Below are 69,156 nucleotides of genomic sequence, written 5' to 3' on the forward strand. Positions count from 1 at the left end.
ATGAATCCGCAGGGCAGCCACGCTGTCGTTCCACACCACCAGAGTCCACAGCACCGCCAGCGCCAGGGCGGCGCGTGGGACCCGCATCGATCCGGTCCCTCAGGGTGCAGTGGAGGGAGGTGGGCGGACTGCCCGCGGTCCCGCAGTGAGCGGTGGCCTTAGGAGGGCCAGGAAAGTGCCCCTCTCCGTGCGGTCTCGAGCATCACGGAGGCAGCTCAAAGGAAAGGGAGATCTTCGAGGACGAAGTGTAAGAGGGACTGGCCCGAGCAACTACCTCAGGAGGACCCAGAGATGCTCGGGATCGCTGGGCTGCCGTCGAAACCGGGACTGTCAGTCCTTCCATTGGTCCACAGGCGGCCAACCTCTGCGCGCAGGCGTGGCGAGCTGCTTTTCCTGCGCGGACTCTCGCGCCCTCCGGCGGCCTCTCTCGAGAACAACGCTTGTGTTTGTCCGGCGGGACGCGAATAAAGATTTCTTCTTCAAACAAACAGGAAGTGCCTACGGAGGCCGAGCGGGCGGCGGGGCAGGGGTCGGGCATGAAGCCGGGCGGAGGCCCGAGCGCGAGCGGCGGCGGCGATGAGCGACATTGTGGAGAAGACGCTGACGGCGCTGCCGGGACTTTTCCTGCAGAGCCAGTCCGCTGGCGGGCCCGCGGCCGCGAAGGCGTCCTTCTCTTCGCGGCTGGGCAGCCTCGTCCGCGGCATCACTGCGCTCACCTCCAAGCACGTAGGTGCCCGCTGGGCCGGGAGGTCAGGGGCGCCAGGGGGAGGCGCCCGCGCTGGGCGGCCCTGGTCCGGCGGCGAGCCTCGGGGTTGGCCCTCCCGCGGGGCTCAAGGACTGCGTGTGTGTTGGTTCGTCCTTGTGTCTGTCTGGAAGCTTCACTTGCCTGCCCAGACTGACGCCTCGGAGGCCAGGTTTCCACAGTTGGCTCTGACCCTGACTCGTTATTATCTGGGGCGGATCTCTTTGATCTTTGATCCTCCTTGTATTTCCTGAACGTTGAAGTGGAAGAGTACCAAAGCATATTTCATAGGTTGTTTCGACGATTAGATGAGCCATCAAGCGTGTGAAAATACCAAGTGGAAGTGTCAGCATTATTCACCTTCTGCAAAGTTTCTTTCGCTCCTCAAATTCTCTCTCTCCCCCGGTTCTCTCAACTGCTGGGTGTCGCACACCGGAACAGACCTTGCCATCAGAACTTGTTGTCGAATATCTTTGGGGAGCTTGAGGTTCTTTAACCTAGGTTAGACCAACGGATGGGGCAAAGAAAAAGTATTAACTCTCCCAAAATGTCAAATTTGCTGAGTAAGTCTCTGCCTCAGATGGGCTTCGAAAGTGAGCAGTTGTCATAGAAATTAAGTTCCCACAGACTTTTAGTAGTTGCACGAATTGTGTAAGAACCTAATTCAAAGCTTCATGGAGTTCATATCTTGAAAAAAGATCATGTGTTATGTCATAGTTTGTTCAAAAGATATTTATGGAAGAGGTTATGTGTTAAACACTGAGGAAATAGAGTAAAACCTTTCCTTTTCTCAAGGAATTGATCATTCATCTTGGGCTTAAGACAAGTATAAGCAGTATACAATGAAGTATAAGTACCAGGAAAGAAGAAAACACAGAGAAGGTTTTTCTTCAAAGTGCTCTGAGGGTTTAAAATATTCTTTTAAAACAGAAATAAGATGCTGTACTGGAGAGGGTCTGCTTCACATTCAGAAATCATTATTTGTGGACTTAGTATTGTTTGTCTTAACATTTGTCCTTCGCTAATTTTTTGAGAGGCTGAATGAAATTTAAAAAAATTATTCTTTTAAAATAATTAAATTGCAGTTTGAAACTGTACATAAAGTGTGTAAATGTGGCAGTACTTCACTAGTAGTTCTTGATTAGCCACTTAATGGACATCTGCTAATTCAATGTATAATGTAAAGAGAGCATTGTATTAGCCAAAAATGGGGCCAATTTTCAAGTGCTTAAGGAGATGAAATACATTGCAGACAGTAGAAGTGACCACCTTGGTGTATGTGTTATGTGTGTGAGAGAGAGATGGGAAGTGAGGGCAAGTATTTGAGGAATGAGGAGAAAAGGATAGGGAAGAAGAATATGGTTTAAGGGAAAAGAGCGATTTCTGTTTCTGCCTTCTTACCATATTTCTCTATTCCATGAAGACATTTTACTTTTAAGTGTGAGAACCTTATCCTGGGCCAGTACATGAAGAATTTCTTTTCTGCTTTCTCTCCACCATTAATTTTTTTTTAAACCATTTTCTGCTAAACCATCCTTTAGGGGACAGTAACAGTGAAGAAAAGAGGAATGGTGGGTTAGCCTGGGAATATTTATTCTTTCCAGGAATGATTCTGAGGGTTGGAGAAATGCCTTTAGGCAAATGTTTAGCAGATAATTTTTTTTATTGATGTCTTAATAGTTTATAACATTGTGAAATTTTGGTTGTACATTTTTGTTTGTCGATCACCATATACATGTCTCCCTTCACCCCTTGTGCCCACCTCCTACCCCCATTGCCCCTGGTAACCACAATACAGTTTTCTCTGTCCATGTGTTGGTTTATATTCCACTTATGGATGAGATCATACGGTGTTTGTCTTTCTCTTTCTGGCTTATTTCACTTAACATAATACCCTCCAGGTCCATCCATGTTGTTGCAAATGGGACGATTTTGTCTTTTTTTATGGCCAAGTAGTATTCCATTGTGTATATATACCACATCTTCTTGATCCAGTTGTCAGTTGAGGGACACTTGGGTTGCTTCCATTTCTTGGCTATAGTGAATAATGCTGCAATGAACATAGGGGTGCATAAGCCTCTTTGGATTGTTGATTTCAGGTTCATTGGATTAAGTAGATAATTTTTGTAACTCTCCTTTAAAATAATGTTTCTTTTTTATTGAAAGTATTATAAAATTATATTTTTCCTTTAACAAATACTGTTATAGTTTAAAAAGATAGTTATTCATGCATTTAAATATTTTCGCTTTTTCAGGAGGAAGAGAAATTAATCCAGCAGGAATTGAGTAATCTGAAAGCAACTGTTTCTGCTCCTACTACAACACTGGTATGTTTGCATAGTCAGTGCCAGCACATTTTGAATTTGAAATCTGGTCCATTATGGACTTGATCTAATTGATCAGTTGCTAAAATCTAATTTATCATAGTCAAAATCGGTTATGGATGGTAGCAAGTCATACGTTAACTTTAGCCTTTATTATTGACTGGCTGTACTGGAGCAAGACTTGGTTGACTGATGTCAGTTCAGTGCCAATGTGATGATAATTACATAAATGTGTCAATACTCCTGGGACTCCACTCCTCATATTATTGTTTTAATGTTGTACACTGGGAAAAGTTTAGAATATATCACTTAAAACAGTATTTTTGGGGCTAGCCTCAGTGGCCTAGTGGTTAAGTTTGGTGTGCTCTGCTTTGGTGGCCTGGGTTCAGTTCCTGGGCACAGACCTACACCACTGGTTGGTGGCCATGCTGTGGTGGTGGCCCACATACAAAATAGAGGGAGATTTTCAACAGATGTTAGCTCGGGGCCAATCTTCTTCAAGCAAAAAAGAGGAGGATTGGCGATGGATGTTAGCTCAGGGTGAATCTTCCTCAGCAAAAAAAAATGATATTATTTTTGGACCTGCATTGATATATTGTAGATCTCTCATTTTAGTATTATAGTATAGGTTGGCTGACAAGGTAGAAAAATGGTTTTATTGCTGTAAAACTGAGTATATTGCACAACAGCTAAATCAAGATCCAGTTTTTTAAAAAAATTGGTTCCATATAATTTGATTTTTTGAACAGCATTCATTCAGCAACTATTTAATGAGTGGCCACTACATGCAGGCCACTCTGAGACCTTCCCTGCATAGTTAGATTAAGACCTCATTTTTTTTCTTTTAATTTTCATGTGGTTTCATATAATGAGATTTTTCCAAGCAACATTTATTCAGCAAGTATTTAGTGAGTGCCTTCTGTGTCTAAGTCACTGTGGGAATGTTCTTCTAATAAAAATATTGGGGTGATCATTTTGTGTGAACACATGATCATGTATGTGAATAACACTTGTAAAGTCTGAGAAAATGTATATATTTCCTTTTATGATCATAATAACGTGTGGACAAATGAAACTGAAAACATAGTTAATCTGATATATTTACGTGTATATGTGTGTACGTGTATAGATATGTATATGTCTGTGTGTATATCTAAAATCATTGTGCTTCATTATACTTGATAGAAATCTTAAGCAGAAATGGTTTCTCTGTTTTTGTTTTGTTTGATTTCCATTTTCTGTAATTGGCATCAGTAAATACAATTTTTCTTGCCACCGGCATAAACCTGGTGTGGGCAGAACTTGGATAAATAGGTAGAAGTTAGGGAGCCAGAGTTTGGAAGGAAAATTTTATAATAGTTATGGCCATCCAGCTCTGGGCATACTTTACAGAGGAATCTGGTGGTCGTGTAGAGGTTGGATGACAGTTTGTTAGAGATATTGTAAAGTGAATTCCTGCTTGGGAAAGGCACTTTCTTTTGCAAAAATGAGAATAATAATGTATGCAAGATAATTTTACTTAAAGTTCATAATGACTTTTGAAAAAAACTGAGATAAAATGTTATAAAACCAGAGTTGATACTTAATGGCTTAAATGAACTCTTTCATTTTAGTTGATGCAGAAGCCTTTGAAGAGGGACTTCCAGTATTGTTTAAGCTTGTTTTCTCAGTATTTAGTAGTCTTAATTAATGTGCTGTTGAATTAACTTTGGTTACTGTAAATGCAAGCGACCTGAATTGTCTTATTCCCCTAAGATTTTCCTATGGTTTCTTTTTAAACTCTTCATATTTACACACACACATATATATGTATGTGTATATATATATGAATGAAATATATATGATGAAACATTAAACGTTATTATGCTTACTTTAAAACATTTTATTTTGCTGTTTTCTAAGCATTTTATGATTTACTAATTCTGTAATATACTAACCCTAACCAATTTTTAGATATTAAAATAGTCTGTGAGCTTTTCTTATTTTGAAACACATTTTATTTATATTTTTTATTTCAGATTAAGGTTTGCTGTAAATATTGAAAATGCAAATATTATCATACTAATAAAACAAATTTATGGAATCTCCTAAAACAACTTATTAGCTTCTGTGGTAAATATTGAAAAACCCAGTTAAAAAATTAAATATTGAAATGGCTATACCATTAATGAAATCATGCCCTTCAGTTCATAATAATTGTGGAAGTTGTTGGAAAGAATTCCTATAAAGCAAACTTTTGCGTATTATATAAAGCATAATAATTCTGAAGAAAGTCCAGGTGCAATTTGGTTTTTAAATGTGAAAAATATTTTCATTACAGAAATTATTACTGACTTGTTGGAATTTTATGGGTGTTTTCATTTGACAAAGTATATTACAATGATGTGCTGCATTCTAGAAGCCAAGTCAGATTACTGTAGGTGAAATTGTGTCTGAGGACCCTGTGTCTCACATTATAACCAAATTTTACACAGCATGCACCTAGAATTAGAAGTAGTTACAATTGATTTGTTTTATAGTGTTGTCACTAACAAAATATTGAAATAATTTTACTAAAATCAATACTGTTGGTAGTTAAGTTTGGGAGCAACTTTTATTCATAAAGTCTGACTTTGGATGATTAATTTATAATATATATTTGTTATCTTTTCAGTGCCAGGATTAAAGGATCCCCCTGTTAAATGATTACAACATAATAAAAAAAATCAAAATATTTTATTTATCTTTATAGTTACTGGATATTTTGCTTTTCAGAAAATGATGAAGGAATGTATGGTGAGACTTATATATTGTGAAATGCTTGGATATGATGCTTCCTTTGGCTATATACATGCAATCAAGTTGGCACAACAAGGAAATCTTTTAGAAAAAAGAGTAGGTATGTATGTATTTAAGACTTTTATATGTAAAGTTGTCCTTCAAGTTCCAGCTACTATACAAAATACATGATGGCATGTTCATATTATGTTTTTAGAACACTGCCGTGTAATTTCCAAAGCTTTAAAAAATAACACTTCAAAAACTCAAAGCCTATAAATGAAATCAGTTTTCCTGATTCATAGCATTTTGGAGTTGTAGAGAAGATTGAAAGTTGCGTGTTCTTGTGATGGTGGTTAAATGACTATATATTTATCAAAACTCATTGAACTATACACTTAAAATCGGTGAATTTTCTTGTATGTAAATTATACCTCAATAAAGCTGATTTTAATAAGTCTGACCTCATCAGTTTAATGATCAGAAATGTTTCTTAATACAGTGAAACTGAAATTGACTTGAATAATTTTAAATTTCCTGTTCTCAGTTTCACAAATGTTAGCTATGAGGATTAGAGATATCTTTTTAAAAATTTTGTCTCTATAATCAACCTTTAGGGCTATTTGGAAAAATCCTTTCAAGGACCTCAATATTCTATTCATATGGGTTCAGCTTTATATCAGAATCCCAAGGAGGAAACACTTTAGAATAATAAAGGAGTAGAAGATATTCTTTATTCAAAGGAGTTGATAGTGTCATGTTGTCAAGGACCAGCATTCTTCACAAGTTATATTGACCTTTGCTGTCAGATGATGGGCTGGGGGTGGGAGATGTCTTGGTAAAGATTCAGAGACTATATGCACACAATATTCCACTTGTTGAAACTCACTCCACCCAAAATACTCTTCTATTTTCTAGATTTGTTGTATTCTTCCCTCCAAGTAGTATATCCTCTGGCATCCTGTCTCTCCCTTTCTATATTCCAAACCCAAGTTTTAACTCTTCTGTGATCACTCAGATGACTCCTCCCATCTGTTATCTTATGCTGTTATCTTTGCATATATTAATGTCTTAGCTCCCAAACCAATTCTAAGATCCCTAAAGGCAGGAAATTTGGAAACAATAGATAGTCAGTAAATATTAGGTGATTGGTGGGGTAGTTATTTTGTACAACTATTGCTGTATTCTGCTTCTTAGACTCTCATGTAATTCTTTTCATTTTCAATTTAATTTTGTTTTTAAAATATGTAAAGTGTTACCTGGTTCAAAAGTTAAGACTTCATAAAAAGATATAATCAGAGAAGTCTCACTTGCGTCTCTAGCCTCTCTGCCCAGTTTGCCCGAGACCCCCATAGGTAACTATTTTCATTAGTTTCTGATTAATCTTTCCATTGTTTCTTGTTGAAAAAACAAGCAAATGCATGGATACACACTTGCACAATCTTTCTGACACAAAAGATAGGGTGCTATATAGATTATTCTACACCTTCTTTTGACATCTTCAGACTTCTGTACAGTTGCATGGTTTTCTTTGGGTGGATGGATACCAGTCTTTTCAACTACGTCTGTATTGGTGGGCATGTGGATTGTTTTTTAGTTTTGCTCTTATAAATAACGTTGCAATGAATAACCTTGTACATGTGTTACTCATAGTTAGGGAGGCTTATCTTAAAGAAGACCCCAGAGTCATTTTTATTGAAATTCATGATCTTCCTTAGGAAAATATTTTATTGTCAACTAGAGAGATATATATACCTGCAGGTGTCAGATATTCTTTATATGTGCTAATGAGCAGGAATTGTTGTTGTTATGTTTTTTTTTTGGTGAGCTAACATCTGTTGGTAATCTTCCTCTTTTTTTTTTTTTTTTTGCTTGAGGAAGATTAGCCCTGAACTAACATCTGTGCCAGTCTTCCTCTATTTTGTATGTGGGATGCCTCCACAGCATGGCTGATGAGTGGAGTAGGTCCGTGCCCGGGATCCGAACCCGTGAACCCTGGGCCGCGGAAGTGGAGCATGGGAAACTTTAACCACTCAGCCACAGGGCCAGCCCCCTGGAAGTTGTTTTTCTAAGAGAGCATTTAAACTGTTTATGTGTCTCTACCCTGGTACTATTGCTTCATCCACTCTCCTGAGATTTCTGAGCCTAGCTTTGGTGCTTTCTCTGATGGAGAATACCCTGTTACTTCTTATATGAATATTGTTGAATAGATAGATTTCAGTACCCATTAAGTCAGGCATTGTGTTAGGTGCTTTATCTTGTGAGATAGTATTTCATTTTACAGGGGAGAAAACTGAGGCTCAGAAAGGTCGAATCACTTGTCTAAGGTCATAGAGATAATAAATGGTGGAGCCAGAATATGAACCCAAGTTTCTATGAGTCAAAGCCTGTGTTCTTTTTTTTTTTTTTAATTTTATTTATTTATTTATTTATTTCCCCCCAAAGCCCCAGTAGATAGTTGTCTGTCATAGCTGCACATCCTTCTAGTTGCTGTATGTGGGACGCGACCTCAGCATGGCCGGAGAAGCAGTGCATCGGTGTGCGCCCGGGATCTGAACCCAGGCCATCAGCAGCGGAGTGCGTGCACTTAACCGCTAAGCTACAGGGCCGGCCCACAGCCTGTGTTCTTATTCTGTACCTCACTCTTTTTTTTTTTTTTTTTTAAAGATTTTATTTATTTTATTTTTTCCCCCCAAAGCCCCAGTGGATAGTTGTATGTCGTAGCTGCACATCCTTCTAGTTGCTGTATGCGGGACTCGGCCTCAGGATGAACGGAGAAGTGGTGCCTCGATGCGCACCCGGGATCCGAACCCGGGCCACCAGCATCGCAGCGCGCGCACTTAACCACCAAGCCACAGGGCCGGCCCACTGTACCTCACTCTTGGTCATATCAAATATACTCTATAATCATAGTTGTTATTCTTTGTTTTCTTGAAACTTTTCTTATTTTTTGAGTTACAGAAAATCTTTTTCCCTGTTTTGTGATTGTCAAAACAGTTAGCATAGTCTTTGTAACAGGTAGAATTAAGGTTTCATTGAGATGGTCTTGGGTTGGTTTGTTGATCTTGTACCTTGATATTTGTGACGTGGGTGTGGGTGATACCTTGGCTGAACAGATGAGTTCTCAGCAGTCTGATAAGACCTAATCTCTGCTTTAAATGCTCTCTAGAGTTTTTCTCATCTCTTTCTTGGCCCTGGTTAGTTTTTTCTCTCTCATGATTGTGGGAGTGATAGCTCGGCTCCTCTGACCTTCAGTGAAGATGTCTCAGTGGGTCACGCCGCTACTACTTGGTTGTGAGAATAGGAAGTTTCTAACAGTTTTCCCATGTTCCACAACAGACACAGACAGTATGGATGCTGGGTGATGATGGGGATAGTTCACATTAGAGTCCCTAATAAAAGGGCAGAAAGAATTGAGAAGAACGAAGAACAATGAGGATGGGGGTCAGGGAATAGAGCCTCAAGATAGACTGTGTAGAGAGACATCACAGCATAGGGGTTAAAAACATGAACTAAATCTGCTGGCTGGGTTTGAGTCCTGGCTGCACCATGTAATAGCTGTAGACCTTGGGCAATTACTGTTTTCGGAGCCTCATTATTATACTGGGGATAATAATAATACCTACCTCATAGAGCTGTTGTGAGGATTAAATGAGGTGAGGCTTGTAACTTACTTGACCCATAGTAACTGTCTAGCAAATGTCATCAACGTGAAGGGTGACAGGAAAATGAAATGGAGCATCTAGATTACATCGCATTTGTCGTAGTATTAATGTATTTCCTCAATCCTAAGATATACTTTTTTATGTTTTAATATTATTGAAATAAAAATGCCTAAGTCAGTAAGTACATTTAATGTGGTGGACAATGTTTCTTTCCTCAATAACTGTTATTCAATAGTGCATCTTCAGATTGAGACAATAAGGTATTGTTTATGGCTTAATATATGATTTACATCATAGGGATTGGTATTAGGTAGCCCATTCAAAAATACAAATAGCCAGTAACTCACTGTTAACTGTAGTAGTTATTAGTTTTTGAATAGTTATGTGTTTAGCTACAAGATAGAAGATGTTTTGATTGACTGTGTAGAGATTTGCACAGGAGATAGAAGGGGTATATTCCTGTCATTTACAGAACTTTTGAGTTGGTACACATAGCCTCTTTTCCATTTCAGGTATATCCTGTGAAGTACATAATTCTGAAAGATTTCAGGATGAAGAACACCTGGAATCTTCCTTACTGAAGTTTTTGAACCTCATATTTTGCAATTTGTTTTTATATTTACCTATAACTGGTTATCTTTGACCCTTAAGTTTTCGAATATGTTATTGCTTTAACTTCTTGGGAAAAGTTAATTTTTGGCAGGTAATAATGAGACTTTTCCCCTCAAATTTTATAGGTTATTTGGCTGTTTCTTTATTTCTACATGAAAGTCATGAACTGTTGCTTCTCCTTGTGAATACAGTTGTAAAGGTACTGTATTGTATGTTGGTTAATATGCAGTCTTAAATTATTCCTGCAGGCATCTGACATTTCTCCTTAATCATATTGCATTAGATATTTTTGGAAGAAGGTAGGGTTACAGAATGGGCTTAGAAAGATCTTTAAGATCAGTTTCTCTATCTATAAAATGGAGAGAGAGAACTTAGCCAAGTTGTGAGGGTTAAATAAAACACTATATAAAGTAGTAGTTGCTACTGATGCTGTTATTACTGTTTCATTTAAAAAAGGAGAGTTAGAATTATAACTAAAGTCTCCAGACTTCTAGTCAGGTGCACTTTCCAGCTGTTGTCTTTTTCTCTAGGGTCTGTTCTAAAGGGGTATAGATATAAATTGAATAATTGAAGTCTTTTAAATTCTAAAAGTCATTTTAAAGGAGAATAGAGTATAATTGGGTAACTGAAATATACAGGTAATAAAAACAATTTAATCCACACTCACAATATTTTTTCCTGTTAAACTTTTAATCAAAATTGGTAATGAAGTATAATTGAATTGTTGAGCTTTTCATGTTTATCTTGTGTCAGTCTTTTGATATGTGAGTCTGTGTGTGTTTGTATAGTACTTTCTGAATTTTAAATCATGTACCTTATTAAGGTTACTAGTAGCTTAAATTTTTCCAAACTTTCTAAAACATATTTTCAGGTTCTATTAGAATGATTTATAGACTTTGTGCGTATATAAGTATATATGAATGCATACATTTTATTGTATATATTTGAGAATTATTTCCTTTTAAACTTCCACTCATATCATTAAGAAGAAAAATTCGTAAAATTGTTTTGTTATTAGTTTAGAAAAGTTTTAAGGACTATAATAAAGGAGACTAGTTGGCCAGTGTTAGAGCAGAAATACTATTTCCTTTTGGATCAGTTGCTTTTTGGCTATATTTATCTAATGACTGTATTAAGGAAAATGAAACAGAGATATTCCTATAAAATATGAGGTAAACCTGAATGTACAAATTAATTATAAAGTTAGTAGAAAACTATTAAGTATGTGGGACTTAAGTATATTGAGCTCACTATCCCTAGTTTTGAAATCTGTACTGAATGTTTTCTGTGCTTAATAATTACGTCAGGACTTGCAGAGCACTAACCTGGTAGAAGTATGTATGGCACTTACTATCGTCAGCCAGATTTTTCCTCAAGAAATGATTCCAGCTGTTCTTCCATTAATAGAAGATAAACTTCAACATTCTAAGTAAGTAAATTCTTTTTGAATAGGTGTGTATACTATATATTTCAAAACAAAAAGTTTATACTCAAAAATTTATTGTATCTTTAACTTAATGCTACCAGGGTAGAGGATATTTGTTGACTGCCAGATACAGTGCAGAAATCCCCGATAGCATCGTCCTTTATTTTTATGTGGGTTTAGAAGAATGTCAGGCAGCTTTCTAAAGTTAAACTGAGAGACAGCGAGCCTTAGTGTCAGGAATCCTTGGCTTTCCTCCCACTTGTACCACTAACCGGCAGTGGTCCTGTTTTTCCTTTGGCTATGTGGGGTTGGTTGAAGCTCCTTAGTTCTCACCAAGTTGTTTTGAGGATAAAGTGAAATAATGGAAAACATTTGGAAATGGTTCAAGTGCTATGAATGCAGAGCTTCGGTGTATTGGGGATGCTTTTAGGTGAAAACTGCAGTGCTCAAATTCTGTTTTATAGCAGAATATATGTAAATAAACCTTAACTTGTAGTTTTCTGCTAATCTTATCTTATAAGATTCCTTAACTTTCTCCTTATCAGCTTGAATTACTTTTTCACCACGCTTGGAATTATTTTGTTTTTGACGAAGCCTCTTTAATTTCATAACCTTTAAAGCTAGGAAAAAGTTTGCAGTCATTTTCCATTTTTCTTTTGTGATTACAGTATTTTAATTATACATACTTAATTTTTATTTATTTATTTTTTTTCCCCAAAGCCCCAGTAGATAGTTGTATGTCATAGTTGCACATGCTTCTAGTTGCTGTATGTGGGACTCGGCCTCTGCATGGCTGGAGAAGCGGTGCGTCAGTGTGCGCCCGGTATCCAAACCCAGGCCGCCAGCAGCGGAGCGCGCGCACTTAACTGTTAAGCCACGGGGCCGGCCCCATACTTTTTTTTTATTGAGGTAACATTGGTTTATAACATTATATAAATTTCAAGTGTACATCAGTATATTTCCATTCCTGTGTAGACTACATTATATTCACCACCCAAAGACTAATTACCATCCATCACCACACATATGTGCCCTGTCACCCCTTTCTCCCTCCTCCTGCCCCTCTCCTCTTCATTGTAATGAGGTTTTTGAAACATGAGTTTGGCAATGAGAGGAGTAACATCTTTTAATGTGAGTCTTCCCATACTTCCCTGTCCCCCTAAAGTATTTGGAGTGTGATTGCCCATGGTATAAAAAAAGAAATGTGAAAAGCTAGAATGTTAAAGAGACTTTTTATATTAATGAAGAGGCTGTTTAATATTACTAGCCAAAATTACCTCATACTAATTTAAACTTACTGTTGATTCTTTTCCCAATTTCTAGAGAAATCGTCTTCAAAAATGAAATTAGGGAATTAAGGAATTTGTTTATCTTGTTTATTCTGGTTTCAAAAGTAATATATGCTTGTTACCAAAAAATTCCATAACTATGGAAATATGTAACATGGGCAGTTAAAATCTCCTGAAGTCTTGGAGGCCAGCCTGGTGGTGTAGTGGTTGAGTTTGTGCACTCCGCTTTGGCGGCCCGGGGTTCGCAGGTTTGGATCCCAGGCGCAGACTTGACGTGCTGCTTGTCAAGCCATGCTGTGGCGGCATCCCATATAAAGTAGAGGAAGATGGGCACGAATGTCAGCCCAGGGCTAGTCTTCCTCAGCAAAAAGAGGAGGATGGGCAACGGATGTTAGCTCCGGGCTAATCTTCCTCTCACACACAAAAAAGAAATCTCTTGAAGTCTTACATCTTAGAGATAACTACTTTTTATAGTTTGGTAGATTAGAATAAAGAAATTAATAATAAATGTATAATTCTCTCTTTCTTTTTAGATTAAGGTAATAGCTGATATTTGGAAATCATCTGGTCTATAATCTTTTCAGACTAAATGCTTGACAATTCAGATGGTTTGTTTAGATATCGTTTTTTATCTTTAGGGAGATTATTCGGAGAAAAGCTGTTCTGGCATTATACAAATTCCATCTCATTGCTCCCAGTCAAGTACAGCATATTCATATTAAGTTTCGGAAAGCACTTTGTGACAGAGATGTTGGGGTCATGGCTGCTTCCTTGCACATATACCTTAGGATGATTAAGGTAAGTTGGAAATATCAGCAGGTAATGAGTAGTTACCATTAGGAAAATATAATTATGGAATTAAAAGAAAACTAGATTTTTCAGTAAAATTAACATTTTAAGTTTTTATCATTGACTTTTTAATAGTAATTTTTGCAAGTTGTTGATAACATGAGTTGTAGGCATGTTACAGAATTAGTCTTTTTTTAAAGCCTAAAATTTGTTCATGTTACTAAAGAAGCATGGAAAATGATAGTTATGGAATTATGGAAGGAGATTGAAATTTGCAGATTTGAGGTTTTTCAAGCAGTGACTCTCTTATACAACTTCATGAGATGCATATAACAGCTTATAGAAATGAGGAGAACCAGTGGAGGTTGTGCAAGGTATAAACTACAGTGTTGACTCCATACGTTGGTACTGTGTCAGACGAGAGAGTTGAATGGTGTGGTAAAAAAATTTTGTAAATTGTGACATGGATTTATACTAATTCAGCCCCAGTGTATTGTGTGAAACTCTTTGGGTCTGAAAGTATGTATTCGTGAGAGATTTCATGAGTACCTCATAACAAAATGGAATATTCCATTGAAGTCAATTTAAAATTACAGAACTGAAGCTTGTCTTCACTTTTATGCATTGTGTTCCAAAATATTATGTTATAAATAGATATTTGAATTAAATCTTACTTTTCCTCTAGCATTTACTAAACTTTGAAAGAGCTATTATTTCCCTTCCAAAAAATTTGTCCTTGATGCATAATAAAAATTACAATGAAGAACCTAATGTTCATTTTGAGAAATGTGTATTTTATTTTCCCCAGTCCAAGAGATAGTCAGATAGATAATCAAGACACACTCATTCAGAATCATAAAATATGGTTAAATACTATAGGGTTGATGAATTTTTGACAGGCAGGCTCACTGATGTTGGGGGTTTGAATGTTTGAGTAGTGTTGGCTACGCTCTTCCGCCCAGAGCACAGTTAGCTCGTTTACATGAGAAGTCTTGCAAACAAAGTACAGAGATTGCAAACAGGCCTTGATTTTCCTCAAATGTAGAAGTACTACTGCCCTTTTTTCAGTATGCCAGTTCTTTTCACTTTTTGCTTTCGTTGCTGACATTAGCTATTAAAGGTTCTATCTAAGACTTAATTATAAGAAATTTGAAATGTGATTAAACTGTGTGGGGACAAGTAGAGAGTGGTGGAAGCTTTTTGGGGGATGATTCAGCTTTGGATCTGGTAGACAGAGGAGTTTCAGTGTGGAAGAAATTATACAGGTTAGAGCACTGTTTCATTAAATGTGAACATGAAACTTCTAAGTAAGCATTTATTAAGATGGATTCTGTATGGCATTTCAGCCAGCTCAATTCTATATTTGATAAGACTTTTATTAACAGAAAGTTTTTTGTTTTGTTTTATTTTGTTTCATTTTTTTGGATGTAGGAGAATTCATCTGTATATAAAGACTTGACTGGGAGTTTTGTAACAATTTTGAAGCAAGTAGTTGGAGGAAAGCTCCCAGTAGATTTCAATTACCACAGTGTGCCAGCACCATGGTTACAAATTCAGCTCTTGAGAATACTAGGACTTCTAGGAAAAGACGATCCAAGGTAAACTATTCTAAGTAAGTTGGACAGCCTTATGCCTCAGTCACTTAGAGGTTTCATGATAAACCAGATTCTCCCAATGCTTAGTTGGCTTAATAGTGATACATAAACCACTGTAAAAAGTATATAAACTCAGGTTGCTGGGATAATCTGGCTTTCTGCTTATCTAAATCCTTCTCCTAATGAAAGGTACCTCTGAAGCTCCATGTCTTCTGTGAAGCTTTCTTAATCATTCTAGTTTAGGAGTTGAGAAACTTTTTCTGTAAAGGGCCAGATAATAAATGTTTTAGGCTTTGGGGGCTCTATGTTGTCTATTGCAGCCATTCAATTCTACTCTTGTATAGCTCAAAAGCAGCCATAGGGGCTGGCCCCATGGCTTGGCGGTTGGGTGCGCGCGCTCCGCTGCTGGCAGCCCGGGTTCGAATCCCGGGCGTGCACCGGCGCGCCGCTTCTCCGGCCATGCTGAGGCAGCGTCCCACATACAGCAACTAGAAGGATGTGCAACTATGACATACAACTATCTACTGGGGCTTTGGGGGAAAAAAAATAAAATTAAAAAAAAAAAAGCAGCCATAGACAGCGTGTAAATGAATGAGCACAGCTGTATTCCCAGAAAACTTTTTATGGACATTAAAACTTGAATTTCATGTAATTGTTGTGTGTCATGAAATATTATTCTTTTGATTTTTTTCCCAACCATTTAAAAATGTAAAAACCATCCTTAGCCTGCAGCCATACAAAAACAGACATCTGGCCAGGTTAGGCCTGTGGACTAGAGTTTGCTGACCCTTGCTCTAGTTGGATGTGAGCACTTCACCTTCTTAATTCATTTGTCTGAATTACTCTTTTAGCCAGTATGTTAAACTTTTTATGGATATCTTTCCAGTTATATATATTTTTTGTAACTTTTTATTTTGCCATAGTTTTTCAAACTTACAGAAATCTTCCAAGAATAGTGCACGGAGCTCCCTTCTACCCTTTACCTAGATTCCTCAATTATTTGCATTTACTTTATCATTCTTTCTCTCTCTGTATGTGCATGTGTGCCCACATATTTTTATTTAAAAATTTTTTTCTGAATGATTTGAGAGCAAGTCCAGTTAGATGTTAGTTCCAATGAGAGCAAGGACCATGCTTGAGTCCCTGATGTATTTCTGTTTTGAGAAAATATTTGCTAATCACTGTTCTTTTTTAATGAGATATGGTTCTCTTTTATGCAATAGGGTGCATTTATATTCAGATTCTTTAGCCTAGCTTACGAAGGGAGTGTCCTTTAGGCTGTTGCTCCTAGTAATGCCTTGTCAGTGTCACGTCAGCATCCATCTTGATGTGAGCTCCTCATGAACTCTAACTGGGCTGTATTGTTTTTGGTGTTGCTATTTTACTTTTTTGTTTATGAATCTCAATCCTGATTGAAACCTAGGGTGAAAACCTGGAGGTGATGGAGCAGACATATGCATTAGAAATGTTTGTTCTAATTACGTTTTATTTTATATGACCCAACTTATCCTATTGTGGAGCTTTAGTTGGAGTTCACTGGAATTCTGTTTTAAAACCATGAATTTTATAGTAATAAAATTACTATAAAGCATCCAGACCTCACAGGTCTAAAAAGGTTTAATGCAATCATGTGTTGTCAGGAAGTAGCTTTGGAGGCGTTTGGTGAATTTACTAAATTCATTAACCCGTTATCTTCCTTTCTTCTTTCCTTCATGGATGAATTTGGAGAATGCATACAAAGATGAGTAAGAGAGTGCTTTGCTTACCTTCAGAGAGCTCAGTTGAATGGAAATTAGGGTCAATTAAATGAATAAATAGTGGAACTCTTTTATAATGTTGTAAAATATTAGAACATTTTCTCCTGTGTTGTCCCAACTCTACTGAGATTTTATGTTCACATAGATCATAAGACACGATTAGCTCAATGTGGCAAAGTAAAAATGTAGTTATTTCATAACAGGATTCTAATGTATTTAGTTAAAAGAATTAATTTACTGGAAAAGTCTTCTAATATTTATGTCTTTTATATCTATTGTTTGAATATTTTCATGTATTTTATAGCATTTCGCTTCTTAGGTTATTAACATTTAGCTTGATCATGTCTGTAAATGTTTCTGCATTTCATATGGTTAATTATGACTGTTATGCCAGACATTCGCTTTTATTTATTTATTTTTTTGGTAAGGAAGATCAGCCCTGTGCTAACATCTGCCAATCCTCCTGTTTTTTTGCTGAGGAAGACTGGCCCTGGGCTAACATCCATGCCCATCTTCCTCCACTTTATATGGGGCGCCGCCACAGCATGGCTTGCCAAGTGGTGCGGCGGTGCGTGCCCGGGATCCGAACCGGCGAACCCCGGCCCGCTGCAGCAGAGTACGCGCACTTAACCGCTTGCGCCACCGGGCGGGCCCAGACATTCGCTTTTAAAATTGGGAAACTAGGGCCTGCCCGGTGGCGCAAGCGGTTAAATGCGCGCGCTCCGCTGCGGCAGCCCGGGGTTCGCCGGTTCGGATCCTGGATGTGCAGCAATGCACTGCTTGGCAAGCCATGCTATGGCAGTATACCATATAAAGTGGAGGAAGATGGGCATGGACATTAGCCCAGGGCCAGCCAGTCTTCCTCAGCAAAAAAGGAGAAGGATGGGCATATGTTGGCACAGGGCTGATCTCACACACACAAAAAAATAAATAAAATTGGGAAACTAGACTGTAATCTAGGTGTAGTATTACTAAATTTTTTGTGGGAGGATTTGTAATGTCTGCTATATGGTTATTGTTTGTGGAAGAAATGCTTACACAGTAAAATGAGGGATTTTAGAATATGGTTCTGGATTCTCACTGAAAATTTTTACTTCCGTCAAGGCAAAGTAAAAGTACATGCACTTCAAATTGGATTATATTTGGAAGAAAGAAGAAATTTTCAGAAAAATATGTAACATATATGATATGTAATTTGTATAGCCCCAGATTATTTTGATCTTTTTGTTTGTTTTACAGTGTAGTTTCTCTGCAAGACTACTATTTGTATTCTGTGTTGATGGTAGTTTTTTTTCTATTAGGGCTTTTTGAATTTGTAAAAAATATAAAAATATATAAAAATACCAGTCTAGAAGCCCTAGTTTTCACATTGGCCTCTTGGAGAGGACTTTTCTAGGCCTGTAGGCAAAGTGCCAGGGCTCTACAAAGCGCTGCATTTTCTTACAGTATCTACCTCAACCCACTTACTGTAACTGTAATCAGTGACCATAAAGACATAGGAATGGTACAAATCTGTTAATTCCACAAAATATAATTTCTTTGTATTTAACATAAATGAAAGTTAAAATCTTCTTTCTGAAGAACCTAGTGCTGCTCAAAGACCAGTATTTCAGTATTTTTTTAAAACTATGTTGTTAAACTACAGATAATATACTGTGTGGAATAATCTGGATATGTGAGGTATCACTGTAGTAACTTGAAATAGGCAGAAATATTTTATTACAAAGAATATTATAAAAGGTAGTATGTTCAACCAAACAAAAACCTGATTTGTAAACTAGGTACAGGTTGAGGAAACTGTTGATTGACTTATGTATATCTCTTCATTGACTAGTTAACTTGGATAAAGTGGGAAGTTAAACTCATGAAAAAGAGGAAATGGAATCTTTAAGAAGTGGCATTCCCGTAACTTCATAAAATGAATTTCTTTCACTTCTTTTCTGTAGATCCTCAGTTTTAAAGAGAGAGAAGTTTGAAAAACTATGTTTTATTGGGTTATAATACTGTAATTCTGCAAATAAAATATCTTTTAAACAGGACAAGTGAATTAATGTATGATGTTCTTGATGAATCCTTACGAAGAGCTGAGTTAAATCACAACGTCACATATGGTAGGTAACATAAGTAAATGCTACTCTAATGGGTAATGTTTTTCAGTATTATAGCTAAATCTGTGTTAGAATACTATAAATTTCAGTAGAATTTTATATGTTAATTTTTAAGGTGGTTCTTTGGGTTATTATTTTTCAATGGAAACATTGAATAACTAATAGAAATAATTTGAAATTATGGCATTATTTTAACTGTTGACCTAAATTCATTATTATAATTCTCTCTCTCTTTTTTTTAAGACTTTATTTTTTAAGAGAAATTGTCTCTTTATTGAAAATATTCATCAAGCATCTAATTGACTGTGAAGGTAACCCAGTAGATCTGTTCCATATTTAAGAGACAGATAATAAATAAATAAATCAGTCAACTAGTCATCAGATATTTCTTAAATTTCTTTTATTTGTCAGGCCGTGTGCAAGGTGCTTGGAATACAGCAGTGAATAAAACAGTATTATCATTGAGCTCACTGACTGGATAGATGGAAAGGGACAGGTGCTGTAAATGTTACAGAGGAGAATTACAGGGTGGTGTGGGAGAATATAGCAGCTAGTCTTAGGTGAGGGGGAGAACAAGGAAAATTTTTCTGAAAAAGTGATATTTAAGAAGACAACTGAAGGATGAGTAGGATATAGATAAGGATATATAGATGTGGAATAACAACATACTATTTTGTGAAAAGACAATAGCTATTTATGTTATATTTAATTTTAAAAAGTAATTTTGTGATAGGAAACAGTAGTAAGTTGGAGGAGGAGGGTGGAGAACTGAGAAAAATAACCAAAAAAACTTCCAATCTGAATAGCCAGGGGGAGGAGCTATTAGTTCTGTATCGATCAGTCTGAGAAAGCTCAGTGAAGAAATTGGGTTATTTGGAGATATTTAAAAGATACAGGAAAACCAGTTTGAATTTTGTATTGCAGAAGAGCAGTAGAAGAGGCATTGAGAGATACAACTCAAATGAGAAGTCGTTACTTAATCTGGTAAAATACCATGAAGTAGGGGATGAAGAGCATTACTTGTTCTTTCAGACAGTGGTGAACTGTGGGTCTTTAAGAACAGTAGTTGTAGAAGTGCGGGGTAGACTAGAGGACAGAAATTGAACTAGTTTACTTGTAATAAAAGTGCTCGACAAAGGTGCAGTAGGGATAAGGAGAAAGGATCGCATGCATAAGACTAGTCTAGGAAGAAAAATGCACATTGTAGTGAATTGGGATAGTAAATTTTGAAGGATAGGTTTATGTTTTGCATGTATAAATGGTAATTAAGGTTATAAGAGTGACTTATTCATTTGTTCAACCAGTATTTATTGAATGCCTACAAAACAAAAACTTGATTTGTAAACTAGGTACAGATTGAGGAAAGAGTTGATTGACTTAGGTATTCCTCCATGCTAAGTGTGGGAGATGAACTGAAGAATAAGGTAGACACAGGCCCTGCCCTTATGAGTGTATAGTATAATGAATAGTTGATATTATCTAGGATCCTGCTATGTAATGAGAAGAATAAGGGGCTAGAGATAAGGATGACCCTTACTAAGGCAGATGGCTTGGCTAGGAGCTGTCAGAAGATCCAGACAAGTGTAGCTAAAGTAAGTTAAGAAGTTTTGCTTGAGGTATAATCAGTGTCTAGGATAAGGCTTTGAAAGGGTCTCAAGGAATTCTGTTTAAAATCAGTTAAGAATCTGCTTTTCTTTTTCTTGCAGAATTTTTTTTTTTGTAATTGACATTTCAGCTTTAATTTTTTTTATTTTTTTGAATAGGTAATATATGCACATGGTTCAAAATTCAAAAGGTACAAAAGGGTATACAGTGAACAGTAAGTGTCCCTTTGACCCTTATCACCCACCACCCAGTTCCCCTTCCTGGAGATAACCACTGTTACTTATTCTTTTTGATTTGGAGAATACTGTATACCCGAGGAAATATTTTTTAATGTTCTCCACTAGGACACCCTTCTTTTATTAAGATTGCTGGAACCAACACAACAATTTGTTTCTTTCTAGGCTGTCAGTCCCGTGTTTCACTTTGTCACAGAAACCTTATAGTTTCTGTTTTTTTGTTTGTTTCCTTTATTCATCTTTCCATTGTTCTGCTTTTTTCCTCATATTTGTATTGATACAGTTTATAGCTTATGTTGATTTTATCAATGGTAGAGTATTCTCTAGTAATCCTAATATAAATATTTTATTTCTTAAGAATATGAATTTTGAATTATAAACTTCATAAGGGCAGGGACTGTGTCTGTCTTACTGGCCAGCATATCCTAGTATCTGGCACTTTGTTAATCAATGAGTAATATACTTTAGTTGAATTAAGGAAGAGAAAGTCATTTTACTTTTATCAGTTATCTGATTGAGTTTCAGTCTTAATACTTTCTAAACCATATTTTTATGAAAGTTCCATTATTATAACTTAGTGTCAAATCAAGAAATAAATCACATCAGAGACATTTATTGAGTATCTACTATGTGCCAGGCATTGTATAAATGATGTAGAGGATATAAAGAAGTATAAAAAGTGATCTTTGCCTTCGAGGAATTTATAATATAATGGAAGCGATAGCTTATTTATGAAAGCATAATACCACTATAAGGCAGAATGCAGAGGGGTAGTACAGGGAATAAATATTACAGGAGTCCAGAGGTGGTGTAGAGATCACTGTGGGCCCTGAGGGTGCCCATAAAGATTTATTGATATAGTAGGACGCTGAAAGGTAGGTAGGATTTAGATAGCCAGAAGGGAATTCAAAGGGGGTTCTAGGCAGAGGGAAGGTGAGAGAAGGTGCAGAAGTGGGGGTGTTTAAAACAGTTGCAGAGAGCAGTGACTCACCAGCCTGAATGGACGATTCATAGTGGGAGCAGTGAAACAGTCATATTTTGGAGGTCCTCTCATGGCAGCCAAATGAGTTTGGATATACTGTATCAGTCTGGAGGTATGGAAGGTTTTTGGGCAGGGAACTGATAAGATGAGAAGGACATTTTTAGTAGACCATTTAGTAAATTGGGAGAATTATGTAAAAAGGACAGAACCATCAAAAGTAGATAGAAGTACTTTTCCCTGTTTTTCCCACTAAGTACAGCTGAAAACTCGACATTATATATGTAAAACAAACAGAAGACTCTGAAAGGGGGAGAAATGGAGGTAGACTGGTTGGGACCTTAGAACTCAAGGAACGACACCATGGTAAGGACTCTAGGTTTTCTTTTTGCCTCATATACCCCAGACTGGGTACTGGAGAGCCAGCAACCTGGAAACACCGATAGGCATGGATAAAAATGCACAAGAAAAGCCTGCTCTCTAGCCAAAGGACCAAGAAGAAAAGGGCAAACTAGCGAGGCAGAAAACTTGTAGACAGTAGCCACTCTGTTCCAGCCAAGCACCACACAGAAAAAACTATGGACCCACCTACAGCAGCAAAGGCTGAGTAGGGAGCCAAGATTTTCAACCTCACCAGGTGTAATGAGGCACTCCAATCCTCCCACTGGGCTGGTGGTGGAGAAGCCCAAGAGGGAAGCTGGAATTTCATCCCTGCCATGTGTTGAGGGGGACCTCCTCCCTTGCATTGTCAGTGGAGATGATGTGGGCAGCCTGAATTTCATATTATCCAGGAGTAGCAAGGAATGAGGTACCCTTCCCCTATTTGCTGGGGTGGTATTAGAGGAAGCCTAGTGGAGAGTCAGGGCTTTCACCACTGGTCAGGGATACTGAGGACACCCCCTCAGTGTCAGTGGAGGCCACGTAAGGAGCAGTAATGAGGTGCTTCTGTCTCTCCCAGGGAGGGTAGTATCAGCAGATACTCCCATCCCCCACTGGGAAGGAACCGGGATCCCCTTTCTCTCCAAATGTCAAAGAAGGGAGTGTGGAGAACCTGGACTTTTACCCTCATTGGGCGGTACCCCCATCTCCCTGCCAGAGTGGTGTCAGTAGATAGAGACAGAACTTATTTAAAATGAAAGTAACGTCTAGTCTGAAGGATAAAGTATCAGGAGAACTTCTTCAAATTTTGTGCATAATGCAACCCCAAATATGATAAAACCACAGTGTCACAAATGTTAGAACGTTGTTAATTTTTAATGTGGTAATTTTTACTTGATAGTATTTTGCTTAGGCCCTGGGTTCCTCTGGGAGAGTAAACGAAGCTCCATGTTGTGTTTTTACATTTAGAAATCCTCAGAGGCACATTTCTTTTAACCACTGCAGAGAGGGGATGGTAGACTGGCTGCTTTTTCATTTATGGACTTATACTCAGATTTTTGTAGAGTTTGAAAATAAAGAGACTTAGCTCTAGGTGGGAAAATAATTTAAAAACCTGTTAAACTCATTTTCAGCTCATAAGCAGCTAATAAGTACAATTTTTGAACTATTAATTTTGCCTGTGCGAGCTTTCAAGAAATCTTATGAGCATCTAAATATACAAGTTTAGATTTTAGATGGGTGATGAGAAGCTTTTGTAGTAAAACAGTTCGATAGCAGGAGAGTTCTGAATGGCAGGAATCCCTACAGGAAAATATGTCAGTTATGATAGAAGATGGAGCAGCATCATTTTAAATCTTACTTAGGACAGTCATGTTAATTCAGTTTTGGCAAACTTTTTCTGAAAAGGAGGCCAGAGTAAACACTTTAGGCTTTGTAGGTTGAATAGGTTTCTGTCATATATTCTCCTTTGATTTTTGTTTGTTTTGTTTTTTACAACCTTTAGAAAGTATAATTGTACACCTGAAACTAATATTATCTCAAAAAAAAAAGAGTAAAAACCATTCTTAGTTCACAGGCATGCAAAAATAGGCTGAGGGCTGGATTTAGAGGTAGTTTGCCTACTCTGCCAATTAATCAGTTGGCCAAGGCTCTCTTTGTTTAGTTCATGAAGTCGTGAAGTCAACTTTTTTCATAGCACAGAGTAAAGACATTTTACAGCACAATATCTAAATATACAAAGTGTCTTTTTAGGTTCAATTAACTTACTTTGTAAGTTTTCCTTTAATTAAAGTCCATTCCCTTCTTAAAGAGAAATTTATATTTCTGATTTCTTTTCTCTGTCTCTCCTTCTACAGAAAGCGTTTATATAAAGCTTTTTACACAAAATTTATGTGTGCATCAATTGATGGGCAACTTCACAGTGTAAAACATAGCTAGTTGAATGTTCAGGATCTATCTTATACACAAAATGTCCGATTGTTATGTTTTAAGCTTTTGGAAATAGAGCAGGAGTGATTCTATCGAGGACACCTGGTATGCTTCAGCTTGTAGTAGAACTGTTTTTTAAGTCTGCTGATTCTGTGCCTCACTTCTTATACTGTGATTCTGTAGGACACACAGGACTTAATGGTGCCTCAGTGATTCTTCTTTACCATGGCAAAGCTCCAGCTCCTTGCCTCATGCTCTTTAAAAGAGTTTAAAAAAAATTTTATCATCCACTTTGATCATCTGTCATAGCTAATCAGATCTTTGACTATATTAGAAAATCAAATTTGAACACTATCAAGACGTTCAATAGGTTGTTGTATATTCTTTGAGTTTAATTTTAAAAAAGTGACTTGAGGATTTTTTGAGTGTGGCTCTGCTATGAAATAAATGCTAAAGCATCCTAAAATGATTATATTGACATAAACCACATTGAAATAAACTACATGTACAGTTTCTGTGTATAAGTAGTAGAAACTGCCTGGGAATAAATTATTTTAAAGCATTCAAGCAGTGTTGGAAATATCTATTTATATAGGAATAATGAATATATTACTTACGTGTCCATTAGAATATGAGCTCCTTGAGGGCAGGGGTTTTTGTCTGTTTTGATCACTGCTGTATCCACATTAGTAGAATAATGCCTGGCATATAGGAGGTGCTTAGTAAATACTTGTTGCATGAATGAATTCTTATCTATTAATATATATAATTCTCTTTAAATTTAAATAGTTACTGTGGTAACGTAATCCTAATAATTGCATAAGCCTGAAAACAGTAAAATGCATATCTTTGAAAATTTCCATAAATAAGATTTTTGACTAAAACTGACCTTCCAATTAGTTTGTTTTGTTTTGAGTTCTACACAAATATGTTCTTTCATTATTCCTTAACATGATCCCTGACATTTTTATATTTTCTCTCTCTAGCTATTCTGTTTGAATGTGTGCATACAGTCTATTCTATTTATCCTAAATCAGAATTACTTGAGAAGGCTGCCAAGTGCGTTGGAAAATTTGTTCTATCACCTAAAATAAATCTCAAATATTTAGGTAAGATGATTGGTTCTTTTGACAGAAATTACAAAGAGCTTTTGAAGTTTGCTGGTTGTTTGTTTCAAGTCACTTTGTATAATGTAATTTTTGTTTCTAGGACTGAAGGCTCTTACCTATGTTATCCAACAGGATCCCACTCTGGCTCTTCAACACCAGATGACAATAATTGAATGCTTAGACCATCCTGATCCTATTATTAAAAGAGAGGTAAACTGGTATTTTGAATAGTGTATGTGAAGTGTTACAATTTTTAAACTTTTTGTTGGTGTTATGGAGAGAGATTAAGTTTGTGGGCAGTGTGTATGTGTATGTATGTGCACACACGTGTATTTTAACTTTTGATTGCATTTTATTCTTTCTACTAAAGTTTAATGAACTTCTCTAAAAAGTACTTGTGTCAGTATCGATAGGAATGGTTTTAAATTATGAGTTGGAGGAGTTAGGTCCAGTTACCTGTATGGATCCATTTATATCTTTTTGGTCTAAAAATTGTATCACTAGGAGACCTGAATTCTATTCCCAGGTCTTCCTATCAGTACAATTTTAAGATGTAATTTATGACCCCACTCAGTCCTGGAAATGCTAAATGTCATGGTGTTAGAGTAGGAAATAAATTTGGTGTAGATTATCTAAAAATATATAATGTCTAGTTTAGCGTCTACAGGGAGCATGTCTGAAGCAGCTTCACAAGTTGAAAGCTGTTGATGAGGGGGACCTATGTATTTATGGATTTTAAATGGAGTTAGGGATTAACTGAAACAGTTTTTTTAAAAAATCTTTCAAAATCTGTTATCCTTTGTACTTGAAGTCCTGGCTGTAAGGATTGAAAAATTATAAAGAGCCCTAAAGATATTTTGAACAAGTTTGACAAGTAGGATACGTGGAAATACTAATAGCTAATATTGTTGATCCTAAAACACCAGTAAGTGATACTTTCTCAGTATTGTCCTTGGTCTCATATTGATTTCTGGGAACTATGATATTTTTAGAACCTTAATGTAGGGCCGTAGAAAGCCAGCCAAATGGAAGCTTACCATGTCTTCCTTCATTTTACTTGAGGCAGCAAGAGGAATATTCCTCAGCACTGAGAAAGTAGGTATAAAACGGTTCCTCTTTGATACCTGAGGTTCTGAAAAGTAGGCCTTGCCAGGCTTTGAAGCACTTGAGCCATTGACTTTTCTCCATCCCTTAGAGGCCATTTGCCCTTAGTTGACAAATCCACTCAAGTGCTATTTTCTGTTGTTTGGGTAGTGTGGAAAGTACAGTTTGCAAGACTAGATTTTTATATACGTATGTATGTGTGTATACACACACACGTGCACATGCACACACACACACAGGCATAAGTAATGTAGGTTTAAGAACCTGTTACATTTTTAGAATATAGATTATAAACCTTTTAAGTGTTTAGTCTTTACACAGCTTGTCATGTAGAAACGTCAGATTGTAATTATCTGTATGAATAGAAGGCTTTTAGACTTTGGAATTGATCATAATTCATTTTTTTGACAATAGTTTTACCTTTCTTAAGTTCTGTTTCAGTTAAAATGTGCATTTCTTGAGCACCTGTTAACTGACTGCCCAGGAGATCTATGTAAAAGTGGAAGAATCAACTGTGTTATAAACCTATATGTTACTGTATTTATTAGTGTTATGCACTAGTTTTATAATACTGTTTCTATTTCTCTTTCTTAAATAGACTCTGGAACTTCTTTACAGAATTACTAATGCACAGAATATAACTGTGATTGTCCAGAAAATGCTTGAGTATTTACATCAGAGCAAAGAAGAGTATATTATCGTCAATTTGGTTGGCAAAATAGCTGAGCTGGCTGAGAAATATCCTTTGTTTGGACCATTACTCATAAAATACCTTTAGTTATACAGTGACTTGAAAGTGATTGGTATAGACATGGTCACTTGCAAGTTGAGTTCAGGAGCCCTGCAATAACTTCTGTTCCTGATAGTCAAGGCTCTTTTGTTGTCAGTAAAAGGAATTTGTGTAGATTTCATAGGGGATGGCTTTTTTTCTGGTTCTTTTCATTTGGTTGGTCAGTATTATGAGCACGAAGATAGAGGAACCTCTGCCTGATTCCCCTTTCAGTCCCTCCTTGTTTTTGACTTTACTTCCTACTCACTTTCTTTCTGAGTAAAAGTTCTTGTTGTTTTGTGGAGTGTTGGGGGGGATTTAGGATGCTAACATTTATCTTTTACACTATTGTTTAACCTGGAAATTAGTTGGGAACTCCATTCACATGTTACTTTTCTTCACATTTGTTTTTTAAAAATCAGAGGAACTTTACAGGTCACAAGGATAGTCCATTCTTCTTAAGATGTCTGTTTAAATCTAAGAAGGAATGATTGAATAATAGTAATCAAATTATCTTGGAAATTGCTTAAGTAGTTTTGCCCTAGCCAGTGCTATAGCTCTGGCCAGCAAAATGGTAGTTCTAGAACTGAAGAGGAACAGATCAGAAAAGAGGTTGAACATCTTGTTCAAGTAGACACACCACAACAATTAGCCTCTTTGAAGTGTATATCATTTTCCATTACAGTCACATGTTGGTTAACAACAGGGATACGTTCTGAGAAATGCATGATTAGGTGAACATCCTAGAGTGTGCTTACACAAACCTAGATGGTATAGTGTACTACACATCTAGGCTATATGGTACTAATCTTATGGGACCACTGTCATATATGCAGTCTGTTGTTGACCAAAACATGGTTATGCAGCACATGACTATATTTATTTGTCCGTAGTTAATTGGAACATTTCTTTCAATTGTTTCGCATTTATTTGTTGGATGCCTATTATATGCAAGGCACGGTGCTAGATAAAGCAACATGAACTCCGTTTATTAAATAAGCTTATACTGAGCACTGTTTTACATAAAACTGGAGTATAGAACAGTTTATTGGCAGAGGTTAACGGTAAAAATGAATTGGGGTTTATTTTTTCAAGGGTTGATACAGAAAGGATAATTTTAGTAAGTGGCATTTAGAAGTGTACTTGTTCTTAACACTGTGGACACATATGCTCCTGATAATGCATGGTTTATTCAGACAATGAATGCTGTGTTTTCAGTGGGAGGAGATGTCATGCATCCTGATATTCCAAATAACTTTCTGAGACTGCTAGCGGAAGGTTAGTGAACTGTTTCGTTCTGTAAAGTAAAGACTTTAAAATGAAATGTTATTATTACAGAGTCGTTAGAGAATTTAGTGGAAATTAAAACGATATATCAATTTCTTTGTAGGTTTTGATGATGAAACAGAAGACCAACAATTAAGGCTTTATGCAGTTCAGTCTTATCTCACTTTACTAGATGTGGAAAATGTGTTCTATCCACAGAGATTTCTTCAAGTTATGAGTTGGGTGAGCAAAGTACATTAAATTGTAAATGTTTGTAACATTATTTTTTATAAAACCAAATACCAACAATGTATTTCCTTCAGAAATCATTCAGTTCTAGTCAGCTAACTCCTTCAGCCGTCAGTCTTTCCCATTGGCTGCCTTCTATCACTCAACTACTTGTCTGTTCATTCTCCTTGCCATCTAACTTGTCTAGTCTTTTAAATACGGGTATTTGTTTAGATATCTCTGTCTACAATGTATTTGTTGTGTTTTCTACGTAAATCTGTATTTGAATATGTGAATACTCATGTGTCTGTGTTATGTTAGTTTTCTATTGCTGCATAATAACGTTACCACAAACTTAGTGCGTAAACAACATAAATTATTATCTCTCAGTTTTTGTGGGCTGGGAGTCCAGGCATGGCTTAACTGGGATCTCTGCTTAGGGTCTCTCAGGGTTGCAATCAAGGTGTCGGCTGGGGCTGCTGCGTCATCTGAAGTTTGACTGGTGAAGGATCTACTTAAAAGCTCATGTGTGGTTGTTGGAAGAAATCAGTTTCCTGCAGCTATAGGACTGAGGGTTTGAGGTTCAGACTGTCCACTATAGGCTGCCCTTAGTTCCTGGAGCTGCCCTCAGTTTCTTGCCATATGGGCCTCCCAACATGGCTGCTAGCTTCATCCAAGCCAGCTAGGGAGATCATCTCTTTGCAAGATGAAGTTCATAATTTTATGTAATATAATCATACATAATTGTGAATATATCCTGTCACCTTACCTTTGTGTATTCTTTCTTGTGCATATGGATGAGTGTTTCTTTAGGGGGAGATTTGGAGAAGTGCAGCTGCTGGGTCATAGGATATGTACATTTTAATAGTTTAGTTTTACCAGATGTTAGCATGTTAACTTAAATTTTACCCAGACTTTTATTTAAGAATGTTTCTTTTCTCATCTACAGAAAAGTTGAAAAACTAGCATAATAAATAAGCCTAAACTTTTTATCTAGATTCCCAGTTAATATTTTTAACCACCTTTGCTTTACCATATCTATGTTTGTATCTATATCTAGGTCTACCTGTATACAGTTTTGTTTTGCTAAGCCATTTAAAGCTAAATTGCAGGGCCGGCCCCGTGGCTTAGTGGTCAAGTGCGTGCGCTCTGCTGCTGGCAGCCTGGGTTCGGATCCCGGGCGTGCACCGACGCACCGCTTCTCCGGCCATGCTGAGGCCGCGTCCCGCATACACCAACTAGAAGGATGTGCAACAATGACATACAACTATCTACTGGGGCTTTGGGGAAAAAAATAAATAAATAAAATTATAAAGTTAAATTGCAGATTTCATGACACTTCACCCATAAAAAGTTCAACATAAATCTCCTAAGAATGACATTGTTCTAGATAACCATAAGACCATTATTACACCTAAGAAATGTAACATTAATTCATTAATATCACCAAATATGCAATCCATATTCAGATTTATCCAGTTGTCCAGAAAATGTCTCTTATGGCTGTTTTTCTGCTCCTGCCAATCCCAGATCCAGTCAGAGTTCACAAATTGCATTTAGTTATGTCTTTTTAGCCTCCTTATTTTATAATGATCCTCAGTTCTTTTTTGTTTTCATGACATTTATTTTTTGGATGAATACTGTTGACTTGTAGAATGTCCAGCATTCTGAATTTGTCTGATTATTTCTGGTTCAGTTAAACGTTTTTAGTAAGAATATTACATCAGCAATATTATATACTTCCCACTGCATCATATCAGGATGCATATAATGTGGGTTTCTCCAATTATTGGTGATTGTAAGTTTCTTTGTTTGGTTAAGATGGTGACCCTCATATCTCTCCATTGTAAAGATGCCCTTCTCCTTAGTAATTTATAACTAATCTGTGAGGCTGTGTGAACATCTTTTCCTCAACTATCTTTCATCAGTGGTTTTAGCACTGATAATCCTTGCCTAAATTGGTTATTGTATTTGATAGCCATTTGTTTTTTTCTTCCATGAATGTAACATGTTACTCCATATATTTAGAATGTTTTTATTTCTTTCTACAGCATACAGATACTGTACATGTTTTGTTAGATTTATACTTATGTATTTCATTTTCTTTAGTGCTGTACTAAATGTATTATATTTTTAATTTTGGTTTCCGTATGTTTATTGCTAGTATATAAGTACAGTGATTTTTGTATTTTGATCTTTGATCCTGCGGTCTTGCTGAACTCACTTATTAATCTAGAATTCTTTTCCTACCTTTCTTGAGACCTTTCTAAGAATTTTTGCATCTCTGTTCCTGAGGGATATTGGTCTGTGTAGTTTTAGAAAAAACTGTAACAGAAAGAAAAAACTAAACAGTAGTTTTTTCTACTTAATCTGTTTGGTTTTTGGTATCAAGGTAATACTGGCTTCCTAAAATGTGTTCAGAGTGTTCTTTCCTCTTCTATTTTCTAGAAAGATTGTGTAGAAGAGTGTTGTTAAGTTTTTAAGTGTTTGAAAATTTCCTGTTATTTTTCCTGTTACTAATTTCTAGTTTGATTCCATTGTCATCAGAGAAAATACTCTATGATTTCAGTTCTTTTAGATTTGTTGAGGTTTGTTTTATGGCCTAAGATACAATCTATCTCGTTGTATGTGCTGTGGGTGCTTGAAAAGAATGGGTGTTCTGCAGTTGTTGGGTGGTGTGTTTTATAAATGTCGATGAAATTATTTTGGTGATAGTGTTGAGAGAAGGGTGTTTAGGTCTCTAACTATGTGGCCGCCTCTGACACTGTGAAAGGGTGGCCTCATTATCGCTCAGCAGTGGTAAAAGTCCTAACTCTCCACTAGGCTTCCCCTGCTACCACCCCAGCAGAGGCGGGGTGGGGGGTACTTCTTTATACATGGGTGGAGGTGAAGTGCAGCCTTCCTACGTGGTCTTCACGGGCACTACTGAGGAGTGGGCCTCTCTACAGCTTGGTGGGGATGAAAGTCTTGGCTCCCCATCCGGTCGTCTCTGTCACCACTCTTGCGGGGGAGTTGGGGCACCTCTCATAGCCTCGTAGGGGTAGAAGGCTTGGCTCTCCACTCCGCCTTTGCTGGTGTGGGTGGGGCTGCAGTTTTTTCTGTGTGGTGCTTGGCCAGAATAGACAGGTTATTATCTAAAAGTTTTCTGTCTTCCTGGCTCTTTGGCTAGAGGGCAGGCTTTTCTTGGTGCTTTTTTGTCTGTGCCCGTTGGTGTTTTCAGGTTGCTGGCTCTCCGGTACCCAGTCTGGGGAATATGAGGCAACAGATAACCAAACCACTGTATTGACCCTTATGTCCCAACATCCCAACATCTGCCTTTTTTTGTCCATCTTTCAGAGTTTTTTATGTGTGTTTTATACTTAACATCAAGGGTTTTTAGGTGTACTTAGCGGGAAGAGTAGGGGAAAAGTGCATCTACTCCATTTTCCTAGAAGCATAAGTCCATTGATTTTTGAACTGGGATTTAGGTTACCTGCTCTTCTAGAGCTACCTTCCATCTTTTATTAAACCACTCAAAACATTATTTTACTATTTAAGGGTTGAGCTTATTTAGTCCTATTTCTTTTTCCTCCTCTCGTTACTAGCTATAAATCTACTCTTGCCTGTCACCTCACCTCCCTCTTTTTTTTTCTTGCTGGTGCCAGTATTACACCAAAGACATGAAAATACTCCATAAATCCCACTTAGGAAAGATCTCACACTCTGTGAATTATCAGTTTATTAATGATTCTTAGACCAATAGGATTATATATCACCTGAATAAGTTAGATGTTAAAAAAAAGGATAAAAAACATAGATTACTTTTCCTCAAAGTCTCTTCTGTGGATCGTCTACATCAGAATCAGCTGATGCTTGTTCAAAATGTATATTTTAGATCCCCACTGCAGACATACTAAATCAGAATATCTGGGGTACAGCCTAGAAATCTGTATTTTTATGAAACACCTCAGGTGACTCTATGCATACTGGCATGTGAGAACCACTCATTTCAATGTGTATTGGAAAATAGTAACAGAATGTGAAAGTGCTTGTAAAAACCAACAACCAGACCTGGAAATTCAGAAGAAACCTAAGTTGTAAAGATACTCTGCTTTATATGTGGTTGATGATAAAGTCGTGGGAACCTTTTTGTATTAAGTTCCAATTCTTGGTATAATTTTGAACCTAAAATGTGTAATTGTGTCTTTATCTAATAGTTTCTTCACCATGAGAATATGTTTAATCTAGATGAAATTCAATCCAGCAGTAGGCACTTTGTTTAGATTTTTGAGTATAGTTTGCTGTATAACTTGGTATTTGTATATAAACATCTCTTTGTTTTGCTCGTAGGTGTTAGGGGAGTATTCTTACCTCTTAGATAAGGAAACGCCAGAGGAAGTTATAACCAAGCTCTACAAGTTACTTATGAATGACTCCGTTTCTTCAGAAACAAAAGCCTGGTTAATTGCCGCTGTGACCAAGTTGACAGCCAAAGCACACTCCTCTAAAATAGTTGAGAGATTAGTCCAGGAATTTACCATATCTTTGGATACTTGTATGAGACAACATGCATTTGAATTAAAACATTTGCATGAGAATGTGGAACTTATGAAGAGCTTGCTTCCAGTTGATAAGAGTTGTGAAGACATGGTGGTAAGACATCTGCATTCCACCTTTTTAAAAATTGCATTGTCTTTAAACAGAATAATTCTTGCATTTTTGTAATATATCAAAATATAGTTTTTGTAGCACTTCAAATGAAGGTTGGAGTTTTTCTCACATTAGTGTGAGAGAGAATTTGAGAGCTTCCATTTGGAAGTGACCCTACATTCCTAATAATCAGGAGTAGAAGATTATCTCTTCTGGAGAACTGCAGTGAAGGGATTTATATTCAGTGACAATCTCTTTTAATATATAATAATTCAAGAATTTTTTAGTTTTATCTCCTTTGAACTTCTCTAATATGTCATTTTATTATTACTCTGTTTTCTTTGAGAATGTAACAAAAAAGTTCTCCATTTTATTTTGTCAATCTGCTATCTAAATTCTACACCACTTGGAACCTGATCACCCACCCACCTTTCCTTCTTCCACCTACTTTCAGCCGCCACCTCTTTTAACCCAGAGCGCTCAGTTACTACTCACCCTCCAAATTCGTACCAGTCTCTTCCTCAGATTGGTGTAAATCAGAAAACTTCCAAAAGGAAACTAGATTTGTTCAAATTTTTATGTTAGTTGTCATATAGTTGAGAAAGAGGAGAAGATGGGCAGTATTCCCACATTCTGACTCAGATTTTCGTGGCTTGTATTCATTTTGAACATTTGTTCATTAGTTCTTTAAATAGCTCCTCAGTGGCAGAGGTCTTGCTTTAATATTTGGTAGGCATTTCAGAGACGTTCATTGAAATGATGAATAAATATGGTATACGTAGTATTAAATTAGGAAGTAACTGCACTTCCCCTTTCCTCCAATAAAAGATAATGATGATGACATAGCTTCATCTCTTAAGAATGTTATTGAAACTAAACCTTTCCAAATTCAGAGTGTGACATGCCACTTAAATATTTGAGAGTTAACTTGCTGTTCTAAATTATCTGAGTGGTTTGCATACCCTTGGCTAAATCAGGAGAGGCAAGTCTGTGGTTTCTGAGGTCATCACTGCTTATCCTCTTGTGTATATCTCATTTTTCTTTCTCTCCTCACTTTTTCTTTTCTCCTTTTCCCTTATTCTCTCTTCATTTCTTATTTCTTTTTATTTACTCATTTTCTTATACCTTTCTATTCCTGCTAAAATTAAGTAATTTTCCATAGATTTGTGAAAAAGCATTTTCAGGTGGAAGGGATTAGGTAGTTAAATCAAAGACACTGAGGGAGGCTGAATAACGGCCCCCTCAAGACGTCCACATCTTAATCCCTGGAGCTTGTAGGTGTGTTACCTTACATGGTAAAAGGGACTTTGTAGATGTGATTAAATTAAAGATTTTGTGATGGGGAGGTTATCCTGGATTATCCAAGTAGGCAGGATATAATCACAAGGATCCTTATAAAAGTGAGGCAATGGGTCAGAGAGGAGAAGGCAGAGTAACAATAGAAGCAGAGATTGGAGTGATGTGGCCACAAGCCAAGGAATGCTGGCAGCCTCTAGAAGCTGGAAGAGACAAGGAACTTATTCTCCCCTGGAGCCTCCAGAAGAAACTAGCCTTGCCAACACCTTGTTTTTAGCCCCCAGCAGCAGGAAATGAATACAGACACTGTAGCTCATAGTGTATGTCTTCTCCTCTAGTAGGTTACAAGTCTAATGAGGGTAGGAAATGTGTGAAGACTCAATCATGGCACCTAACATGATGCCCTAACATATTGGGTGCTCAAAAATGTGTTCTGAATGCAATGAAATTAATAATAACTGCAAATGTCTTGCACTGTTAGAGTCTTAGCTGATTGATTTGATAATAGATGTTTCAGAAAGCTAGGGAGTTGGATAGCACTTTTAGAATTAAAGTTCTGTTTTTCACTTAAAAATTATTTTTAGGATGTATGGGCCGAAATTACTTATGTGAATGTATAGTCTACTGTTTAGGGTAGATTTTTTTAATTCCTAATTTTTGCTTCATTTTAATACAGGTAGATGCTTCCTTATCTTTTCTGGATGGTTTTGTGGCTGAAGAACTCAGTCAGGGGGCAGCACCTTACAAACCTCCCCACCAACGGCAGGAGGAAAAGCTTTCTCAGGAAAAAGGTAATATTTCATGGGTGTATAATAAACTAGATTGTAGGGACATCATTTTTTAATGCAACAGATATTATAGTCATGTAAGTAAATAACTGAGGATATTTACTTTTATAATCCTTCTTTAAATCTGCTTGTGGCTTATTTACCCTGACTAGGTTTTTTGGATACCTAGAAGAAAAAAGTTAGCCTAGAGGTATTGCCAAAGTCATAGGCTCTGTATACGTAAGTGCCTAAGCTATGACAGACATCCTGGAATTTTGAAAGAACGTGAAGGTGGAATTATTATGTTGGTCACTGTGCTAGAGGGCTGACAGATATTAGTGTGAGTGTATCTGTGGAAAAGTTTCAGAAAAAACTCTGGTTACTCTGGACTAGTGAGTTTCATTTTCATTCTGAGCAGTCATGTATATCTTAAGTATTTTAGACTGCTTCCTCTGGCAAAATATCTGATCAGTGAAATTAGGAAAGCTAAGAAAGGAAAGCATAACTTTACATTTAAAAAATGTAGCCTGTCAGGGGAAGACTTCTGTCATGATTTTGATAGAGAGAAAATAATTGAGATATTTGGATGGTGGATGGGAAGTATGTATATGAATAAAGGGAGACCACTGAATATTATCTATATAGGAGTTCACAATGTTAATACTGAAAAGTTCAATGTTGAAAGGTCTTTTTTTTCTATTCATCATTTAATGATTTTGTTGAGTACTTATTTTCCAGGCTTTCTGCTAGGCATATGAAGACAACTAAATAGTTGATCCTAAAATGAGACCAAAAGGTATAAACACCAATAATAGGCATGATGTTATCTTTTTGCAGAAGTATTTGTTCTTTTAAGATTTTTGACATATTATGTAGCACAGTGATACCTAATGGCCTGGAAAATTCAGTTTTCTTTCAAAGGGTAATCAGTTTCCTTCCCATTAACTCCTCATATATTGATAGAATATGTGGGGGAAAAAATAAAGTTTTGAATTACAATTGCCCGACCTGTGACTGTAGTGCATGTAGAGGCCTTATGACATCCAGGGCATGGAGTGAAAATCTGGAGTTCTGGAGTGGGAGACATGGTCCAATTGCCATATTTCCTTATTTTCAAATGTCTGGGGGCTGTCAGTTGCTATTGTTGCAATTCAAGGGTAGGGTAGGGAAGGGGAGGTAGGACAAGGAGCCTAATTCCTGGCACTGCTTGTCTTCATTCTTAAAATAAGTTAAGTGGCTGACGAAAATATAATAGATAGCCCTGGAATTCCCCAAGCTAATGCATTCCTTTCCCAAGTACATTTTTTTCCGTAGAACCATCATTATAAATGGGCTTTAAGCTCTCAAATTAGGCTCTTCCCCTCTCCTCCCAAATCTATTTTTCAAAAGTTCTCTAAAATAAATTGAAATTTCATGAGCTTAGAAGATATGACTTAGGAGATATAACTAAGATATAAGCTTAGGAGATATAATTTCTGTTATATCATGGAAAAGAAAATCAGTTAAGAGACAGGACATAGCAAGTGCTTAATAAATACTTGAGGAATGTTATAAAATTATATATCTTAGAATTGGACTGGCTATTAGAAGATAAAGACTAGGGGAAAAATAAGTATTTACTGCCTAAAAAGTTGTTAATTCTGGAAGTATCAATCAGTTCAAGTATCAGTCAGTTTTGATAGGGATCTTACTTGAGATTTTTATAAAGCATTTTCAGAGAGTTGTAGTTAAATGCTACTTTTATGAATGATACTTAGAGGAATTGGCAAAAATAGATGGGATGGTGGGAAACAAATTTTTGTTACCAGTTCCCACTCAGGAAAAGCATTTAGGCATCAGTGTGGATTACTATTAAAACATTATTTGAGTATATTGTAGCCTCAGTGTTGGATAAAATCAGAAGTAGTAAAGGGAAATAGCAGTGTAATCTCCTGTCTACAAAACCATGGCTTTTAGAAAACCAAGTCAAGTTGAGATTGTCAGTCTCTCAAAAAACAAAATTAAAAAAATAACAGCTGGGGATGGTCAGAGAAGTATAGCCAAGTGATCAAGGTATAAAAGAACTGCAGTACAAGGTAAGATAAAGAAGAAGTGTGCTTATATAGTCATGAAGGATGCCAACAGGTTAAATATCGAATTACTAATTCCAGGGATGGTTTATATTTTATCTCTCACCTGGATTACTTTCAATAACTCACAACTCCCAAGGACTCTCTCTGCCTCTAGCTCATGTTTTCTTTTCTGCATGAATTGCCCTTTGCCCTCATTCTTCATCTGGTTAACTTCTTTGTATTCATTAAATTGCAGTTTAGCCATCTTCTTCCTTCTCCTGACTCCTTCCTCATACTACTATCCTCCTCCAGCTCCCCACACGCACAGCTCTTGCACATCTAGTTAACTCCTAAAAATCTTTGACCCTTCTAGTCATTCATCTCTGTAAGGATCTTGGGAAATTTTCACTAAAGAATGAAAATAATGTGGTTTGAACTTCATTCTCAAGCCTTTCCAGACCTTCCTTCAATGACAATTTTTAATTCTTTTGTCTCAGGATCAGATTTCATCTGACTGTTCTCCAGATACTGTCCCTTTCCATGTCTAGTCTTTTTCTCTCTACTTTCAAACTCTCTACCTCTAATTTTGAATTCTTTCTGCTCTTTGCTTAAACTCTTTATCTTTAGTTGCTCCTTGCCTTAAGCTCTGTCTTTTTTTTTGGTGAGGAAGATCAGCCCTGAGCTAACATCCATGCCAATCCTCCTCTTTTGCTGAGGAAGACTGGCCCTGGGCTAACATCCGTGCCCATCTTCCTCTACTTTATATGGGATGCCGCCACAGCATGGCCTGACAAGCAGTGCATCAGTGCACGCCCGGGATCCGAACCCGGGCCGCCAGCAGCAGAGCGGGCGCACTTAACCACTACGCCACGGGACCGGCCCCTAAAGTCTTTGTCTTTACTTGTGCATAGGAGACATTTCTTGAGCTATTCACTGTTACTGTAAGTGTTAATGCAGAGGCTGGATGACTGACTGTCACAGATACTATTAGAAAGAGGCCAATATGGGATAGAAGGTCAAACTAGATGATTGAAAAGCTTAAAAAGAGAGGATATTCTAGCTGAAAAGAACCTTAGAAAGATTTAGACAAGTGGTTTCCAAACATGATTATGAATCAGAATCACAAAGAGAGTTTTTAAAAATGATACAGATTTTTGAACCCTGCTCCTATACCTTCTGTACCTGAATCTCTGGAAGTTTGGCTGTATTTATAAAAAGGTCCATGGGAGATTCTATGAAGTCAGCTTGATCCTGGTTATCAAATCAGCATTTGGAAACTGCTGATCTAGTCTGAACCCTTCACTTTATAAAGAAATTAAGGTCTAGTTCATACACCTAGTTAACATGTGACCTACATTAACAACTCAATTCTCTTGATTATTAACTAGCCCATTATTTTTTTCTACTGCGCATTGATTCCTCTTCTGTATCATTCATTTAGCTAACAAACAAGTATTTATTTAGTACTCTTAGGATTAGGTGCTGTTTCCTTGGGAGGAGGCAGTATAACATAATAGTTGAGAGTGCAGCTCTGGAACCAGAGTATCCAATTTTTTATCGGCTCTATCATTTTCTATCTTTGTAATCTTGGGTATGTTCATGGCAAACTCTTTGCCACAGTTTCGTCATTTGTAAAATGAGGATAATAATTACAGAAGTTCACATTTATATTTTCTAAGATACTTTTTGTGATTTAAGAAGATCCTTTGTATTATAATCCAGACAGTCCAAAAAGATAAATGTACCGGTTAGATTAGGTTTAGTTAAATAGCATATTAGAAAACAAACAAAGTGGGGCCTATACAAGGCAGATGGTTATTGCTCTTTCCCGTTAAAGAAATCCAGAACTAGGCAGCCTAGGTTTGATGATGGCCTCATGAATATAAAAGAGGAGAGGAGAGAAGAAAGATGTTTTTTCTTTCAGGAGGATTCCTCCCAGAAATTGCTCACAAAATGCGTGCATAATTTCATTGGCCAGAACTCAGTCACATGGCAAAGGAGTCTGGAAATGTCATCTCTTTTCTTGGTGGTCATGTACCCAGCTAAGAATGGAGGGTTCTATTACTTAGAAAGAAGAGGAGAATGGTTATTGGCATCTGCTCTACCACAGTAACAGTATGAATTTTCATGGCTCTGGTTGAATTCATTTGGGTATATAGACTCAAAGGAATCTGAACCTAAGTAAACCTTGTTCTTTGTCAGTAAGAGAGATTTCACATCGAGGGCTCGATCAGTCCATTTGGTACAGGAATGTGCCTAAGAGCATTTTGTTAAGCAAAAACATGGTCCTCTCTTCATTCATAGCTCATTAGACATTTTTGCGTGAAGGCAGCAACTTTTCAGTACACCTGGTTTATCAGTTGTGTTTCGTAATTGAATCCTTTTTTAGCTTCTAAGGGAGGTAAAAAGATAAAAATGAAGGACTGTTTGTCTTTGATCAACTAATAGTATGAAGACTGTAGTAGACGTTCAGTAAATGATAGCTACTTTATTATTATTATTATTATAATAAATATTTGATTATATGGTCTCCAAAGTTCCTTCCAGTTTAAAAATTGTCACTGATTCTAGTCTTCGATTATTTTACTTCAGTAGTGAATGGTAACTTTGATAATTTTTGCTTTTTTCCCATAATTTTTGCTTTGTTTTAAATATGAACCTCTGTTATTGTTTTAAAATTCTAGTTCTCAATTTTGAACCATATGGACTCTCCTTTTCTTCATCTGGCTTCACTGGACGACAATCTCCAGCTGGCATTTCTCTTGGTTCAGATATATCTGGGAATAGTGCAGAGACAGGGCTGAAAGAGTAAGTTCCTTTCTTATTAAAATTGAGAACATGGGAGTGTTTAAATGTCTTTAAATGTAGAAGAGTTCCTGAAAGCTAAATTCCGCGTGGGCTGTTGTTTCAGTTGTTTCTATTTATTGCCCTTCAGATGTTGATACTGTATAGTCTGTCCTTATACTTTAAGAGAGCTTGCTTACTTCCAAGACAGCATAGGATATATACAAGCTTACACATAGTAATGATGTGTGTGTTATTACTGCATATTTTATGTATATGTGTATAAATATATATACATACACATACACATCTATATATATACATTTTTTAAAGAAATATATCAGAACTTATATACCCAGGTGAGTATTCAGCATATCATTTTACATTCCTCATAATCTACTTCTTATAACCACCTTATTGGAAGATTGACAGTACAGAGATGAACGTAAAATAAGGAGACTGACTTCACTTGAGGAAGCTCTACACTTTGCTCAAAATGCTTTCAGAGCTTCTTTCCAGCCACCTAGAAAATTGGTGATATGTTTTCCTAAGTATCTTACATACAGCCAAATCTTCATCCTTTTTAGGTAGATTTTGATTTTGGAAATATAAATAAATAAATTTTAGTAACATGATTAAGTTAATAAAATGAGATAATGAATATAAATTGCCTCATACAACTCAGTACATAGTAAATGATTGATAAATAGTAGCTGCTATTATTAATAATCATTGTCATTGCCATCATTATCCAAAAGCTGAGTTTACCAGGTAAAATTAGTGATCAATCTGGATAACTTTGGTCAATACTGTACTGATATGACATAAAGTAATGAAAATGGCTTTCTTGTTTGTGAAGGAGCTTTTTCTAAAAGAGTTAAATATGTTTTGAGAAATGGCAGCATGGTTGGAATAAATGTGATAAAATCTCAAAAAGGTGTCAACTTTGAAAGATGCCATTTGAATTTTGAGTTCTCATGTGTTCATTAAGGAGGTAGTTTTCTTATTTTATGTTCATCTTTGCATTTGTCAGTCTTCCAATGAGATGGTTATAGGAAGTATTTATTAGATGAATGACACACAGATTATGAGGAATGTAAAATGATATGTCGAATGAAATGGTATAAGTTCAAATTCTCTTTCTTAGTCTTTTTTTTCCTGCCCTGTTGACACCTTTTTCTTTCCCAAACATTTGATTGTGGTATTCCAAGCATGAGGAGCAGATATGGTTTGTGGGCATGTGATGGTCGAGGTGAGAGCAATTCAGTGCCCCAAATGGAACAGAGCAGAGGGGCAAGGGAAGGAGAGACAGGAATGCTCCAAACCCAGGAAGGAAGCTTAGACAGTTCCTTTTACCTGCACAACAGGTGACAGCATCTGGTTTTTTGGTATTGAACTAGGATCTGGGCGACTTGACAAGGCCTTATAAATCCTATACATGTACATGTACTACTCTCAGAGAAGTGACATTTGGCAGAGCTGCTAAGGAGTTATACATATGCTGTATTATCATGAAATGGAGCATGAAGGATGAATTTAAAATTTCTTTCCAAAGAGGACCACAGCTCACACATATTTCATATTAGGAACCTGTGTGGTAATTGGCAAGGTGAATTAGCTTTAGAGAGGAGACAGTTGCTCTTCTGTAGTCTTTGGTAAACTGAGAATAAAGTAGTAGCAAGCCCAATTTAGAATTTCTTACTTTAAGCCCTATTATGGGGCAGCACCCTACCTCAAAAAGGAATTCCTAGAGCTGGATTAAAGTATATCCCTAATCTTTTGAAGATTGCTTGGCCAAATTTACATCTGTGTTTGAATGGTCTGATTAAAAACATTACAAAGGTATACCATATAAAACCATGAATTATATTATCATTGTCAAAATCCAGGCAAAGATGACTCATGTTTAAAAAAATTCTTTTACCATGTGTTTTATATCATAAAGTAGTGTATTTTGTGTATGAAATGGCCTTATGCTGCTCTTTCATGTATTTTCCTGCTTTTTAGGCTGTTTATATGTAATGCATGACAAGAAAATTTATGTTGATAATAGGCATGTATGCAGATGAAATAAGCCAGAAAAATCTTTAAAGTAGCTGGAAGCTCCTTTTAGGCTTATTTTTCCTCCCCTTTCCCATTTTTCCTGTTGTTGTGGGTTGGGTTCCCTGGGAAGCGCATTCTGTGGTGGAATTTAGCAGGTAGAATATTAAGGAGTGCCCTTGGGATCAACACCTGTGGCAGGAAGGGGAAAGAAGCAGGTTTGGGCAGAGGGAGAAGTTAAGATGCGATGCAGTGCTATTGTCAGCTTCTGCCAACCCTATGGGGAGCTCTAAAGCTAGAATGGCCCTTCACAGTTGTCCTGAGTTGGTCCAAAATGGTTGGCCAGGACTCTGTACTTCTGTTCATCAGTCACTGAATGTGGGCTGCCCCGGGAAGGGGTGTGATCTCGGGTGAGGTGGCCCTCTGCAGCTGAGGCAATTCCTGATGGGGCTGCACTCCCAACAGCTGGGGCAAGATGTCCTTCATCGAAGGGGGATCTAGATGGAGCATCCCAGTGTCTACTACACCTGCCTTTTTTTGTTAAACTAATAGTTGAATCATTTATTAGTGAAACTTGGGGAGCTGCTTTTTTTTTTTCCTTAATAATTAAAGGATATGTTTTGGTAAACAGGTTTACAGAAACACTGTAATCCTTCTGTGTATCCCTTTTAGTTGCTGCTGTTGAGCATCCTAGAGATGCCAGGGATCATTTTAGTGGTTCCCATGACTACTTTTGGATCTGCTCATGCAAGGACAATCAGTTTTCTTCTAAGAGGTTTGATAGATAACTAACAGTTTTTGTTTTTTTAAAAACTTTTTAGAAAACTCTTTTGGTACCTGAAAGAAAGGGAGAAATGAAGACATTTATAAAGAAACATTCCGAAGTAAAATTGATTGAGGAGGAATGGACTAATTCCCTGTAGGGTGTTCTTTATTAATATTCAGATTTTCTTTCAGCCAATTAGTACTTAATAGCATCAGTTCTTCACTCAGTATGAAGTATAACTACCTGTTTTTGTTTCTGGCATAGTATAGAAAGTCAAATTGTTCATTATTCCAATAAATTAGAAGAGAATAGTAATCAGTGCAGATATTTCTGAGTCTTTCTTTTAGATTCATCTCATGATCTGCTGCCTATCTTATAGTACAAATTTTAAAAATGCTATTTTGGACTATGACAGGGTTGCTTAAATGAGTCAAGTGCCAAGGACACATAGTTCTTATATGAAAACAATAGAGGCAGTCTTTGGCTGTTTCAGCCTGCACTTATGACTATATTAGTCACTCCAGATTCGCAGGTGTAACTTTTGGGACAATAGTAGGTGAGTTCAAATTCTAATCACTGCTTTAATTCTTCTTCAACTCAGGTATAAAAACTCTTAACCTTCATGCTTTTTCCAGAAATCTTAGTGTTTTCTTTTATAGATCAAACCTTATTTCATTTTAATAAAATTACATTTATAATAGTTGAAAATCTAGCTAGTGTTCACATTAAGAAAACCTTTTGGATTAAAGGTAAATTTACACATAGTAGTGGATTTGAATGATTTCTTTTGCTTTCAATAGTGTTTTATTTAGTGAATTTTTAGGGTTTAGTGAATACGTAGGGTTAATTCCTTTGTTGAGTGATTATAGCTCAGAAACTTGAGTCGTTTCTGATCTGTAATGCATTAAGAATTAAAGATAAGATATTTTTGAAAAATCAATGGGGGAAAGGATCTGATTTACAGTAGTTCTATTTTTAGACAACTTATTCAAGCAACTAAATGAAAGTTAAATGATCTGAAATTTTTAACTAAGTCTAGAGTTTTGTTGCCTTAAATCCTTTGGCTGAAGGGTGGAGGGAGGTTGGCTATAACTAAAATAAAATCTAGAGATCTAGGTTTTACTGCTGGCCTATAGGATATAATGTGAAAGCTGTTTGGAAAAAACCATGGCAATGATATGTTTTAAAAAATGCCTCAAGAAAGTAACTGTTTAGCAGTTATTTAAATTGACCAGATTTTATTATCAATCTCCTTAGGACAAATAGCTTGAAACTAGAAGGTATAAAGAAATTGTGGGGGAAAGAGGGCTATCTTCCCAAGAAGGAAAGCAAAACTGGTGATGAAACTGAAGCTTCACCTGTACCTCAAGAAAGTATGAAAATGGAGAATGCAGATCAAACTGTAACAAAAAAGGATCAATCTCAAGTCCTCACCCAATCTAAAGAGGAGAAAGAAAAGCAGCTGTTGGCATCATCATTATTTGTTGGGCTCGGATCAGAAAGTACAATCAATTTGGTAAGTAATCGGTTATATTACTCTGAGAATCTGTGTCCCCTGTTTTGTACAAAAAAAATGGCTCTACAAAAGCTCTTTGCTGTCGTTTATACACGTGGTGGGAAGTGGCTTCCCCAGCTCCAGAGCCACCAGCGACACACCTTTTATATTCTTGAAAGGGGAAATCTGATGGCTCAGCTCGAGTCAGGTGTTCTTTTTAGTCCAGTCAGCTAGGACAAGGGTCAAGGTCCAAATACAGTTCCAAATATGACCATGGGTATTCTTACCCCTGTGGGTGCCGTAGGACAGATCTTGGTGGAAAGGGGGCTTAATGACTCCTTGTCAGTAATAATAGTTGAACAATGTTGATATGTCTATGGAAAAAGTTCTTCTCAAAATGGCATTTTTAACAGTGAAAAACAGGAATCAATTTACATGTCTAACAGTAGGAGAATGGGTACATAAATTCTATTAGCTCAGAATATTACCCAGCCATTAAAATTGATAAAATACTGCATTGTAAAATAAAAAGATACTTATGATATATTAGGCACAAAAAGCAGAATATAAAGTTTTATTTACACCTTGTTTATTACTGTTAAGAAGAGAAAAGTGTGTTGAGACTGAAAGGAATTACACAAAAGTGAAAATTATATTCAGGCATTACAGTTATGATGATTTTCAAAACTTTTTATGCTGATATATTGTTCTCAGTAAAAGAGTGAAAAATTGGAGTGAAGGACAGGTGCTGTTTTTGAGCATCTGAGAATTCCATGTAATTTACTGTTCGATGGGCTGATGAACCTACCTAGAGCAAAACTGTGACTAGAGCTGCATTTTCTTTGGTTTTGCATCAGCCCAGTTCTTTCATCCTTCTTCTCCCTTGGGGGGATTTTCCCTCCATTTCTGTCAACACTAGGCCAGACTCTAGGCTATACTCTGCCTGTATCTCTGTGTTTTCCAGACCCAGTTTCTGTCAGACTTGATATTCTCTCCTAAGAAAAAACAAATTCAGCCTAAAAGTATTTGTAAGTAACGTATCTTAATGCTGTCTCAGTCAGCATTTGCAGTTCAGCAGCAAAGTGACTGATCTTGGGTCTTTGAGTTGTTCCAGCAGGCTGTGGTGAAGGTGCCAGTGGATGCTCTGGCACTGCTGGGGCAAGTTCTCAGCCATCAGAGCTCACCCAGGTCAGAGTGCGCCCAGGCTTATGGAGCCCTGATTTGTGAACCTCATTGCTGGCATTGAAGGATTCCTGCTTCTGAGCAAAGTGCATAGGTTTCAGTTAGTCTTTCTCCAGAGAACATTGAGGGTGACAAATTAATTATCAAACTTTTTTGTAGTGGGCTTGAAATCAGAAATATAATTAAGAAGTTTTTCTATTTAAGTTATGCTGAATCCATTTGGGTTACCCCTTATATTTTTCTTTTCCCCTCAGCTATTACTAGAATAGTTTTTTTAAAAAAGGGGGAGTGTATTTCCCTGTTTTATGGGACTCTGAATTCTGTGAGGAACTGTGTTGTAGCTCAGAAGGCATCATGCAGAAAGGAGGGGAAGCAAATGATTAATAAAATTAGCATGTATCCTCTCTCCCCTCAACCCCAACTTTTCATCTGTCACTAGGGCAGAGCACACAGGATTGGCACTGAGTGGATATGCTCCGTCTTTTAGATGGCTGTTTTTCTCCAGCGATCCTATTCCCTTACAATTTTTCTAATGTTTAAGGTTCTCAATTACATGGATCAAGGCTACATTGATGTATTTCATTTTAACTATCTTTTATTTTTAGGTCTGTGGTCCATTTTGAGTTAATTTGTTTTACATAGTTCACTGTAAGGGGCAAGGTTGTTTTTACCCCCCACCTTCGCCTTTTATTTTACCTTCATTTTTACAAGACATTTTCTCTGAGTAATGAATTCTAGGTTGACTGTTTTCTTTAATTGGTTTAACAAAGATGTCAGTCCTGTGTTTTCTGGCTTGTGTAGCTTCTGATCAATAGCAGATTAGACATTGCAGAAGAAAAGATCATTCAACTTGAAGACAAAGTAATAGAAACTATCCAAAATGAAATACAGAAAGAAAGAAAAGACAAAACAAAAAAACCAAACAAATGGCAAATCCAGAGCATCAGTGACCTGAGGAACAATATTGAGCAGTCTAATATAAGTCTAGTTCGAATCCCATGGGCACTGGAAGTGGAAGTCCTTCACCCACTTTTCCCCCTCCTTCACTTGGTTTCATTTTTGTGTTAATAGAGTTTTACTTCTAGTTTGGACTTCTGAATTGAAAGGTAGGAGGCAAACTCATCTGCTGAGAGTTGGAAGAGATGTTGGGACTTGAGGGAATGAGAGGGTATGAAAAGGGAACTAGAATTCTGGTTAACTAGAATCATGTGAAGGGTGGCCGTACAGTGTGAAAGCCCCCAGGAGGCTAGAGACATGAGCTTAGAGTAATACCAGTCTGCTGCACTGGTCTAGACAGAACTTTGTGAGGCAAGGGGACACTTGAGCCATCAGTCTTCTTACATAGATTCGTAGACCATTCGTCAGGAGGGTTGGCTCAAGGGTGGCAAATTTGCCCTTCCCGCCTCCTGAGTCTGTAGCAAACATCACTAGACAGAATTCTTTTCTGCTGTGTGTTCCAGTCAACTACTGCCAGCTGATTCTTGAGGTAAAATCGATTTTTCTTCCCTGTTTATTGACTCACAAGCCATGAAATCATATTATAGATTACTGAACCAGAATTTGAGCCATTCCTGTATTTAAGGGTATCTTAGCTTCTACAGGACAACTCTGGAAACTCAAAAAATGGCTAGGTTTCTCACTTTTTAATTTGTACTCTAGTATTCTGAAATCTAACAAGTTTTTAGAATTGTTCACAATTGACTTTTTGACCTTATTTCTTTTTCTGATTTTATGTGTTTTTAATGAGAAGTAAGATTTAGCTAATAGTTCAAAGTTATGTAGCTGTCAGAATTTTAGGGCTTAACGTTTTATTCATCTCTGATTCTTTGTTAATCTATGTTTTATAGATAAAACCTTAGCGAGTTAGTAAATTGCTCATTTGAAATTATAGAAAAATGTTTAAAACTCATGACTAGTAGAGTGGTTTCTTTTTATATTATGTTTTATTTTTGCAGCTAGGAAAAGCAGATACTGTCTCTCACAAGTTCAGAAGAAAAGCAAAAGTCAAGGAAATCAAAAGTGGAGAAACAACCAATGCTCCTAATATGACTTGTTCTGCCTTTAGTTCTTCTCCAAATGTGACTTATGAAGATTATTATTTGGATGATTTGCAGGATAGAGGAGACAAAGAATTAAAGAAATTTTCTCTCAATTCAGAACTTTTGGATTCTGAGTCACTGACAGAATTGCCCTTGGTTGAAAAACTCTCAAATTGCAGGCTGGCTCCACCTTCTTTGTTTGCTGATAATAACATGGAAGTTTTTCACCCTCTTCAGTCCACTGCAGCCTCAGTTGCCAGTGAAATCTCTTTAGTTTCTTCTTTGTTGGAAGAAACTCCTGAACACATGCATTCAGATCTTATGGAGGTCTGTAATAATGAAACCATATCAGTGACTTCTTACAAGATTTGGAAAGATGATTGTTTATTGATGGTCTGGTCAGTTTCTAATAAGAGTGGTTCAGAATTAAAAAGTGCTAACTTAGAAATTGCTCCTGCAGAAAATTTCAAGGTAAGGCAATAAATGGTTCATTATTTCTGCCTTAAATGGACAATGCTTACTTAGTGTTTCTGCTGTTGGCTCTTCTAATGGTTTATAAATTTCTTCCATATCCTTCTTCACTCTTTAGGAAAAGAAGTAAAAGGTGTGACAGATTTTTTTATTTTGAGTAGGGATGAATTATTCAAAAGAGACAAGGAAACATAATAAAGATTATATTGGGGAAGGCCATAAATATAAAGTGAGTTTCAACAGAGCACAGTAGTTAAGAATGTAGGCTCTTGACTCAGACTGCTTGGCTTTGAATCTTGCATCTGCTGCTTTCGAGCTGTGTTACATGGTCAAGTTACGTAACTGCTCTGTGCCTCTGTTTCCTCCCATTTAAAATGAAGATATTAATAGTATGTGCCTCTGTACTATACTGAGTGCTCAGGCATCAATTCTGTTTCTTCCCTAGCTTCAAGAGACTGCCATTGTGATTTCTGGAAATATGCTAATTGCATTATTGTGTGGGTGTCCTTGGCGAAGTTATAATGAGATTTGACCAGTAGATCAGTATTCCACAAAACTGACCCAGTTTCTTCTGTGAGCTAGAATATGTTGAATGGGATGTTACCAGGGCCTACCCAGGACACAAGTTCCTGACTCTAGGTGTGCATTAGAATCACTTGTGGAACCTAACAGGACAAAGCAAAACAAAACCCAGTCCACTTGCTGGGCTCTGCCACCAGAACTTGAGTAAGGGAGGAAAATGAGAACGGAAGACACCTGTATTTATCTATTTATTTCTAACTCTCCTAGCTTTCAAAATCTGGTGCTAGCTATGATTGAGAGCCACAAGACTAAAGTTTAATAACCTTTTTTTGTTGTTAAATTTTACAGTTTTCATTGTAATGCCATTTGTTACATAATTTTGACTTGTGTACTTATTTCTTAGTTATCTGTGCTAGTGAATTTTTCTCAAGTAAAGTTGTCAGTCATCTTCATAATGTGGTTGGTTATTAACATCTCATAATAGTACGTTTTTGTACCACTTCAATTAAGTAGAAAATTGGTATTCATGTTATAGTCTGTATTGATCTCTTCTTGTGTACTTGTATTACTTTTATTTACAGATCACTGAGCAAGCTGGATGCTGCTTGCCTATAACAGAAGCAGAAAACACCAAAGGCTTTCAATATAGTGTGCAGATGGAAAAGCCTTTTACAGAAGAGAGTCTTTCTGGTTTCATAAATTATCAAATGATGGATACTCCTGTTCAGCTTGAATTTTCAGTAAACTTATCACTATTAGATTTCATTAGGTAAATATTTTCTGGAATGTTAATTCAAGTTATTCATTCATTCAGCAAATATTTATTAGGCCTCTTCTCTGGGCAGAAGCACTATGCTTGGTGCTAGGAAGTATAACAGTTCAAAACTAGATGCAGTTCCTACCTTTAGAGAGTGTCCAGTCTAGGGAGGAGACATTGAACAATCATATAAATGCATATATAATTGTGCCATGAAGAGAAAGTAAAGGGTACAATGAGCAATTATAATATGGGACTCAGTTTGGGTTGGGGTTGCTTAGTGATCTTGGGAACCTTCTGAGAGAAAGTAATATTAAAGTAATATTTAAACTGAAATAACTTCAAAGATTCTGCATGGCTTTTTTTTTTTAAGCTTTTAAAGTTTCTCTCATTTGTATTTCATTTATTTGATTAATTCTTTCATAAAATCTGTTCATTAAGCTTTAGAGGTCTGTAAGACAATTATTCAACAAAGTTATTAAACTTTTATTAGACATTCAGTATTTAGCATTATACTAGGCACTGTACAGTGTTACCAAAATAATTGAAAACAACCTCTTAACTCTTCTGCTCTTCTTTAATCTTATGAATATATTGTACTGTATTCAAACTTTTTTTTTTTTTTTTGAGGAAGATTAGCTCTGAGCTAACATCTGTTGCCAGTCCTCCTCTTTTTTGCTGAGGAAGATTGGCCCTGGGCTAACATCTGTGCCCATCTTGCTCTACTTTATTTGGGACTCCGCCGCAGCATGGCTTGATAAGTGGTGTGTAGGTCTGTGCCCGGGATCCAGACCTGTGAACCCTGGGCTGCCAAAGTGGACTGCGCGAACTTAACCGCTATGCCGCTGGGCCAGCCCCTCAAACAATTTTTAAAATGAAGGCTGCCTGAACCAAGAATGCAGAATACCAATGAATATCTGTAAAATTTTTTTAACCTCCACACATCCACTTTTGTTACACTACTATAATTTTTGCTCAGTCTTTAAAGTCTTTTAGTAAGAACTTGTCTATCAATCTGTCAAAGAATATTAATGCCCATGGCACTGTATAAGATAGAATCCAGCCTTCAGAAACCTTGCATTCTGTGACTATGGCGGTATATTCCATGGTGAGCATAAGTTACCTGAAGAAGCACAATATACATATAACACAAACAGTTCTTCTGTGCATATTAATAAAATCTTCTGTATCTTTAAAAAGTATTTTTTACTAATTATAAAATTAATACATACTTATTATAAAAATTCAAATAATATAGAAAAATATAAATAGAATATGAAAGTTCCCTATAATCCCATTCTGAGATACCCATTGTTAACTATTTGATCTTCAGTCTCATGAACCGCTGTTGAAATACATGTGTTTGCTGGGTAAAAAACTAGACTATTGGTGGTGAACACGATGCTGTCTATACAGAGACTGATATATAATAATGTACACCTGAAATTTACACAGTTATAAGCCAGTATGACCTCAATAAAATAATTAAAAAAAAATATTGCTATCTACACATGATAAAGGCAGTAAAAAAAAGAAAAACAAGTACATCTGTTAAGATCCTTTCTCTTGGTATAATTTACTTGAGGTGTGGGTCTTTGTATTCATACTCTTGTATGTGACTTTGATAGAGTGTCTCATTATCCCCAAATCCAAAGTATACCTGGAAGAAAAGTTTTATATTATATTTGAATGTTTCATGAAGTTACTTGGTAAAATTTTACTGAAATGACTAATACTCAGAAAGGGAGAACTGGGTGATTTATTGAAAAGACATTTGCTCTTTAATAACATCTCCTGCCTTCAGTATTTTCATCAGCTTGGAGGATGATGGTAAGCATTCTAATTCTATTTGGTTTAAAAACATAAATTTTATGGGACCCAGATTTACAATGATTTTTTTATTCCCATGAGTCATTTGAAATGTATTTGTTTGTGTAGAATCTTTTCATTCTTTTTGACATAAATCTAATTTTAAATATTATTTTTAGACCTTTAAAAATCTCAACTGAAGACTTTGGCAAACTCTGGTTATCCTTCGCCAATGATGTAAAGCAAAATGTAAAGATGTCAGAATCTCAAGCCTCTCTGCCTTCTGCCCTAAAGACCCTGCAACAGAAACTAAGACTTCATGTTGTTGACATTATAGGTTTGTAGAATTATTGAAAAGGCAATCCTATGTCTATAGGGGCTTTCTCACAATCAGAACACAAATCAACTCGTGTGTGTGTGTGTGTGAGGAAGACCAGCCCTGGGCTAACATCCGATGCCAATCTTCCTCCACTTTTTTCTTTTATATGGGACGCTGCCACAGCATGGCTTAACAAGCAGTGCATCGGTGCGCGCCCGGGATCCGAACCGGCGAATCCTGGGCTGCCGCAGCAGAGCGCGCACAATTAACTGCTTGTGCCACTGGGCTGCCCCCCCCACAAATCAACTCATAAGTGTCATATTTCTTAGAGCTATATTTCTTGTTATGAGTATCTTTCAGATAAGTGTGTTGTTCAGACTTTATTAAAGAATTTTTTTTTTGTGGTAAACTATACATAATAAAATTTACCATTTTAACCATTTTTGAGTGTACAGTTTAGTGGCAGTAAGTACATTCATGTTGTACAACCATCACCATTATCATCTCCAGAACTTTTTCCTCTTCCCTGACTAAAACTCTGTACCCATTAAACACTAACTGCCCATTCCTTCTCCCTCTCCAGCCCCTGACAACCACCATTCCACTTTCTGTCTCTGTGAATTTGAGTACTCTGGGTACCTCATATAAGTGGAATCATACAATGTTTATTCATTTGTGACTGGCTTATTTCACTTAACATAATGTCTTCAAGGTTCATCCATGTTGTAGCATGTGTCAAAATTTCCTTCCTTTTTAAACCTGAATATTTTTCCATTGTATGAATATACCGCATTTTGTTTTTCCATTCGTCTGTCGATGGACACTTGGTTTGCTTCCACCTTTTGGCTATTGTGAATATTGCTGTTCTGAATATGGGTTTATAGATATCTGTGTTTGAGTCCCTTTTGGTTATATACTCAGAAGTAGAATTACTGGATTATATGGTAATTCTATACTTAGTTTTTGGAGAAGTTGTCATATCGTTTTCCACAGCAAGTGTACCATTTATATTCCCACCAGCAATGCACAAGGGTTCCAGTTTCTCCATATCCTCCCCAACACTTTTATGTTTATTTATTTTGATAATTGCCATCCTAATGGGTGTGAAGTAGTGTCTCATTGTGGGGTGGTTGGTATTGTTTTAATGATCTGTGATGTTGAATATCTTCATTTGCTTTTTGGCCGTTTGTATACTTCTTTGGAGAAATGTCTGTTGAAGTCCTTTTATATTAAAGAATTTTTAATTTTTGTTTTGTTGTAGGCAATGAAGGGCTATTGGCCTGTCAGCTGCTCCCATGCATCCCCTGCCTGCTGCATTTCCGAGTTCACGGTGACATGTTAGCCTTGTGGTTCAGATCCTCCTGCTCTACTCTTCCTGACTATTTACTGTATCAGTGTCAAAAGGTGATGGAGGGATCCTAGCAGAAGTTGTGTTTATATTTTACTCCATCAAAATGAATGGTTTACATAGATAAACTTATTTACCAAAGTAAAAAGAACTCATGGTACTTCTAGTGAAAATGGGGATTATTACAAGTTGTGGTTTTATGTGTTTTCTTTGTGATTTTTGATCAAGAAGGATCCCCAAGAAACTGTATCCCTAACCTTTTACTCAGGATTGTACAGTTTGTTTGGGTCCCAAAAAAGTGACCTAAGCTAATATTATAAACTGCTAATGATTTCTATATCACTTAGTGTGAGGGACTGAAAATATTTATTTTGTTATAAATAATTTTATAGCAGATTTACTCTAGTGCTAGCTGATTTGTAGTAAAGCCAAGTCTCAGTTCTCTGCATTAATGGAGGGGAGACATGGAATTGATAATCCCAAACCTAATTCATATCTGGCTTTGGAATGCAGTGTATGCTTTTTGGTAGGCAAGTCATTACTTTCAGTTATGTTGACACTAAGTATCAGTGTTGAACTAAGTTGGCACAGCACACACTAACAGTTCAAGAGATCCAGGAGCATGCTGGATATTGGGGAGATTCAATCTGTGATATGGTCTTTATTGCAGATAACTTGTTACACATAACTGCAGATAATTTGGCTACAAAATTTGTCTGTTTTCCACTTGCATTTATTTTTAAAATTCAAAGTGAATCACTTATTTTATTTTAAAAACTTACTTTAAAAACTTAGAGCCAATTACAAAATATCATACAGAAACAAAACCCATAAAAGCACACAGTACTAATGCAAATAGATGTAAAAGGACTTTTTGGTTATGGCAAGTATCTTAGTCAGTTACCACTTAAGTCCTTTTGGTAAATTAAAATTTGTGATTAGAGTATAAATGGCAAAACTGTCTTTCCTGGCCTTTGAATCCACTAGTACTCGGTGCATACAACAGAAACATAAGTATACCATACAGGTTCTTCAGTAAAATACATCATTTTCATGTGATAGTTGTGCCCATATGGCCTCTGTCAGAACTGTTATCAGTAGAAGAAGAGGTTAAGCCCAATATGAATGATGGACCAGAATCTTGAGATTGTACATTAAGGTTAAAAACTGAAATAGTATTTTATAAAACCTTACGGTGCTGTGGAAAATATTTATTATTTCACTTTTTCTGATACTTCACCATGGAGACTATTCAGGTAATATAGTTTTAAGTCATTGCAGTTAATACTCTGGTTAATTGGTACTGTTTATCACCGAGGTGTAGAATTCTGGTTTTAGGTTATCTCGTTAATCATATCTGATAAAGATGCTAAGGGGGTTCCCCAGAGCTGATAGATTTCATTAGTCATTCATGTCTAGCGTATTCCTCCCTAAAAACAAAAGCAGTATTTTTTAAACTAATTTTTAAGTTATTCATTAAAAACAATGTAAGACCTCATTAATTTTATGCTTTTAAAAACATACAGTAAAACCTTGCTACAACAGCAATGAAAAGTGACTGGAATTTCCTGTGTAGGTTTCTCCTTTTGAATAGAAGATCAGATTCATCCTCAAGCTCCCAGCAGTGTCATGGTGACGGGCATGTGCTGTCTGGGGGGGTGTGCTAGACACTGTGGCTGAACTCATCAGCTTCCTCTTTCTTCCTACTTCTGTCGGCAGCACCCCCCATCCCACCTGATTCTGCTGTTACTCTGACAGAGATAGGACGTGCCCTCTCACTTTGCGGAGGAATGCAGCGTGTAGCAGAGGAGGTGCTCCAGTGTTTTGTGTCCTTACTTCCACGTGTTTGCATGGTTACCGCGCCTGGGTCTAGTGTGGAGCAGTAGATGTGAGGTGCCCAGCAAGCGGAGGGACAGCTGTCTGGGAGAGAGTACAGTGCGCTGCTGTGCTGCTTTGTTACAAGGCTGCTCCTGAGTGGCAGCAGCCGTTGTCACGAGAGACGTGCTCGGCCTACAGAGCTGTCTCATGGTGGGAGGTGTGTAATGGTAGGTTAAGGGGTAGGGCTGGGAGCGTGATTTTGGGTCTGCCAAAGGGGACACGGGGTCACTTTTGTGCTCTCTGAACCCGCTAAATAAAAAGTGGGGTAACAGGGTTTCCACTGAAATGTTTAGTAGAGTGTTTACAATTTTTATATTTTTGTGGTTTTAAAAACAAACAACAATAATAGGAAAGAGTAGATTTTAAAGCACTTCAGAGCAGTATCTATACTGCCTAAACTAAGTCAATGTTTTAAGTTCTAAATTGGGCATCACCAACCTTTTCTGCATTGTAGGAGATGTGACTATAAAGTAGGGAGAATGATTTTTGTGGGTAGATCGTCTCTTTACCTTACAGACATAATTTAGTCAAGTGAAGGGGCAACCTCTCGAGTGAGAGCTGTGCGGGGATACTCAGCTGTGTGAGTTCTGTGCCGGGCGTCTTTGCTGGGAGTACAGGTGGCAGCAAGTGGGGATCTAGGGGAGAGTAAAGGGCAGACGGGAAAGCCTTACGAGCAGGTGGAGGAAGAAGGATCAGGCTCCCACCAGAATAGTCCCTGTGGAGGCAGGCAGATCAGGCTCAGGGGAAAGTGGGCTCCAGGGAAGGGTCATTCTAAGAAACTGCGGATGGAAGCTGAGCAGCTGTCAGGTGCTAACGTGCCACGCCTGCCAAGCCCAGCACATGCTCTGCAGAGGAGCACTGTTTGAAACGAGATTCTACTACCATCTACCAAAACAGTGGTGGTGAAAAGGCAGTATTTTATTTTTTCCTTTGTTTTATTTCACGTCAATAATATTTTAAAATATTGAGCTGTTTGTCTTATTTTTCACGGATAAATGTGGTCTTTTTCTCATGATTGAGAGCCACTGAAAGTGCACTGAAGCTATTCACATGTCTTTAAGGTGTTTTGCTGTGTTAAAATTTTAGGAGTGAAAAATGCAAGTGAATAACAACTTAACAGGCATCAATTACCTTATTTTGGAGTTGAATTCTGTAATTTGAAAAGATTCAGTTAAACATGTAATAAATACAAAGTGATCTGTACTGTTCTTTGGTCTATATATTCTTTATTATCTAAATAGCTGAATAATAAGTAATACTATTCAGTAATTTGATAAACATTAGCTAAAAAGAGCAGAAGCAATTGGAATGGGATGAAAAGAGTAATTTACTCATTGTAGCCCCAAAGAATCTGGTCTAATTGGTTAAAAGTAAAGATACTGTGGTTCCATGTGATGTTCAGAGAGAACTTTGTGGGCTTCAGATAGGTTAGAGTGTGGTTTGGTCCTTGAGTGCCTGTCCATATCCCCTGCTTTTATCCTAGCCTGACCAGAGTATTCAAAGCAGAGTGTTCTGTTTTATAATGCCGTTTCCTTACAGCTGCCTCAAGATGCAGGAAACATAGTACGTCAGATGGAGACTTAGTGACCAAAGACTCTGAGTCCCCTGGCTATCTCTGCATTGTGTATTCTAAAACACGAAGCTAGATCAGAAATGGCGTTTAAATTTCACTGATTTATGCCTCTTGTTGGCTATAATGTATAGCAGGAAAAAAGTTCTGAGACTTGAAGCCCCTTCTTTGGGGCGCTGAACGTAAAGGAGGTTTAAATGCACCACACCCACTGCAGTAATTGAAAAGAAGGCAGCACTTGAAGAGAGAGGTGCCCTGCAGCCAAATGGGCCAGGGTTAATGACTTTATGAAAGTTGCTTGCTTATGTGTGTGCATAATGAGAGACTGTGAGCCTTTTATGCTTGGGAACCATGTGCATATTTTTATGTCCCTTTTGCCTAGTACGTAATAGGGACTCAGTAATAGGCGCTTGACTTATTGAATGAATGACTAAAGAGACCTGTCCCCTCGAAATAAGTAATCTGAGACCAGGTAATATACAGGAATTGATTTTAGTAATCCTGTGGCTCTCTCAGAAGTAAAGAAAAGTGATCATCTTATCTGGTTTATAGATATGTCAGTGGAAAAGGGTTTTGGTGAAAATAGCTTCTGCTAGTTTGTGCCAGGTAGGAGAGAGGAAACATGACTGCTTGATGAGACCCTTACCAGCATGAAGGCTAAGTCCTATGAGACCTTGCCATGCCATTTAAGAGATCTCTGCAAATGCAGTGTGATTACAAATAGAAATCATGACTTGAAGGAGGGGGACTTTTCTGTATTATAGCAGATGTCCATAAAGTTTTACTGGTCTAGAAGAACTTGTTCTGGGGCAGAAAGCGGTAGACATTTGATCATTGAGGTTAAAGATAGGGAGCTAGTGAATATGATAAGGCAGATTTACCAGCTAAATTAGCATCATCTATTTCTTTAGAAAGTGAGCACTATGATAATGGGAGAGACAACTACATTGACATTAATAACGTCAAGAGCATTGGGAAAGTTGGGAAAGAACAGGCCCTCTGGGGTAAAGCAGCAGGAAAAGGAGTTACTTAAAAGGAAATGTGTTTCATTTGCATTACATGGGAAAATTTATGATAGGTGCATGGATCCAAGATAGGAGCGTACCCAAAAAATGAGTCTCTGAGAACGCTGAGACCTTAGAGATTATGGCCTGGATACAGAGTAGATGGGCTGGCTGTGGGGAAAGTACAGATGATGACAAACACCATGAGTTTTCTGGAGCACCTGTAATGCTGAAAAAATAGAGTGTCCTTGTAAGTGTTTGCAGCTAGATTGTGGGCTTCTTTCCAAGGGAAGGAATCAATTTCCTTTAGTTATTTTAAACTGTTTTCCTAAGTGGATGAGTACTTTTCCTTCCCCAAAACATTCAATTGCCAATGTGACTAAATGGCTGACCTTAGGAAGTTTTTCCCTAATGGGATCTGACAGGACATATGCCAAGTGGATAAAGATTAGAGCCAGGAGATTATTTGTATTTCAGTGAGAGAAAAGTAATTAGACATCTGTTTAATTGCACATCTCCTCCACCCCTTATATTATGTGACAAGTAGGAACAAGGGCAAGGCATATATATTCTTAGGGAGAGGCATTTGGTCTGAATTGCTACTACATAATTTAACGATGGTAAGGGCAAAATCAGTGACTAGAACAAGCTGATCCCCATTGATGATAGATATCAAGGCATAAGAATTTTATTTCTTCATCTTAGTTGGCTGAGTAAAGGATGATGGGGTTAAATAGAAGAGTTATTGTGAGCTATGGGAAAAAAGAAATGATTTGAACCCAAATACTGCACCATTCTTCATCTATAGAAGTGATAAGAGTGCCTTTTGTTACTCATAAGGAGCCTCTTTGAGCACACTTGAGTTTATACTAATGAGATGGCTTAGAGTAGGGCTCTTTATACATAGCCTCAGAATGGGACTGGTCACCAGAAAGACCAAGTAATCAGAGAGTTGGAACTTTCAGCCCCACCCACCAACCTCAGGGAAGGGAAGGTTTGGGGGCTGGAGATTAAGCTCTATAAAAAGTCTTGAACAATGGGATTTGATGAACTTCAGTGTTGGTGAACGCATCCACATCCTGGGAGGGTGGTGCAGCCCAGTTCCATGGGGGTAAAGATCCTGTGCTCTGGACCCTTCTGTTTCTCACCTTATGTACCTCTTCATTTGGCTGTTCATCTGTATCCTTTATAATATCCTTTATAATAAACTGGTAAACATAAGTAAATGTTCCTATGAGTTCTATGAGCCACTCTAGCAAATTAATTGAACCTGAGAAAGGGAGTCGTGGGAACCTCCGGTTTATAGCCAGTTGGTCAGACAACCTGGACTTGCAATTGGCATCTGAAGTGGGAGCAGTCTTGTGGGACTGAGCCTTTAACTTGTAAGATCTGATGCTATCTTCAGGTAGATAGTGTCAGAGTTGAGTTAATTTGTAGGACACCCAGTGTATGTCTCCTGAGAATTGGAGAACTGCTTGGTGGTGTGGGAAAAAAATGCATCAATTGACAAATAAATATTGTATATACTTAGGTTGTACAATGTGGTTTTGTTTTTGTTTTTGTTTTTTTTGGTGAGGAGGATTGGCCCCGGGCTAACATCTGTTGCCAATCCTCTTCTTTTTGCTCGAGGAAGACTGACCCTGAGCTAACATCTGGCAATCTTCCTCTATTTTGTATGTAGGTCGCCGCCACAGCATGGCTTGATGAACGGTGTGTGGGTCCACACCCGAGATCCGAACCTGCGAGCCCCGGGTTGCCAGAGCGATGTGCACTGAACTTAACCACTATGCCACTGGGCTCGCCCCTACAATGAGATTTTTTTTAAAGGTGTACAACATGATTTAATATACATTGTGAAATGATTACCACAGTCAGGTTAGTTAACACATCCATCACTTCACATAGTTACTTTTTATGTGTATGGTGAGAAAACTTAAGATTTTAGCAAATTTCAAGTATACAATACAGTATTACTAACTGTAGTCACCATGCTGTCCCTTAGATTGGGGACCTTTTTAAAATCCCATGCCCGAGACCATTAAATCAGAATCTCTGAGGGCTGGGACCCAGGCTTCCACCTGCAGTTACACCACTGGTAATTACAATGCACAGCCAAGTCTGAGAACCACTGTTTTAGATGCTGTCTTACCCTGCTCTTCTCTTCCTCAATGGGATTGTTTGTGATTGTGTTTTCCCCACACTCCTTCCTGCAATTGAGATTGATTAAAAGTAATTAGGTATTGAGTGTTTGGGAGGTAAGTAATGGTGTTATTTGGGAAGATTGGGTAGGTATAGGGGAGGAGTATATAAAAAGTTGTAGGTATATAAAAAGTTGTAGGTCCTGGGGAGATGGTGGCAGTAGCAACTTAGTGTTTGAATTTCCCTGAATTGCCACATGAAAATGGGCAGAGAAACTAGATAGCAAACCCAAAAACCCACATACAATTTTTGTAACAAAACTAAGTGACAGGGTAACCCCATGAGCCCCAAAATACAAGCAGGTGGGGACAAGTTACTGCAGCCAAAATATGTGGATATTATTTGCAGCTCTACAGGAGGAAGCAAAGGGAAACAACAGTTGTCTTATAGACCTGAGAACAGGACAACTCCAGAATAGCCAACAGATCTCTGGAATGCACAGTGGGTCAATTTGAGATTAGCATCTGAAACTGGAAGGGGTTTTGCACAATTCAGGGAATGAGTGTGAGGCACAATAAAGATCTGAAGCAGTCTAGCCCCTATGAACTCTTGAACTGACTGGTCAAGGCTCCCTTCCAGAATAGGACAACAACATACTGAGGAGAAACTGCTTGGAGAGGTATCAAAATTGAGCAGGACACATAGGCTCTGATGTCAGACTATCAAATTTTGATTCTTGGCTCCACTAATTACTAATTTGTGTCTTTGGGCAAATGTCTTAACTTTCGTTGAGACTTTTGTCTTAACTTTTGTCTTAACTCTGTGTCCCAGTTTCTCATCTGTATAATGGAGATGATAATAATATCTCCCTTATGAGATTATTGTGAAATGAGGTCAGGTACATAGTGATTCATGTGATCATGATCTCTGTTTATTAACATCATTAGGAGAAAAAAAATGAAAAAAAAAGAGGGGGCAATAAAGATGAAGGAAAGAAATGGTCCAGATAAATGTGGGGAAGTTTAGTAGAGCCAGAAAACATCAGAAAGCAAGTTGCCATTTTTTTTGTGTGTGAGGAAGATTGGCCTTGAGCTAACAACTGTTGCCAATCCTCCTCTTTTTGCTGAGGAAGATTGGCTCTGAGCTAACATCTGTGCCCATCTTCCTCCATTTTGTATGTGGGATGCAGCCACAGCATGGCTTGACAAGTGGTGCATCAATCTGTGCCCGGGACTCGAACCTGCAAACCTTGGGCTGCCGAAGCGGAGCGCACAAACTTAACCACTATGCCACCGGGCCAGCCCCAACTTGATATATTTTTTAACCTTATAGAAAAAACAGAAAAAAGAGAGCTTTGTGAAGTTAGAAAAGCTATTCTGAACCATGTCTCCTGAATATTTAGAAAAGCTGATTTTGTAGAAATATAAGCAACAGAAAAATACCTTGGTCAAATCCCATATAAACTGATTATGAGGGGGAGGGAGAGGGACGAGAGGGAGAAGGAGAGGGAAGAGAGAGTGGAATAATATCTCTACAGAAAATAAAAGCATACTAGTATAACATGCTCACAAAATAGATCAAAACTATTAACCTACTGTTTCAAAACAAGCTAAATGAAATTAAGAAAATGATTCAAGATGTGAAAGAGCAACGTAAATTAGAGCTATATAAACTCAGAAATGAAGTGACAAAACTTAGGGAAGAAATAGAAATTTTTAAAAAATTTCAGAACTGAAGACTAAATCAGAAGAAACATAAGTGCAAATATACTAAAAAAATAATGCCTTAAGAGAAACAGGGTGAGGGGCTGGCCTGGTGGCATAGTGGTTAAGTTCGCGCACTCTGCTTCGGCGGCCCAGGGTTTTGCAGGTTTGAATCCTGGGCACAGACTGACGCACTGCTGATCAAACCATGCTGTGCCGGTGTCCCACATACAAAATGGAGGAAGATTGGCACAGATGTTAGCTCAGGGCCAATCTTCCTCAGCAAAAAGAAGATAGGCAACAGATGTTAGCTCAAGGCCAGTCTTCCTCACCAAAAAAAAAAAAGTGAAAAGGAGGATATTTTTAAAATAAAGAAAGGAAATGGTGGTAAAAATGCAAGAGAAAGTGCCAAATATTGAAGATAGGCAAAGAAGGTCCAACATAATGGGTTATAGGAGCTCTTAAAGAAGAAATCAGGGGCTGGCCTGGTGGTGTAGTGGTTAAGTGCATTGCTCTGCTGCAGCAGTCCGGGGTTCGCATCTTGGGTGCGCACTGATGCACTGCTTGTCCAGCCGTGCTGTGGCAGTGTCCCATATAAAGTAGAGGAAGATGAGCATGGATGTTAGCCTAGGGCCAGTCTTCCTCAGCAAAAAGAGGAGGATTGGCGACAGATGTTAGCTCAAGGCTGATCTTCCTCATACAAAAAAAGAAGAAATCAAAGCACAGGACCAAAACAAATACCAAACATGATAATCCAAGGAAACATTCCTGAAAGTACAATTTTTAAAAATGATTTGAGGGGCTGGCCCGGTGGCTCAAGTGGTTAAGTGTGTGTGCTCTGCTGCTGCGGCGGCCCGGGGTTCGCCGGTTCAGATCCCGGGCGCGCACCAACGCGCCACTTGGCAAGCCAGGCTGTGGCGGCGTCCCATGTAGAATGGAGGAAGATGGGCGTGGATGTTAGCCCAGGGCCAGTCTTCCTCAGCAACAAGAGGAGGATTGGCACATGTTAGCTCAGGGCCAATCTTCCTCACAAAAAAAAAAAAAAATGATTTGAAACTAGGAGTACACTGTGTACCTGAGGATATGAATTGACAAACACCAAGACAAAACATTCTAGTAAGATTACTAAACCATTTTAAAAATAGAAAAAAATTCCTTGGCCATCTAAGAAAAAAGATGAAGTGACTCAGGAAAAGAGTTTTTGGTTATTGTCAGACTTTTTGATAAATGCTTTATGCCGGAAGAAAATAGAATAATATATTTTCGATACTCAAGGGAAGAAGGTGTGAACCAAGGATTTTATGTTGAGTAAAACTGATCTTCAAGTATAAAGAGCATACACTGCTATCAACGTGTAAGTAGTCAAGGAATATTGTTGCTATGAGCCCTTCCTGAGGAACTTACTATAGAATGAGATTCATAAGGACTGGTTGTAAGCATTAAATATATGGTTATTTGTAGAGCTAGGAATAAGTAAGGATTAAAAGGGAGAAAGTAAAGTATGTAATGGCTATATGCACTGAAAATGTAGATATAGTACAACTGGGAGAAAGGGGAAATGGATAATGCATATGCAAAATTAAAAAAAATTTAGTAATTATATCAGTAGTAGTAGAATCTGAGACTCTTTGTGTAATGTGGGATAAAATAAATGAGTAATTATGAGATATTTCAGTTTTATCATAATCTGTATACTGAGAGCAGGATTCTCAGAGTGGCGGAAAGTAAATGCAGATATAAAATAGAAGAGGATGAGTAAACTCTGTAGTTCTCATATTGTATTAAGGGCACACACACAGACGCACACCCCTACTGCCCAGATTATGGTCCTGAAATAGTATAACACCATTTCCCACTAAAAGAAACTAGGCTTCTTGGAGAAATGGTTGATTCCAGGTCTGCGGCAGAAATTATACAAGGTGAACCTGGAATGTCTTTCAAAACCAGGTAGCAAAGAATCTATCAAAGACTTTTGAAGTCATAACAAAGGACAAAGTAGCTAACTTGAAGAGGCTCCCACTGGCCAAAAATGAGATAATTTGAACTTCCCTACAGGTATGCATTGAAATCCAAATATGATTAAATCCTTGAGTTCATAATGTTGACCTTTGGAGGATTGTAGGGAATAATTTCATTCTCTTGAAAACTAGCAAATACAGAGATCAAACCATTGGGTAGCCAGATAGTAGATGAAGAGAGGCATGTCTTAATAAAGTATTCCTGCTAATAAATGAAAAAACAAATGATAGAATAACTACACTTTGCAATCTTCAATGAATTAATGGATCTAGGCATTGAATACCAACAACTGCTAATATCACAAAGAAAGGCAACCAGATGTTTTATGCCTCCTGATGAAAGAATACAAATCACCTATGGTCTTCACCAAAGTGATAGAATAATCTGAGTTTGTTCAAGTTTCTAGATCGAGTTGCCAATTTGCAACTCAAAATACAGAGGACAGAGGAATAAGTTAAACTGCACTGGAAGTTTGCAATCAGCAAAATCCATACTGTGGAGAACTCTAGAGGCCAAATAGCCTGGGTTGTTCAACAGATAAGAAAAAGAAAGGAATGGAGAGGAATCTTCAGATTAAAAGAGACATATCAGGTTTCTTAAAAATGGGCAAGACTAAACTATGGTGTCTAGGGATTCACAGTTGGTATTAAAACTAAAACTAACGGCCCAGTGGCATAGCGGTTAAGTGCGCACGCTCTGCTGCGGCGGCCCAGGGTTCGGATCCCAGGCGTGCACCAACGCACCACTTATCAAGCCATGCTGTGGCGGCGTCCCACATAAAGTGGAGGAAGGTGGGCACGGATGTTAGCCCAGGGCCAGTCTTCGTCAGCAAAAAGAGGAGGATTGGCGCCAGATGTTAGCTCAGGGCTAATCTGCTTCAAAAAGAAAAAAAAAAAACCAAAAAATAAAAAACTAAACTAAAACTAATGGAAATGCAAGGAAGTGATTGTAGTAAATGCCAGGGTAGTGTTACTTTGGAGGCAGGGAGGAGATTGTGATTAGAATTGGGCACACTGAGGGCCTTTTTGGGTGGCTGGCAAAGTATTATTTCTTGACTTGGGTGCTATTACAACAGTTTCCCTCTTATTAATAATTTATTAGGTTATCCATTGCTATAGTGTGGTTTTCTGTATCAAAGTTTTATTTTACAGTTTAAAAAAAGAGTTTTCTAAAAAAAAGTTTTAGGTCATTAAGAGGCCCCTAGTGATGAAGTTTGAGCCATTTCCTATAATGATGATTATTTTTAGCCCATATTATTGCTTATTATTAATCTATGTTGTATCTTACTTGGAGAATGTAGGGGCAGCAAGACTACCACTGCCTGTGTGGAAGGAAACACATCAGTTGCTGAGCTTTAATTTCTCCCTTTTCCAAAGACTTTTGAAAGTGAACCATCCACAAGATATGATACTTCTTTGTTCAGCACATTCATTCCCCTTTTCCTTTCTCCTTCCGTTCTTGTTCGTATGGCCAATGGAATGTTAGCAAATGTAATATGAGGAGAGGTCTTCAATGTGTGTGTGGTTTGGCTTGGCTCTTGTATAATTGTGATTTGTCACAAGGAGAGAATGCACCAGTAGCTGCTGCTCCTTCAGTGGCATGCCCTTGCTCCTTGCTCATCAGATGGCTGGATGAAGAGAATCCAGTGAAAAGTCTCCAGAAAGGAGACAGTGGGGCTGCTGACTGGAAGAAGAAGCTTGAGCCCCTGCGTGAAGCAGAGTTCTTTTCCCTATCAAACTCCCTGGATTGTGAGCTGAATTAAAAATAAGTCTTAGGTTGTGTTAAGCCACTGAGATTTTTGGGCTTGTTACACCACCTACCATTACCCTGACTGGTGCCACTGCTTAGACCCATGCTGTCTAGTATGTTAGCTACTAGTCACATGTGGTGATTGGGCACTTGAAATGTGGCTAGTCAGAATTGAGATGTGTTCTCAGTATAAAATAAGCATTGGATTTCAAAGATTTAGTACAAAAAACGTCAAACATTAAAAATGTTTGTATTAATGATATTTAAATTATACTATTTTGGATATATTAGATGAAATAAAATATTTTAATAAAATTAATTTCACCTGTTTCTTTTCATTTTTAATGTGGCTACTAGAAAATTTACACTTACATATGTGACTGCATCATATTTCTGTTGGACAGTGCTGTCTTAGATCTAACATTCAACCAAGGTCTCAATTTATAGTCCTATAAAGATCAAAAACAATCAGTGATTATTCTGTCCCTTCCTTGCTGCTAATCCTGACATTAAGTCCATTATTTTTAAATTTGGAGAGAATTATGTCTTCTTTTTTTTCAGGGGAAGATTTGCCCTAACCTAACATCTGTTGCCAATCTTCCCCTTTTTTTTCCCTTCCTTTCTCCCCCACAAAGCCCCAGTGCATAGTTGTTTATAGTTGTAAGTTCTTCTGGTTCTTCTATGTGAGCCGCCGCCACAGCATGGCTATTGACAGACAAGTGATGTAGTTCCGTGCCTGGGAACCAAAGCCGGGCCGCCAAAGCGGAGTGCACTGAACTTTAACCACTAGGCCATCAGGGCTGGCTCAAATTATGTCTTTTTAAAAGGAAGAATTTCCTTCTACTTCTGGAAGAATTTGGTATCTATTTGTTCTTGTTTTTTGTCTCCTTCCTATATCTAACTTATCTTTGTCTAAACTGCTAATAATGTGTTTTTCAGTTCAGATGTAATATTTTTCATCTCTAGAGGTTCCTTTTGGGTTTTTTTTTATATCTTCAGTTTCTCTCTTCATCATGCTCATGTTTTCTGCTACTTTCTTAAACATATGGAGTGTATTTTTAATAGCTGTTGTAATGTCTTTGTTGGGTAATTCCTGGATCTCTGTCATTTCTGTGTCTGTTTCAGGGCCCAGAATGCTAACCATTATACTATGGGGCCTGTGTCTGTTTCTGTTGATTGCATTTTCTCCTGGTCATTGGTCATATTTTCCTGCCTTTTTGCGTGCTTGATAATTTTTTACTAGATGCCAGACATTGTGAATTTTACCTTGTTGGGTGCTGGATTTTACTGTATTCTTTTACATAGTGTTGGAGTTTGTTCTGGTGCCCAGTTAAGTTGCTTGGGATCAGTGTGATCCTTTCAAGACCTGCCTTCAAGCTTTATTAGGCTGAATCCAGAGCAGTCTTTGGTCTAGGGTTAATTTATCCCCACTAAGGCAACACCTGTCTGAGGATTCTACCTCTGTATCGTGAGGGCACTCTGGCTGGTAGAAATATAAACTATTTCCATCCCAAATTCTATCCCCCCTGGCCTCCCTGGCCTCCCTGAACTTTTAGAATTTTTCCTCCCTATCTTGTGCCCTGGAAACTGCTTCCAGCCAGTAAGCTGGGACAATCACAGGGCTGGCCTTGTTTTTGTTTCCCTTCTCTCAGGGAAATCAGAGTCCTGTGCTGGTTGTTTTTCAGTGTCTAAAAAATCATGGTTTCATATAATTTCTCCAGTTTCCTAGTTGTTTAAGGCAGGAGGATAAATCTAGTCCTTGTTACTCTTGGCCAGAAGAGGCAGTGTCCTAACCAGGTTTTCATTTCATGAAGGATACATTCCTGCCCTATTCTGGGAACTCCTGAGGCACTTGATCAAACTCAGTATAGCATTTGGAAGGAAGAGGCGTGTGTCACTCTGTGTAGACATGGAACCCTCCTCTGTATGTTTTAGGTTTAGCTGGGTTATTAAAGATAATGTACCTACAATTAGGGAATACAACTAGCATCAAAAGGAAGAGCCCCTCATTGTGGCAGCAAAGTGTTGATTAAGGAAGCAGAGTGGTGGGGCTGTCCTGGTGGCATAGTGGTTAAGATCGCACGCTCCGCTTCAGCAGCCTGGGGTTTGCAGGTTCGGATCCTGGGCGCGTACCTACGCACTGTTCATCAAGCCATGCTGTGGCAGCGTCCCACGTAAAGTAAAGGAAGATGGGCACAGGTGGTAGGTCAGGGCCAATCTTCCTCAGCAAAAAGAGGGGCATTGGTAGTGAATGTTAGCTCAGGGCTAATCTTTCTCACACACACACACAAAAAGCAGAGTGGAGTAGATGAGGACTTATTAAATCTTCCCATCAGAATGAAGCCTCTGAAGACTTGCATCAACAGACACTGTGGGACAGGCCAGGAGGGCACAAGCAGAGGCCTTTGCTGGAGCAGCCCCAGGCTAAGAACTCTGAGGTAGGCCAGTCTGAGCTGAACTCTCCCCAGCGTTGGGAGTGGTGTTTGGGAATGTTCTTTGTGGGAGAATACTGTGGACTTTGAACTACTGATTTGTCCATGCATAATAGTAGGATTTTGGGGGGTAGGCTGCCCAACAGAGTCTCCCTTCCCAACCTCTTCCTCCAGTTTCAAGAGCCTAGGTCAGTAAGGTAGGATATCCCTGAAGAGTTGTCCCTGTAAATGCCATGGGTCTTATCAGTATTGGCATTTTTGTTAGATACTCTTTTGTAAATGAAGTGATTCTGAATTGAATTATTTCTTGGTTTGAGAAGTACTATTACTTGTCTGAGTTTTTCTTATGAAGTTGGCTACCAAAGTCATTGCAGGTGTGTCCTTTGTGCTTAGAACATCAGGAATGGCACAGGCCATCACTTCCTCTTCTGAGATCAGGGCAGACGTTGCAATCGGTCATGTCCCTCCTGCTTCTGTGTTCAAGACTCAGCTTCAGAATCCTTCCTACCATAGCACTTCAGGCATCCACTACTAGTTAGTCTGAGTTGGCACTCAGAATGAAACCTATTTGTCCTCTCTGTCTTAAGGAGTACATAGTTGGTTTAAAATATCAACCTCCCTCACATGAGGGGATTCCCAACGTGTAGACTGCAAGTTCCTCTCAGCCTTACCTCTCCATGTAATTTATCTACTATTGATAATAACTCTCTACCCCTAATGAAATCCAAAAGGCCTCCAAGGAAAAGTAATTTGTCATTACAACAAAAAGGAAACATTTATTGAGTGCCACTAGGTCAGCAGCTCTTCTAAACACTATCATGTGCTGAATCTTCCCAAACCCATAAACACAGATATTATTTTCCTGTTTTACTGATGAGGAAACTGAGGCTCAGAGAACTTAAGTGACTTGCCTGAAGTCACACAGATATCTAGCAGTAGAGTTAGGACTCAGACTGGGATTTTATGATCGACCTTGAATATCCTCTGCCTCTTTTCTTATTTCATTTTTCCTTTTTTTTTTTCTTCCACACCTCTTGGCTGTGGTAAGGAGCAGCTGGCCCTTTGGGAGTTCTGCCAATTAGAGGGTGCCATCACTTCTGCGAGCAGATTGACAAGCCTGTCACTGGGAGGGTTCTTCTTTTTCTACTGGGGAGAGACACATTTTGCTTTTTCCTTTCCTGATTACTTCCAGATTTGAAGCCATTCTGAATGCCAGAAGTCCAGCTAGTCTAAAGAAAATTGAGAAGTTATAGCAATTTTTTTAAATTTTAGATTAATTTGGCAGTTGGGTCAGGAAATTAAATAGTGCTCTGATGATTTTATTTAATTGAAGCAGGTAATTGTGAAGCCAGAGGAAAACTATTTTCAACAAGTTAATCATTGAAGATTGATTATTCACTGGTATTTTTTTTTTGGTTTTGTATTAGAACAGTCGTCACTAAAAAAGACTGATAAATAGATTAATCCAGCGTCCATACACAGATACACACTCATGTACATATATAATTATTTAATGAAATAAACATGTTTGAAATTATTAACTATTTTGTTTATATATGTTAAAGATCTTTTTTAAATTAATGAATTATTTCAGCCACATCAACTTGAGACCCTCTGAATATAAAGTTTCTCAGCCAGTGTGTCCTGGCTGCTCCCAACAGGGCACAGTATAGAATCATCAGAGCACCAGCTCGTGTCCACAGTGCTGGGAGCAAGCCCT

At 37.6% G+C, this 69,156-nt stretch overlaps 1 protein-coding gene across 1 annotated transcript; it reads left to right on the forward strand.

Annotated features, from left to right (window-relative positions):
• The first annotated feature begins 528 nt into the window (after window positions 1–528).
• On the forward strand, window positions 529–56,028 carry AP4E1 (adaptor related protein complex 4 subunit epsilon 1). Its single transcript, XM_004421576.3, has 21 exons — window positions 529–726; window positions 2,998–3,069; window positions 5,821–5,944; window positions 10,226–10,299; window positions 11,408–11,529; window positions 13,454–13,613; window positions 15,036–15,202; window positions 18,994–19,067; window positions 25,178–25,300; window positions 25,401–25,510; window positions 27,003–27,142; window positions 28,339–28,451; window positions 28,564–28,682; window positions 32,997–33,299; window positions 35,269–35,383; window positions 40,095–40,218; window positions 44,258–44,516; window positions 47,633–48,187; window positions 49,291–49,478; window positions 51,455–51,612; window positions 52,856–56,028. The coding sequence occupies exons 1-21, from the start codon at window positions 577–579 to the stop codon at window positions 53,014–53,016; spliced, it is 3,411 nt and encodes a 1,136-aa protein (XP_004421633.1). The 5' UTR covers window positions 529–576; the 3' UTR covers window positions 53,017–56,028.
• The last annotated feature ends 13,128 nt before the right edge of the window (window positions 56,029–69,156 follow it).

The sequence above is a fragment of the Ceratotherium simum genome, chromosome 3 (genome assembly GCF_057802395.1).
Source record: "Ceratotherium simum simum isolate JZ-2026a chromosome 3, ASM5780239v1, whole genome shotgun sequence".
Classification (NCBI taxonomy): Eukaryota; Metazoa; Chordata; class Mammalia; order Perissodactyla; family Rhinocerotidae; genus Ceratotherium; species Ceratotherium simum.

What these genes read in the sequence shown, in the direction of transcription:
- AP4E1 (XM_004421576.3), top strand. Translation starts at nt 577, where the DNA reads ATGAGCGACATTGTGGAGAAGACGCTGACGGCGCTGCCGGGACTTTTC. An exon ending in AAATCACAACGTCACATATG is followed by an intron (nt 19,068 to 25,177) that starts GTAGGTAACATA and finishes TTCTCTCTCTAG; the next exon opens with CTATTCTGTTTGAATGTGTG. An exon ending in CAGAAAGTACAATCAATTTG is followed by an intron (nt 44,517 to 47,632) that starts GTAAGTAATCGG and finishes TTATTTTTGCAG; the next exon opens with CTAGGAAAAGCAGATACTGT.